At 42.3% G+C, this 60,948-nt stretch overlaps 1 long non-coding RNA gene across 1 annotated transcript; it reads right to left on the bottom strand.

The window, feature by feature from the left end:
- Nucleotides 1–4,935: 4,935 nt before the first annotated feature.
- LOC128572863 (uncharacterized) lies at nt 4,936–60,709 on the bottom strand. Its single transcript, XR_008376264.1, has 3 exons — nt 60,447–60,709; nt 34,733–34,832; nt 4,936–5,429 (listed from the first exon to the last, which is right to left on the bottom strand). It is a non-coding gene; the product is annotated as an uncharacterized LOC128572863 (long non-coding RNA).
- Nucleotides 60,710–60,948: the final 239 nt, after the last annotated feature.

The following is a 60,948-nucleotide window of genomic DNA, read 5'->3' on the forward strand; positions in this document are numbered from 1 at the left end:
GGAGCCTTTGAAATCTTTTCTATTTCCTTAGTGCTAAGGTCTTCTGAACAGTTTAAATTTTATTGGCACACCCAGTTAAATTTCTGAGACAGTAAATTGTACTTGTGGGTAAGAATCAACCACTGTGTATGATTAGATCAGTAAATGTTATAAAGGGCTCTGCAAATTGACCTTCCTGTCAGTAGGTGGTATTTGCCACAGGGAGTGATCTTCAGTGTTGTTTTGGGGACTTGTGACTGGCTATGACCCCTCTAGAGAAGCACTGGAATGCCCCAGGTGGTGAGTTGTTTTTCACCACAGAAGAGGTGAGTGAGGGGGTGAGGTTGTGTCGGGATGTGATGGGTGAGCCTGCCTTCAGGCCCCACAAAAGCTGGCAAGGTATCTGTTTTTAGCAGGGGTCAAAGTCAGGCTTCTGGGGAAAGTTTCACAGAAGGGAAATTCTGCTTATAGGGGAGGGGTCGTCTGGGATTTACTGTCTGCCTTTCAGGCAGGGATTTCCCTCTCCCCACCCCCTGCTCCCCTGATCTGAAATCACTCTCTGGTACCTGCCAGCAGGCAGGTCAAAGTAACTGAGTTTCCTGATGATGGTGCTATGCGCTTGGAACTTCCTTGTCCCAGATCCCACCCTGACCTGTGAGCTGAGGGTTGCTCCACAAATGTGCCACAGCGTGGACCCCATGCTTCAGTCTCTTTTCAGTTCTGCTCATGTGAGCTTTCTTGTCTCCCAAGATAAGTTCACAAATCTCTCCTCCAGGTACCTAAATAAGACAGCTGAGTATTGGGGGTACAGGATTAGGCCTGGAAGTTTGCCCTTGTTCTCTGAGGATCAATCCCTGACTGTGTCAGGGAGAAGCGTGCTGGTCCTAAGTTGCCTACAGGGTGCTCAAGCAGCTTGAATGTCTCTATACTTTGCCCTGCTCTGCATGTTGTGCCCTGCTCAGGTGGAGTAAGCTGTACCCAAGAGAGACAGTGAGCCGAGGCTCACAGTCAGAGCACCCCTTAGTTCACTGAAGGTCTGGAAAGAAGAGGTTTGAGCCTCAGTCTCTGGAAGCCTCTGTGTGGGAGCTGCACCCACAGAGGGGAAGCACCTGTTCCTGGGAGCCTCCAGCTCATTCTTCTCTCTTGGCAGCTATGCGTGGAAGAGTGGAAGGGGAAGAAAAAAGTCTAGTATAAATGTATGTCTCTTTTACACCTAGTTTGATGAGAGTTTTTATTATAAAAAGATGTTAAATTTTATCATTTTTGGCACCCATTGAAGCAATATATATATGTTGGTTCTGTTAATGTGATGTAACATGCTTATTAAGTTGTGTATGCCAAACCATTTCAACCTTCCAGAGATGAACCCCACTTGATTATGGTGAATTATATTTTAAACGTGTTGTTAAATTTGGTCTGCTAACATTTTACTGAGGTTATTTACATTTACGTTCATTGTTGATGTTGACCTTTAGGGCTTTGCTGTTGCTATTGCTGTTGCTGTGGAGTTTTTGTCTTCCTTTACTGTTAGAGTAGTGCTGGCATCATAGAATGAGTTTGGAAGTATTTCATCCTCCTCAATTTTGTGACGAGTTTGAATACAATTAGTTTTACTTCTTTAAATATTTGGTAGTATTCATCAATGAAGCTAGCTGTGAAGTCTTGGACTTTTTTTATGAGAATTTTGTACTATAGAGTCTATCTTCTTCCCTGTTATTGGTTTATTGAGATATTTAAAAATTTCTACTTGGGGTGGCGCCCGTAGCTCAGTGGGTAGGGCACCACACACGTACATTGGGGCTGGCGGGTTCGAACCTGGCTCAGGCAAGCTAAAACAACAATGGGAACTGCAACAAAAAAAATAGCCAGGCATTGTGGCAGGCACATGTAGTCCCAGCTCCTTGGGAGGCTGAGGCAAGAGAATTGCTTAAGCTTAGGAGTTTGAGGTTGCTGTGAGCTGTGAAGACTCAGCACTCCACTGAAGGCAACATAATGAGACCCTGTCTCAAAAAAAAAAAAAAAAGAAATTTTTCTTTGTTCAATGTTGGTAGGATTTATGCATACAAGAATTATCTATTTCTTCTAGATTTTTTCAAATTTATTGGCTTTTATTACACATAATAGGTTGTAATTATTCTTTTATTTTTGTAGTTTCAGTTATGCCTTTTTTTCTCATTTCTGATTTCATTTATTTAGATTTCCTTGTTTCTGGTTCAGGTAAAGTTTGCTGATTTTGCTTATCTTTTTAAAAATAACTTCTCTTGGGAGGCTTAGATGGTTGGATTGCTTGAGTTCAGAAGTTTGAGACCAACCTGAACAAGAGTCAGATACTGTCTCTAAAAAAGATGGCAGAACTTTTTAGCTTCTGCTAATATCAGTTAGGCCTATTAGATCTAGTGTAAACTTTGATTTCAGGGTCTCAGTGTTAATTTTCTGTCTGAATGATTAGTCCATTTAAGAGTGGAGTGTTAAGTCCCCTACTATTCCTGTATTGCATCTTTTAGTGTTTACTTTTTGTTCTTAGGGCTTCTGTAAATCTATGGTGGGTGCATAGTTATTTATAACTGTCCTATCCTCTTGCTGCATTGACCATTTTAGCACTACTACTGACCTTATTTGTCTCTAACACATTATTTGATTTGTAGTTTATTTATCTGATATAAGTACAGCTTCTTCTGGTTGCCAGTTGCATGGGATATCTTATTCCACCCCCTTCATTTGGTATGTTTATCTTTCCACATGAAGTGGGATTCTTGTAAGCAGCTTATAGTTGGGTCTTGTTTCTTTATCCATTCAGCCACTTTGTGCTTTTTTTTTTTTTTTGAAAGATTCTCACTTTGTCACCCTTGGTAGAGTGCCATGACACCACGCTCACAGTAACCTCCTGAGCTGAAGTGATCCTCTTGCCTTAGCCTTCCAAGTAGCTGGGACAACAGCCACCTGCCACAATACCCACCTGTTTTTTTATTGTTGTTGCAGTTGTCATTGTTGTTTACCTGGCCTAGGCTGGGTTTGAACCCACCAGGTGTATGTGGGCAGTGCTATAATCACTGTGCCACAGGAGCCGAACCAGTAAGTACTTCCTATTGCCATTTTGTTGTTTATTTTCTGGTTGTTCTGTAACTATTTATTTCTTCGTTTTATGTAGTCTTCTTTTGTACTTAAGTAATTGTCTTTGGTGGTATGTTTTAATTTATTGATTTTTTTTTTATTTTTAGTGAATCTCTTAGAGATTTGTGTATTGTGGTGACCATGAGGCTTACAAAAAACATCTTGTAAATATCCCAAGTTATGCCAAAGAAACAGCAATTTATCTAAAATCACAAAGAAAGAAAAACCTAGAAATGTTGCATTTTAATTTCATCTCCCTTCCACATTTTAAATTTTACTTGTTTTAATTTATGTTTATATTTCTTACCTATTAACAAGCTTTTGTAAATATTGTTTTTAGATATTTTCTTTTTGAATTTATACTAGAGTTAGTGAGTAGATTGCATGCCACAATTATAGTATTAGAGTATCCTGGGCTTGTCAATGTACTTAATTTTACCTGTGGGTTTTATACATTTAAATTTTTGCACATTATAATTTTGTTTCTTTCAGATTGAAGAATTCTAGCATTTTTAGGAGGACATGTCCTGTGGTGATAAATTTTATCAGCATTTATTGTCTAGGACTCCCTTCTTGCCTCTATGGTTTCTGCTAAAAAGTTTGTTGCCAAATTGGAGCTGTCTCATGGGTTATTTACTTCTTTTATCTCGCTGTTTTTAAGATTCATTCTTTGTATTTCACCTTTGAAAGTTTGATTATTACATGCCTTGGGATAGTCTTATCTGAGTTCAAGCTCACATGATCTGAACTTCCTGTACCTGTATATTTATGTTGTACCTGTATATTTATGTCTTTCTCACATTTTGGAAAGTTTCATGTTATTACGGCTATGAATATGTGTTCTGATCCTTGCTCTTTCTCAGCTCTCTCTTGAACATAAATAATTTTTAGATTTATTCTTTTGAGGTCATTTTCTATTTCCTGTATGTGTTTTGTTTTGTTTTTTGAGACAGAGTCTCAAGCTGTCACCTTGGGTAGGGTGCTGGGCATCACAGCTCACAGCAACCTCCAACTCTTGGGCTTTAAGAGATTCTCTCGCCTCAAGTAGCTGGGACTACAGGCGCCTGCCATAACAGCCAGCTATTTTTGTTGTTGTTGTTGTTGTTACAGTTGTCACTGTTTTAGTTGGCCCCAGCTGGGATCAAACCTGCCACCCTATGTGGCCGGTGCCCTACCCACGAGCTACAGGCGCCACCCTGGTTTTCATTCCTTAAAATTGTTTTTGTTTTTCTCCTCTGACTGAATATTTTCAAATGGACTGTTTTTGAGCTTACTGATTCTTCTCTCTTCTTTGTCCAGTCTGCTGTTGATAGACACTAATGAATTCTTCAGTTTAGCAAATGTATAATTATGATGGCTGGTATTTTGACTACCCAAGAAAGAACATTGATAATGTGAAGTGTACTTTTTTCAGATAAACAAAATAGTGTTTCTTTATGTCATTAATGACATCATTTCTCACTGACCTTATTTTTAAAAATTCCTTTTTTTTTCAATTTGGCTTTGGAATCTCAGCCAATACCATTCTTCTTTACTTGCAAATCTCCAAACTCCTTCTGGATGTCACACCTAGGCCCATCAATGTGATAACCTGTCACTTGGCCTTTGTCCACATCATGATGCTACTTAATGTACTGTTTTTAACAATTCCAGACCTGTTTGAATTAATGGGTTTTCAGACTGACTTTAAATGTAAGGCATATTTCTACATGAACAGGGTGATGAGGGGACTCTCCATATTCACCACCTGTTTCCTGAGTGTGTTCCAGGCCATTACTATCAGCCCTACAACTTCCTGGTTGGCAAGATTTAAACATAAATCTAGGAATTATATTGCTTTGGTTTTCTTTTTCCTGTGGTCCCTCAGTTTGTCTTCCAGTAGTAATGTGATCTTCTACACTGTGGCTTACTCCAATATGACCCAAACCAATCTATTAAAATTAAGCAAATACTGCTCATTTTACCCCACGAAACCCATAATTAGGGCTCTTTTTTTCACTCTTACAACATCCAGGGATATTTCCTCCACAGGAATTATGTTGCTTTCAAGCACATACATGGCAATTCTCTTGTCCAGGCACCAGAGACAATATAAGCACCTTCACAGTACAAGCCTCTCCCAAAGAGTCACCCCAGAAAAAAGAGCCACTCAGACCATCCTGCTACTGGTGAGTTCCTTTGTGGTCATGTACTGGCTGGACTTCATCCTCTCACTCTCCTCAGTCCTATTACAGGCATATGACCCAGTGATCCTCAGTGTCCAGACACTTGTGGTCAATGTCTATGCCACTGTTAGTCCTTTGGTGCTAATCAGTTCTGATAAGAAGATGATCAACATCCTGCAAGATATGAAACAAAAGTGTCTTCAATTTTTAATACGTTAATGATGCAAAAAAATTCTGAATAAGATTTTTCTGCCTGTCAAATTATTCAAGAAGTAAAGAATTTATTTGATTTATGTAAAATATGTGGAATTACATTTTTAATATATTGCAAAAATGCTGGTAAACACTGTTAAATTTTGTTTAGTGTTGTGTCCACCATAATTATAATTTGATATACTCACATCAAGCCTGTCACTCTTGAATTTTGATATTCTGAAATTCACACAAGAAAAATTTCTTAGATGGTGCCTGTGGCTCAGTGAGTGGGGCACCAGCCCCATATACCAAAGGTGGTAGGTTCAAACCTGGCCCCGGCCAAACTGCAACAAAAAAATAGCTGAGCATTGTAACGGGTGCCCATAGTCCCAGGTACTTGGGAGGCTGAGGCCAGAGAATCACCTAAGCCCAGGAGCTGGAGGTTGCTGTGAGCTGTGACAGCACAGCACTCTACCAAGGGTGACAAAATGAAACTCTGTCTCTAAAAAAAAAAAAGAAAGAAAAATTTCTTTTTATCTAATGCACTCAGCCCTACTATGAAACTAATTTATGTCTTTCTTTTTTTTTTTTTTTGTAGAGACAGAGTCTCACTTTATGGCCCTTGGTAGAGTGCTGTGGCCTCACACAGCTCACAGCAACCTCCAACTCCTGGGCTTAAGCGATTCTCTTGCCTCAGCCTCCCGAGTAGCTGGGACTACGGGCGCCCGCCACAACGCCCGGCTATTTTTTGGTTGCAGTTTGGCCGGGGCTGGGTTTGAACCCACCACCCTTGGTATATGGGGCCGGCGCCTTACCGACTGAGCCACAGGCGCCGCCCTAATTTATGTCTTTCACATGAAAGCTATAACCCAGTTATAACCTAAGGGGGAAGGGGGAAAGGGAGAGGAAGGGGGGAGGGGGGCAGAGGGAGGGTGATTGGTGGGATTACACCTGCGGTGCATCTTACAAGAGTATATGTGAAACTTAGTAAATGTAGAATATAAATGTCTTAACACAATAACTAAGAAAATGCCAGGAGGGCTATGTTAACCAGCGTGATGAAAATGTGTCAAACAGTCTATGAAACCCAGTGTATGGTGCCCCATGATCACATTAATGTACACAGCTATGATTTAATAATAAAAAAAAAGGAATTTCTTTTTTCTAAAACTGTACTCTTAAGAGGCTCTTACTCAAAAATAAGTCTATTGGGTCAGGCATAATGGCTCACACCTATAATCCTAGTACTCATAGAAGCCAAGGTGGGTGGTTGCATTGAGCCCAGAAGTTCAAGACTTGCCAGAGCAAGAGCAAGACCATCTCTACTAAAAATAGAAAAAAATTAGCTGAGCATTGTGGTGGGTGCCTGTGTCCCAGCTACTTGGGAGCTGGGGCACGAAAAGTGCATGAGCTCGGGAGTTTGAGGTTGCTGTGAACTATGATGCCATAGCACTCTACCCAGGCCAACAGAGACTGTGTCTCCCCAAAAAATTAAAAAATAAAAAATAACTAGCTAAATAAATTTATCACTATTTTAACTTTTAAAAATATTTCAAGTTGGGCAGCACCTGTGGCTCAAGGAGTAGGGCACCGGGCCCATATACCAGAGGTGGCAGGTTTAAACTCAGCCTCAGCCAAAAACTGCAAAAAAAGGAAAAAAAAAAAAACTAGTACCATACAAAAAATAAAAGATTAAAAATGAAAAAAATATATATTTCAAGTTACACTTATTTATTAAAGATACTTTACCTGAGCATTATTATAGCTTAAATATATGTTCATTTAACATTCAATATCTGGCTGGGCCCAGTGGCTCATAACTGTAATCCTAGCACTCTGCAAGGACAAGGCCAGTGGATTGCTTAAACTCGGGAGCTTGAGACCAGCCTGAACAAGAGTGAGACCCCGTCTCTAAAAATAGCCAGGCATTGTGGCTAGTTTCTGTAGTCTCAGCTATTGGGGAGGCTGAGACAAGACGATTGCTCAAGCCCAAAAGTTTGAGGTTGCTGTGAGCTATGATGACACCACATTCTACCTAGTGTGATAGATTGAGACCCTGGCTCAAAAACAAACAACAGCAACAACAAAAACTCAGTATTTGTTTTTCCTGTTGTATACAGTTTGTGCAGATTTTGCTCTCGCTTTATAGATTATTTCACTTTATCTCCCAATGATTTTAAGCTTTTATTCTGTCTCTGGTGTTATATGGCTATTATTGTTTTGTTTTGTTATTTTTATTTATTGGTCTTTTATTGACATACCACACTAATAAATTCAAGAATTCAGGCTTAATTTTTTATTATTAACATTATTTTCTTTAATTATGTTTATATATTTAGGGAAACTATTACAGATGTTTCATTTCTTCTCATCCTAGTTTTCAAATATACATATTTATATTTACATTTTCCATCATTTTTTTCTCTTTACTATATTTGGATATATTCATTCTGCTCACCATTTCAGCTCATTTGTCCTTTCATTCATGTCAGTATAATTTAAAGTTTAACCTGTATACTGTTGACATTTATGTGATATTGAGAAGTAATTAGTCTAGGTATAAAATGTTCCCTTTAGGTACTGGCTAATAGTAAAGAGGCCATATATCTGTGAGTTGTCCAACTCTCTCCCAGAGGAAGTGTAATAAATAAACTGACAGGGTGTGGTGGCTTATATCTGTAATCCTAGCACTCCGAAAAGCCAAGACAGTTGGATTGCCTGAGCCCAGGAGTTTCAGACCAGCCTGAGCTACAGCAAGACCCGGTCTCTAACAAAAGCTTGGCATTGTGGTGGGGACCTGTAGTCCCAGCAGCAAGAGGGGCGCAGCAAGAGAATCACTTGAGCCCAAGAGTTTGAGGTTGCTGTGAGACTCTACCAAAGGTGCAAAGTGAGACTCTATCTCAAAAAAAGAGGAAAAATTAAGAAATAAAAATAAAGGCCGGGTGCTATGGCTCACGCCTGAAATCCTAGCACTCTGGAAGGCCAAGGTGGATGGATAGTCTGAGCTTACGAGTTCAAGACCAGCCTTAGCAAGAGCTAGACCTCATCTCTAAAACTAGCCAGGTGCTGTGGCAGGCGCCTATAGTTCTAGCTACTTGGGAGGCTAAGGCAAGTGAATCATTTAAGCCCAAGAGTTTGAGGTTGCTGTGAGCTGTGACACCGTGGCACTCTACAAGGGTGACAAAATGAGACTCTGTCTTAAAAAAAAAAAAAAGAAAGAAAGAAAGAAAGAAACTGACCGAATATGTCACACAAATGTGAGAATCGAACTATCAATCATGTAGGACATGAGAAAAAAACTTCCAAGATAAATTATCAGAAAAAATTAGATATCACATAAACTTCAAATATTGGAATTATGTTTAAAATGTTTAGGTAAATGTGATGGGAAAAATAAGTAATCCAATTATTATGGAAAGCAGAAGAAACAATAAGTTTGAAAAGACATATCTAGAAAATAGTCAAATCTAAAGTGAGCAATTGAAAGTATAAAATATTAACTTAATACACATCATACAGGTTAAACTTTAATTATACTGACATGAATGAAAGGACAAATGAGCTGAAATGGTGAGCAGAATGAATATAGCCAAATATAGGAAAGAGAAAAAAGTGATGGAAAATGTAAATATAAATATGCATATTCGAAAACTAGGATGAGAAGAAATGAAACATCTATAATAGTTTCCCTAAATATATATAAACATAATTAAAGAAAATAATGTTAATAATAAAATCAATATCATTCTTTGATTTACATCTGCACCTGAGAAGTCATCATATTTTCTTACCAACTCTATTCATCACTTTAAGGAATGTTATAACTTGAAGATCATAGCTATCTGCATTAAAAGAATGTACAGAATTTCTGCTGAAATCAGAAATATACGGTGTATACATAAAAAAATATTTCACAGATATTTTGGTGGTAGACAACAGTATCTAATGAGAAACCTAAAATTTCTAAGATGACCCCCAATATTCTATGTGGTAATCGCAATTTGTGAAGGGTGATTTTCGAGTATTTTATGATTTAAACAAAATTTTAATATAATACTCACTACTCTGAATAGTAGCTGTCTATGGCAATAATCACTGTTTTTCTATAAAATAAAGTCAGATCGGGCAGCGCCTATGGCTCAGTGAGTAGGGCGCTGGCCCCATATACTGAGGGTGGTGGGTTCAAACCCAGCCCCGGCCAAGTTACAACAAAAAAATATAGCTGGGCGTTGTGGCAGGCACCTGTAATCCCAGCTACTCGGGAGGCTGAGGCGAGAGAATCACCTAAGCCCAAGGATTTGGAGGTTGCTGTGACCTGTGACAGCACAGCACTCTACCAAGGGTTAGTAAGTGAAACTCTGTCTCAAAAAAATAAATAAAGTCAGATCTTTCATCTGCAATGACCTCTCTTTTCTCCTTAATATATCTCCTATTTTATAAAAATAATCTCAAGGTAAATTCTCCATTTAATCCAGAGGTTAACTAAAGAGTTTTGTTTTTTTTTTATTTTTGAGACAGAGTCTCAAGCTGTTGCCGTAGGTAGAATGTCATGGTGTCATAGCTCACAGCAACCTCCAACTCGGGCTCAAGCAATCCTCTTACCTCAGTTTTTTATATATTTTTTTTTAGTAGAGACAGGGTCTCGCCTTCGCTCAGGCTGGTCTTGAACTTGTGAACTCAAGCAATCCACCCACTTCAGCCTCCCAGAGTGCTAGGATTACAGGTGTGAGCTGCCACACTCTGCCTAACTAAAAAGTCTTATATTTAATTTGCGTGAGGCCAGAAATTACTTGTTGGTTACATTGTGATAATTTTGTTATTTCAGAGTGCCTAAAAAAGATGGCCTGTTGGAATTCTGCTTTCATGGACTTAATAACATTTTTAAAGCCTAAGACATTACAATTTGAACTTTTTATGTTTAAAAAAATAGATATTATGTCTGTATTGGTCAACATTGCCATTTGTTTTTATGCTTAATTAGCCAATGTTTCTATTAAAGTTAATTAACATACTTTATATTATTTGTTGTATACCAAGACAATTTTTACAATGGTTTAATGGAAACTAATATTGATGTCTTATTTCAGATTAATATAAGAATATATATTATTAGGTTACATTGCTTGTATTTGTTAAGTAAAGTCCAAGTTGTAGGTGGGCCCTTCATGTGGGACGTGTGCCACACACCTCTACGTTATACCCATTAGCTGAGAGCTTACCAAACCTCTTCCCCCCTTCATCCTTCTAGAATTTAATTGTTTTTCTCCTGTGTGGGTATGTAGTTTTTTGTCTACTAGTTTTATGTTAGTATTGAGTATATTGGATGCTTACAGTTCCATGCTTTTTTTTTTTTTGCAGTTTATGGCCAGGGCTGGGTTTGAACCCACCACCTCCAGCATATGGGCCCAGCGCCCTACTCCTTTGAGCCACAGGCGCCACCCTAGGTTTTCTCTTTTTAGTAGAGATGGGGTCTCTCTTTTGTTCAGGCTGGTCTCCAAGAAATCCATCCATTTTGGCCTCCCAGGGTGCTAGGTACAAGCATAAGCCACCTCACCTGGCCTCCATACTTTACTTAAGAGGATGTTTTCCTAATCCTTCCAGGCCAATACAAACTATATAGTCTCCATCTTTGTTTCTAGCTGAATAGTATTTCATGGTACGTATATAACACAGCTTATTTCTCTATTATGGGTTGATGGCCACTTGGGTTTTTTCCACATCTCAGCAATTATGAATTGAGTTCCTTTGAACATTTGAGTGGAAACGGCCTTATGGTAGAGTGATTTTTTTTTTCTTCTGTGTAGATACCTAGTAATGGGATTGTGGGATAAAGTCTACCATTAGCTCTTTGAGGATTCTCCATATTTTTTTCCAAAAAGACTGTACTGCTTTTTGGCTTTCAGCTTGGAGGAGGCCAAAGTGCAAATTTCTTTGATTGTCCCGAATCTGGGTTCCTCCCACACCAGCACCTCCAGCAAGCCACCTGTTTGACTCCAATGAGATCAAACTCATATACCTGAGGTGCACTGGTGATGAAGTCGGTGCCACGTCTGCTCTGGCCCCCAAGATCAGCCTTCTGGGTTTGTCTCTAAAAAAGATTGGTGATGACACTGCCATGGCAAGTGGTTACTGGAAAGGGTCTGAGGATTACAGCGAAACTGATTATCCAGAACACACAGGCCCAGATTGAAGTGGTACCTTCAATCTGCCCTCATCATCAGAGCCCTCAAGGGACCACCAAGAGAAAGAAAGAAACAGAAAAACATTAAACACAACAGAAATATCACTTTTGATGAGCCTGTCAACATTGTCAGACAGATGCAGCACCAATCATTAGCCAGGAACCATTCAAGGGATCCTGGGGATGACCAGGTCAGTGGAGTGCAATATTGGTGGCTGCCACTTTCATGGCATCATAGATGACATCAACAGTCTTGTTGTAGAATGCCCAGCTAGCTAAAAACTACAAGGGAAAATGTTTCAACAACATTTTGAAATGCCCCCTAAAAAACAAACAAACAAAAAAAACCACTATACTAATTTGCAGTCACACCAACACTGTGTAAGTGATCTCTTCTCTCCACACCCACAGTAGGATGTGGGCTATTCTCACTGGGGTTGGAAAATATCTCAAGGTGGTTTTTATTTGCATTTCCCTGATGATTAGGAACAATGAGCATTTTTTTTATGTGTTAGCTGTCTTCTTGGGAGAAGGTTCTATTCATATCTCTTGTCTAATAGTAAATGGGTTTGGCCAGGTGCAGTGGCTCACACCTGTAATCCCAGCACTTGGGAAGCCGAGGCGGGTGGATTGCCTGAGCTCATAAGTACAAAACCAGCCTGAGCAAGAGCGAGATCTCATCTCTAAAATATAGCCAGGCGTTGTGGTGGGTGCCTATAGTTCCAGTTACTTGAGAGGCTGAGCCAAGAGGATCACTTCAATCCAAGAGTTTGAGGTTCCTGTGAGCTAAGGCACCATAGCACACTATTGAGGGTGACCAAGTAAGACTCTGTCTCAAAAAAAGTAAATGAGATTGTTTGCCATTTTCTTGCTCATTAGTTCAAGTTCACAAAAGAGAAAAGCAAAATTGCAAAAAAATGCAAAAAGTTGCTCAATTTCATTGATATTCAGAAGAAAACACATTCAAACCACAGGATTTCACACCACAAATACATCAGAATGGCTACAATTAAAAAGACTGTAGTGAGCAAGCGCGGGGGCTCACGCCTGTAATCCTAGCACTCTGGCTGCCACTCTCATGGCATCATAGATGACATCAACAGTCTTGCTGTAGAATGCCCAGCTAGTTAAAAACTACAAGGGAAAATGTTTCATCAAGGCCAAGGCAGGTGGATTGACCTGAGCTCACAGGTTTGAGACTAGCCTGAGCAAAAGTGAGACCCTCATCTCTAAAAAAGTAGCCAGGGGTTGTGGCGGGCACCTGTAGTCCCAGCTACTGGGGAGGCTGAGGCAAGAGACTTGCTTGAGCCCAAGTGTTTGAGGTTGCTGTGAGCTATGATGCCACAGCACTCTACTGAGGTGATAAATTGAGATTCAGTCTCAAAAAAAAAGTAAAGACTGTAAATACCAAATTCTGGAGATGTTGTAGTGCTCTACAACACTTGAACTTTTGTACATGATGCTGGGTAGGTAAACTGGTAAACTACTGTGGAAAATTTTGGATATTACTAAAGTTAAATATGCACATATTATGTATGATCTAGCAATTAATTTCACACCTACCTATATTAACATGTTACATGTGTATAACAAAAATCTTATGGAAAAGGTTCAATAACAGCATTATTATAATAAACACAGACTGAAAATGACCAAGTATCTAGTAATAGTGCTGTTGATAAATGACAGGATATCAATACACTGAAATACTACACAACAGTAAAAATGTATGAATAATTTGATTATGTACAACAACGTGAATAAATATAGCATACATTTTGTTGAATAAATGAAGACAGACACAAGAGTACACACTGTGTGATTTTATTTTTTAAAAAGGTCAGAAGTATCTGTGGCATTTTAAGTGAAAATAAGTTTTTTCTTTGAAAAAAATGAAGGTTGTATTGGATTGGAAGGAGATATTGGGCAGGAGCTAGTAATGTTTAAAATGCCCAGATGATTTTCTAGCCAGTTAATCTTTCCTGATTAAACACCTTAGTAAGAATATAAGAATATAATTTTATGGCTCAAGCAGCTAAGGCGCCAGCCACATACACCTGAGCTGGTGGGTTTGAACCCACCAAACAACAATGATGGCTGCAACCAAAAATAGCCAGGTGTTGTGGCAGGCGCCTGTAGTCCCAGCTACTTGGGAGGCTGAGGCAGGAGAATCACTTGATCCCAGGAGTTGGAGGTTGCTATGAGCTGTGATGCCACAGCACTCTACCCAGGGAGACAGCTTGAGGCTCTGTCTCAAAAACAAACAAACAAACAAACAAAAAAGACAGGCTAACAAATGACCCCCAAATATCAGTGACCTAACACAACAAAGCTGTTTCTTGCTTATTTCAGGCTCAGAAGAGTCATAGAGCTTTTCTTTGGCACCTCTCCTATAGTGACAACTTGAGATTTTGGCTAGTCCCTCTTGACATTCTTTTTTTTTTTTTTCTTTTTTAAATTTCAAATTAATTTGAAATTTAACCTACAATTAGGTTATAATGTTTGTATTTGTTAGGAAGAATCCATTTTTTATATATATATATTTTTTTTTGTTTGTTTGTTTGTTTTTCTTTTTTGAGGCAGAGTCTCAGTTTGTTGCCATCAGCTGAGTGCCCTGGCGTCAGCTCACAGCAAACTCAAACTCTTGGGCACCAGCAATTCTCTTGCCTCAGCATCCCGAGTTAGCTGAGAATACAGGCACCCTCCACTAGGCGGGGCTATTTTAGAGATGAAGTCTTGCTCTCGCTCAGGCTGGTCTCGAACTCTGAGATCAGGCAATCCACCCTCCTCAGCTTCCCCCAGTGCTAGGATTACAAGCTTGAGCCACTCGCCCAGCCAAGAAGACTCCATATTGTACTTTTGTCCCATCCACAAGAGGTGTGCCATATACCCTTACATCATGTCCATTAAGTGGGACCACACAACCCTTCTCTACTTCCTTTTCCTCTCTCTTTTTCCCCCTCCCCTCAACTTGAATTGAATTGAGTTTTTCTCTTATGTGGACATATATTAATTAGTTCGTCTACTGGCTTCATATTAGAATTGTGTACTTTGGATATTTGCCTTTCCTCTCTTTTTATTGTATTTTGTTTATATATTTTTAATTTAATTTTTTTTTTTTTGAGCCACAGTCTGATTTTGTCACCCTGGTTATAGTGCCATTGCATCATAGCTGACAGCAACTTCCAACTCTTGGGCTCAAGCCATCCTCCTGCCTCAGACTCCTGAGTAGCTGGGATTATAGATGCCCACCACAATGGCTAGTTTTAGAGACAGGGTCTCACTCTCGTTCAGACTGGTCTCAAACACCTGAGCTCAAACATTCCACTCGTCTCGGCTTCCCAGAGTGCTAGGATTACTGGCCTGAGCCACCACACCTGGCCTACTTTACCATTTTTGTGATACTTTAAGAGGAGTTCCATCTTAAAAACTATAAGAAAACCTCACTAATTTGGTATCTAGAAGAAATTTGGCAGTCACCATTTCCAGAGCCACCTGCCCCCACACCCCACCTGCCCTGGGACAAACACATCTCTCTTCCTGTTGGTACCAACTAGACACAACTGGTGACTGGGAGTGCTGGAGCCAGGACCCCAGGCTGCAGGCCCCAACCCATCAAACTGCCAGGACGCAGACTGCAGACTGCAGACTGCTATACATTTTCGCTCTGGGTATGTCTCGTTCAGGTCTGAGGTGCTGAAGCACCTTAGAAGTCACAGTCAGTATTTGTAGGAGCAAGCATCTCAGCAGCAATGTCTCAGCAGCAGTCTTAGGGGAGCACTGGTCAGGCATCCTCCAAGCAACAAAGCAGAGTCAAAGGACGAGCCCCAGCAAACTTCTCCGGAAGCTTTTTACAGAAGTAATACACCACAGGGCGGCGCCTGTGACTCCGTAGGTAGGGCGCCGGCCCTATATACCGAGGGTGGCAGGTTCAAACCCAGCCCAGGCCAAATTGCAACAAAAAAATAGCCAGGCGTTGTGCCAGGCGCCTGTAGTCCCAGCTACTTGGGAGGCTGAGGCAAGATAATCGCCTACGCCAAGAAGTTGTAGGCTGCTGTGAGCTGTGACACCACAGCACTCTACTGAGGGTGATAAAGTGAGACTCTGTCTCTACAAAAAAGAAAAAAAGAAGTAATACACCACAGGTGCGAAGACTGCTACGCAATAATGTGGGTGTTCACTGCTCTTTAACCAGAGACCAATGATGTTAAATCCCTTTCTCATTCCCGTATTACCAAAGTGTTTCTTTTCCAGTGTCTCCTACATGGGAGTTTTAAGTAAATTTTTGGCAAGAAAGTAAAACAAATACATAATGCTCCAATACCATTTCCAACTTCATCCCTTTCTCTCCTCCTCAAACACTTGACTCCATCTCCCAGCTTCCACTTTACTTTGATGAACAGATTTCTGCTTAGTATTTTTCAGAGGTTTTAAATTTTTTTCTGGAGCTTTTTCTGTGTAAAAGAAAAAGAAGGAAGGATACCTTTGGAAATAATCATGAGATATGTAAGGTCAAATTTATTTCAGAGCCCTCAAAATACCAAATTGCCTGGGTGAAAGTTTCCCCTGGGTTCTTCTGAATCCCAAGGGCTCGATGGACTGGAAAGGTTGGCCTCATGCTGGTCACCTGGACCCAGCCCAACTTTCGCTGAGCACCTCTGTTTTTACAGCTCAGGTGTCAGCTGGGCAGAGTTCCATTGCTGTATAGTAGATCCTTGAATGTCTCCGGTTGGCAACAACTCATGCCTGGTGGTTAAGAAAACTTAGTGCTGAGTTGGAAATCCTGGCTTTAGGTCCTAAGGAGTTTAGAGACCTCACCCACCAGCTCGTCCCTGCTTATAGTGTCCCTATCCTCTCAGTGTCATTGAGGGGGCATGGACAGACCTGCAGAGGGCCCCTGATCCACCCTGGCTCCTCTGAAGAGAGGTCTACCTGCCTGGAAACATCTCCTATGTCTCCTTGTGGCAATGGATTGGATGCTCTCCAGAGCTGAGAGGATGGCATAGACCAAGGAGAGGCTCCTGAGGAGAAGCACTTCTGGGCAGGGAAGAGAATGGACATGAGATGGGGAGTTGGAGACCCACTTACTTCAGCTTCAGGCCCCTTTGCTGACACCCCCCCTCCAGGGTGAGACAGAGGTACAAGGAGCCTAGAGGGGCACACCTTGGACCAGTGAGCAACACTCATAGGAAGGAGGGTTTTAGTTCCACCCAAGGGAAGAGTTCAGGTAGGAAGTAAATATCTACCACTGGACCATGGGCATCAAGGTCACTGTGCCCTTAACAGGAAGGGCCGAGGGGCTGTGCTGGGCCTCAGACTCCAATCCTGAAGCTGATAAAAAAGAAGGGGCAGTTACCACATCTCCAAGAGGGAAAATCCCTGAGTCCTCACATGACACAGGTCACCTAGACCCAGTGCTCCTTCACCCTAGCCCTGTCCTGGGCCTGTGATCCCTGAGATAAGTAGTAATGTTGTAATTATTTGTCACCTGTAAGAAAGACTCAACCCCCACTTCAGGTATAAATCAGATGGTGATTTATTACACCTGCACAGGGGACCACGGTGATTTATTACATCTGTGCAGGTGGTCTGCCATCCAAAGGGCCAATGGCCCTGAAGAGAAAAGTAGGTTGCCTTTTATACCTTTTTGTTGCCATGCAAGCAAGTAGAAACAAAGGCAAAAATGTGGCAGTTAGCTGGGGCGGGGTTACAGTGTTGGCTGAGGGGGGCTACAGCATGGCGGTTACAGCGGCACGAGGGCGGGGTTACAGCGAGTCAGGGGGTTTGCCACCGGTTACAGTGAGTCAGGGGTTCAGCTGGCATGGGGACAAACTTGGCCTGGGAAACTAAGTTTGAATAAGCTTTTCACCATTGTTTTACCTATGGCTAGGGAGTTGGGGTAACTGGGAGAACTTTCCTGTTCTATGGGGGTAAGCTTTCCCATTGTTTTACCTGTTGCTAGGAGTTCTTGGGAACTCAGGGAACTTCCTTGTTCTATTCTGAAACCTGTTTGAGGAATTAACCCAAGGGGGTCAGGGGGTTGAGAGGTGCAGGGACTAGGGCTGAGACAGTTGGGGGCCTTTAGGGGTCCTTGCCAGGTCGGTTACCACAGTAATGACACAGTTGGTCACACTGTAGAAGTCAGTGAGGGTAGGAAAGATGAAGGGTGCCATGTTCTCCTGGTAATTCTTGTCCCACTGGCTCCATATGAAGCCCAGGCATTCATAGAGCATCACCTTAATGAGCAAGCTGCTTGGGGAGACCTGGGCATAGCACACCCTAGCTCAGAGTCCACAGTCACCCACCAACCTAGGCAATTTTATCCTTCTTCCTTTCACTTGTTTACAAAAAAAAGCTTTTTCAACTTTCTGAAAAAAAACTCCAGAAAATATTAAAAATCTCAGAAAAGACAACACACTGGGCAAAGATCTGCTTATCAAAGTTAAGTGGAGGCCAGGAGGTAGGAGGAAAGGGTTGGGGGCAGAGAAGGAGTGAGATTAGAAGAGGTACTGGACAAGGTGTGCCATTTAAGGTGTTTTGTCACTGAAAGTTTACTGGGAAAATTCCAGTCATGTCTAGTCTGGAAGTAACAGAAGACAGATGTGTCCAGGTCTGTAGCCAGATGGAGGTGGAAGCAGGCCTGGTCATGGGGTGTTGGTGATAGTGGTTGGGCTGTTCAACAGGGGGTGAGCTGTGGCATTAGCAGGGCTCTGGCTCCCATGTTGGTCCATCATGGTGATGGAGGTTACTCCATGCCATTGGGTGGACGTAGCAGGTGGAGCTTCCTTCCTTCCCTAAATTAGCCCAGCCATTCCTCAGGAAGCCAGAAACCCTCCAGCTCCTGTCTGAACTGCACCTCCACAGGGAGGGGCTCCCTGCCTGCACCAGAGATGGGGAGGGTAGAGAAGTCCCACAGGCCAGGGAGCAGCTGGGCTGCAAAGCTTTGGGTCCCAATGAGCATACTTGGGACAGACCTGTTTTCTGTGTTCCCCTAATCTGCCCTTTGCAGACACTGCTAACAATAATAGCGTAGTATTCTTGGCCCAGCATCCTGTCAGCAGTGACATTGCTCCAGATAGTTTATGAGAAGGACTGTGGGAAGCCAGGCTGCTTGGGATCAAATTATAGTCTCACCCTGAGAGTCATGTGACCTTGGAGAAAGTACTAACCTCTGTGCCTAAACTTCTGTAAGATCTGTAAAGTATAAAATGGGATTGTTTCATAGGGAAATGAGTATGCCACTGTTGGCAGTTATCAGGCTCATGGTGTCAATGAACCCACGAAAGATGTTCATGTTGCTTGTCACACAGAAATCCAATGACTGTATAAGAGGCACCTGTGAGAAATACTTTGGCAATAAGGGATTGGGGAAGGGCTTTAACATCATTGGCTCTCGTTAGTGAGATGAAGGAGAGCAGGAAAGTATGTATATCATTGGTTAGCAGTCTCCACACCTGTGGCAGAGGTGGCCACGGGATTACTTCCATAAATAGCTTCGGGAGAAGTTAGCCTGGGCTCGTCCCTTGGGTCCGCTTCTTGCTCGGAGAACACCTGATCGGTGCTTCCCTACTAAGACTGCTGCTGAGATGCTCGCTCCTACTAATATTGACTATGACTTCTAAGGGACTTCGGCACCTGCGACCTAAATGAGACCTACCCGGAATAACCTGGCGCAGCAGCCCACCTCTAGACAGTTGCGTGGGCCTGGGCCGGAGTCCTAGCATACTGGCTCAGATGAGGCCCTGGGTTGGGGCCGGAGACACAGAGTCGCCGGCTCCGACAGACTGAGACAATGAGGATCATCAAGGAGGAAATGACTTACTGCAGGAGATGCATCTGTTGGAGGGAGAGGCATGGACTCCCTAAAATCCACCTCCCTGATCAACAGGAGTTTTTTAGGAGGTGAAAATGAATAATGTATGAGGGGAGTGAACATGATTACATGTTTAGGGTGGAGTGCAGGGCACACAAGTGCAGTGAGAAATCATGCTAATACGCACAACCCATGAACAAAAAAATGGGGCTAAGTCTCTTCCAGGGTGGGGATTTTAGTACTATAATGAGCTAGTATTGTGCCCAGGAGTTCCACAAAGACCATACTGCCAAACAAGTGGAATCCTTTTATTGAAGAGTGGGTTGGCGACTGCCTCAGTGTCCCAACATGGGGTTTCTGAGAGCAGCCCCAAGTGCTTAAGTGGTTCAGGTTTTTAAGGCCTGGTCTGCATCCTGGTTGGCACACAGGCTGTTCAGGTGCATCCAATCCAGGTAGGGTAGCATGCAAGCATTGTACAGAAGCAGAATTTTGCAGTTAGCTAGTCATATGTTATACATCTTTGTTTTAATATTTCTCCCTTATACATTTAAGTTTCAGTACTTTTCCCCCACACGTCTTAGCTTCAGGACTTTCCCCACCTGTTATTGTTTAAAGGTCAGTCCAGGGACAGTTGGTGCCTCCTGGTTTGTTTCCCAGGAAGTTAGCCAAGCAAGAAACTAGGAGTGAACTAGAAGCAAGAAATCAATTAGTACTTTCTCAATTGGGGGAGAGGCGGAGCAAGATGGCAGCCGAGTAACAGCTTCCTTGCATCTGGGCACCGTGAGTCTGGGGAGATAGGACTCCAGGCGTCTCTGGCTGGTGGGAACTGCCTATCATCACTCCTATGAGGATACAGGGAGTCAGCGAGAGACTTCTGGACCCCAAGAGGAGGACTAAATCCGTGGAAAACCGGCAAGTGGTCGCGTGTGTTCAATCCGTCTAAACCCGCCCACAACTGTAAGTTCAGTAGCAGCGAGACTGCAAACCAGAAAGGCCTTATCTGTGAACTGTTTTGATGTCCTTGGACTTGGCACTGAGTTGAACTGCCTTGGGGAAGGCCTGAGCGGGAGTGCGAGAACTTTGGCCGTTGTCTAGGGCCCCAGTCTGAGCCGCTGAGCCAGACGGAGCTAATAGTGTTTGGCGGTGGGTCACACGGATCCATTGTCAGCGATCTGCCCCGGCAAGCTCCGCCCTCAGGGTCGCAGAGCTAGAAACGGGTGGGAGCTGGTAACCCAGCAACCAAGTAGCCTAAGGGTGGGGTCTGAGCCGCCTTGCAGCCCTAACCCTCAGGGGCAGAGTGAGACCGGTTTTGGCACACTGAGTAAGTGGATAGCCACTTCAGCAGCGATTCCAGCAAGAAAGCTGGGAAAGCTTCTGCTCAACAAGTTTACAAGTTCGAAGTGCCTTTTAAGTAGGCTGAAGAGAGATTCAGGGTGTCCACCTGCTGGGGTTTGAGTAATCAGCAGCCTCCAGTCGTATCTGAACTGTGACTAACATCTCATACCCCAGAAGACCACGTGTTGCCCAGACAATATTCAATAACATATACAAACTGCTTTGTTTTTGGTTGTGTATTTTTTCTTTCTTTTTTTGCTTGGTTGTTTTTTTTTGTTTGTTTATTTTGACGTTGCTGATAATTCTTTTGTTTTTTTAATTTCAATCTTTTCCACACAGATCCCTTTTTCTTTCTCAATTTTCCTAGTTTAATTATAATTTCCCATTGCTGCTTTTTTTAATAACTTCAACTTCATTTTTGCTAGTGTTTCTACCGATATAATTTGGTTTTTCACCCAATTTTATCCCTGTAAAGTTTTCTGTTTGCTTCTTTTGGTTTGATTTATAGCATTTTTGTCTTTCCTCTCTACTTGGTGGAGGTGGGGTACTGTGTCTGATCAGGTTAGCAAAGAGCTGCTGACCTCAAGGGAACTACGCAACTGGGCACCCCCAGAAGGTGGGCTTTTTTAAGGTTGTGTCAAAGTACCCTACTGTACACCTATATTGCCCTGTCTCCCTCTTTCTGTGCCTCTCTTCTTTTTGTCAATATTCCTTATACCCACCCCCTCTCCTTTCTCTATCTTTCTTTTTTTCTTATCACTCGGTCCTCCTTTCTTTCATCCCCTTTTTTTTTGCTCTTCAACCTTCTCACCCTTCTGGTCCTGTAACCTTTAGTCCACAGGCACAAGAACTTAAAGAGCAAGAGGAAGTGAAAGGAAAATTAGGGCAAGCAAACAGATAAAAGAAATCACTCATGAGGAAGAATCAGCAGAAAACTCCAGGCAACATGAAGAACCAGTCTAGAACAACCCCACCAAGGGACCATGAGGTAGCTACTGCAGATGATTCCACCAGTATAGAAATGTTAGGAATGACAGAAAGGGAATTTAGAATACACATGTTGAAAACAATGAAAGAAATGATGGAAACAATGAAGGAAATTGCTAATAAAGTGGAAAATAACCAAAAGGAAATCCAAAAACAGAATCAAATAAGAGATGAACGATATGAAGAATATAAAAAGGATATAGCAGACCTGAAGGAACTGAAACAGTCAATTAGGGAACTTAAAGATGCAATGGAAAGTATCAGCAACAGGTTAGACCATGCAGAAGAAAGAATTTCAGAGGTAGAAGACAAAGTTCTTGAGATAACTCAGACAGTAAAAGAGGCAGAAAAGAAGAGAGAGAAAGCAGAACGTTCACTGTCAGAATTATGGGACTTTATGAAGCGTTCCAACATACGAGTTATAGGAATTCCAGAAGGGGAAGAAGAATGCCCCAGAGGAATGGAAGCCATACTAGAGAATATTATAAAAGAAAATTTCCCAAACATCACCAAAGATTCTGACACACTGCTTTCAGAGGGATATCGGACCCCGGGTCGCCTCAACTCTAACCGAGCTTCTCCAAGACACATTGTGATGAACCTGTCCAAAGTCAAGACAAAAGAAAAGATTCTGCAAGCTGCCAGGAGTAAGCGCCAGTTGACCTACAGGGGCAAATCCATCAGAGTTACCACAGACTTCTCTAATGAAACTTTCCAAGCAAGAAGACAATGGTCATCTACCTTTAATCTACTTAAACAGAACAATTTTCAGCCCAGAATTCTGTACCCTGCTAAGCTAAGCTTCAAAATTGACGGAGAAATCAAATCATTTACGGATATACAAACATTGAGGAAATTCGCCACAACAAGACCAGCTCTACAGGAAATACTTCAACCTGTTCTGCACACTGACCACCACAATGGATCAGCAGCAAAGTAAGAACTCAGAAATCAAAGGACAGAACCTAACCTCCACACTGATGCAAAAGATAAAACTAAGCAATGGACTCTCACCAAATAAGACGAATAGAATACTACCACACTTATCCATTATCTCAATAAATGTTAATGGCTTGAATTCCCCACTGAAGAGACATAGATTGGTTGACTGGATTAAAAAACACAAGCCATCCATTTGCTGTCTGCAAGAAACACATCTGGCTTCAAAAGACAAATTAAAGCTCCGAGTCAAGGGTTGGAAGACAATTTTTCAGGCAAATGGAATTCAAAAGAAAAGAGGAGTTGCAATCTTATTTTCAGATACATGTGGATTTAAAGCAACTAAAGTCAAAAAAGACAAAGATGGTCACTTTATATTGGTCAAGGGAAAAATACAACAAGAAGACATTTCAATTCTAAATATTTATGCACCCAATTTAAATGCTCCCAGATTCTTGAAGCAGACCTTACTCAGTCTGAGCAATATGATATCTGATAATACCATCATAACAGGGGACTTTAACACACCTCTTACAGAGCTGGACAGATCCTCTAAACAGAAATTAAACAAAGATGTAAGAGATTTAAATGAGACCCTAGACCAACTATGCTTGATAGACGTATATAGAACACTCCACCCCAAAGATAAAGAATATACATTCTTCTCATCACCCCATGGAACATTCTCCAAAATTGATCATATCCTGGGACACAAAACAAATATCAACAGAATCAAAAGAATTGAAATTTTACCTTGTATCTTTTCAGACCATAAGGCACTAAAGATGGAACTCAACTCTAACAAAAATGCTCAACCCCACCCAAAGGCATGGAAATTAAACAATCTTCTGTTGAATAACAGATGGGTGAAGGAAGAAATAAAACAGGAAATCATTAACTTCCTTGAGCATAACAACAATGAAGACACAAGCTACCAAAACCTGTGGGATACTGCAAAAGCAGTTTTGAGAGGAAAATTCATCGCTTTAGATGCCTACATTCGAAAAACAGAAAGAGAGCACATCAACAATCTCACAAGAGATCTTATGGAATTGGAAAAAGAAGAACAATCTAAGCCTAAACCCAGTAGAAGAAAAGAAATATCCAAAATCAAATCAGAGATCAATGAAATTGAAAACAAAAGAATCATTCAGAAAATTAATGAAACAAGGAGTTGGTTTTTTGAAAAAATAAATAAAATAGATAAACCATTGGCCAGACTAACTAGAAATAGAAAAGTAAAATCTCTAATAACCTCAATCAGAAACGATAAAGGGGAAATAACAACTGATCCCACAGAGATACAAGAGATCATCTCTGAATACTACCAGAAACTCTATGCCCAGAAATTTGACAATGTGAAGGAAATGGATCAATATTTGGAATCACACCCTCTCCCTAGACTTAGCCAGGAAGAAATAGACCTCCTGAACAGACCAATTTCAAGTACTTTCTCAATTATCTTGGGAGTCAACTAGACTTATTTCCTTTCTTTTTTTGAAAGCTTGCAGTCTGGAAATTTGCCAGGAGTTAACGGGTATCTTTCCGTTATAGCCTAGGCCTACTAGGTCTAACACTAGGGGTTAATATTGGTTAGTCTTTTAGCCTGTGCATAGGCTTAGTGTATCCTTGAGCACAATCTGCGGTGCCATATCGCTTGTCTTTTCTGGACAAACAAGTAGTATAAATCTCTGTAGTTATCTCAGAGCTGTCATTCCTAGGAAAGAGACTCAAAAGGGAATGCATCAGTGCAACAGAAAGTTACAAAGTTCTACTTAGCAAATGCTACTGGCCTAGGAACTTGAAATACAAAAAAATTATTTAAAATGTTTTCTTACTTATGGTGTAGGTTACAGTAGTGCTTGTCAAATGATAACTATTGATCTTCATGGAATTGGGACTGTGGTACCCCACTACGTGATTCTCAATTTTGTGTAAGAAAATCATGCCATGGCTCAGCGCCTGTAGCTCAGCAGCTAGGGCACCAGCCACAGACACCAGGGCTGGCAGGTTCAAACCGGACCTGGCCTGCCAAACAACGACAACTACAAAAAAAAAAAGAAGAAGAAGAAGAAGAAGCAGCCAGGCAGCGCCTGTGGCTCAGTGAGTAGGGCGCTGGCCCCATTTGCCGAGGGTGGCAGGTTCAAACCCAGTCCCGGCCAAACTGCAACAAAAAAGTAGCTGGGCGTTGTGGTGGGCGCCTGTAGTCCCAGCTGCTCGGGAGGCTGAGGCAAGAGAATCGCGTAAGCCCAAGAGTTAGAGGTTGCTGTGAGCCGTGTGACGCCACGGCACTCTACCTGAGGGTGGTACAGTGAGACTCTGTCTCTACAAAAAAAAAAAAGCCAAACTTTGGGGCGGCGCCTGTGGCTCAGTCGGTAGGGCGCTGGCCCCATATACCGAGGGTGACGGGTTCAAACCCAGCCCCAGCCAAACTGCAACCAAAAAATAGCCAGGCGTTGTGGCGGGCACCTGTAGTCCCAGCTACTTGGGAGGCTGAGCCAAGAGAATCGCTTAAGCCCAGGAGTTGGAGGTTGCTGTGAGCTGTGTGAGGCCACGGCACTCTATGGAGGGCCATAAAGTGAGACTCTGTCTCTACAAAAAAAAAAAAAAAAAAAAAAAAAAAGGCCAGGCATTATGGCGGCCACCTGTAGTCCCAGCTATTTGGGAGGCTGAGGCAAGAGAATGGCTCAGCCTCCCCAGGAGCTGGGACCACAGGAGCCCACCAGAACACTCGCCTAGTTCTTTTTACTTTTAGTTTTTAGTACACATGGGGTCTCATTCTTGCTCAGGCTCGTCTCCTGAGCTCAGGCAATTCACCCATCTCAGCCTCCCACAGTGGTAGGATTACAGGTGATTAATTATAGGAGTGAGCCACCATGACAGGCTCCCTCCTTTGCCTTTTAGAATTTGTTCCCATGGCCTCAAGTGATTCCTGAGTGTCCCAAGGAACAATGAAATATGAATATCAGGCCTTAAGATTAGGAAAACTGGGGAAAATGTCTGTACTTTGCGGGAGGAAAAAAGGGCACAGCGTTCATATTCACAGTACCATGTGAATTTGACTACAATTGCTCGTTGTCCCCCTTAAATTCAGTTAGCCCCAGCACAGGCATCTTCCTTTTCTTCTTTGGGATACCAGGCCCTTCTCTTGCTTTTTTCTCTGTCTTCACTCATCTTCGCCTCTCTTACTTCCTGTTCTCTTTTCTTTTTCCCATCTATCTGCTACTAGCCACTGTTAACCTAAGTAGCCATTTCATGCAAGGCGCTACTGTAGTGTTCTCCTTCCCTCACCATCACCTCACACTGATAAAGATCCTTTTCACTTTTATCCAGGTGCGCACAAAGGTTAAAGCTTAACTGAGACTTTGTATACAACCTTCTTTTAACATTTTCTAAGTTTAAAGTTACAGTAAAAAGAACCAGGAAAATAAAACAAAAAAGTATAAAAGGCATAGATATGAAAATGTATTTTGAGTACAAAATAATAACAATAATAATTTTATTAACAAGAAATTTTGTATAAAAACTTTTTGTCCTGGGCGGCACCTGTGGCTCAGTCGGTAAGGCGCCAGCCCCATATACCGAGGGTGGCGGGTTCAAACCCGGCCTTGGCTGAACTGCAACCAAAAAGATAGCTGGGCATTGTAGTAGGCGCCTGTAGTCCTAGCTACTTGGGAGGCTGAGGCAAGAGAATCGCTTAAGCCCACGAGTTGGAGGTTGCTGTAAGCTGTGACACCACAGAACTCTTCCAAAGGTGATAAGGTGAGACTCTGTCTCTACAAAAAAACAAAAACAAAAAAAACTTTTTGTCCTAAAGTAACTGGTACATTAAGAAAGAAAATTTAGGGCAGCACCTATGGCTCAGTGGGTAGGGCACCGGCCCCACATACTGAGGGTAGCGGGTTCAAACCCGGCCTTGGCTGAACTGCAACAAAAAACAGCCGGGCATTCTGGAGGATGCCTGTGGTCCCACCTACTTGGGAGGCTGAAGCAGGAGAATTGCTTAAGTCCAGGAGTTGGAGGTTGCTGTAAGCTGTGACACCACAGAACTCTGCCAAAGGCGAGAAGGTGAGACTCTGTCTCTAAAAAAAAAACGAAAACAGAAAGCGGGCACCTGTAGTCCCAGCTACTCAGGACACTGAGGCAAGAGAATCACCTAAACCCAAGAGCTGGAGGTTGCTGTGAGCTGTGACGCATGGCACTCTACCAAGGGTGACAAAGTGAGACGCTGTCTCTAAAAAAAAAAAAGAAAGAAAATTTAAGGGCCAGGCAAGGTGGCTAATGCTGGTAATACTAGCACTCTGGGAGGCCACAGCAGGTGGATTGCCTGAATTTGATACCAGCCTGAGCCAGATCGATACCTCATCTCTAAAAACAGCCAGGTGTTGTAGCAGGCACCTATAGTCTCAGCTACTTGGGAGGCTGAGGCAAGAGAATCACTTAAGCCCAAGAGTTTGAGGTTGCTGTGACCTAGAGGGTGACAAAGTGAAACCCCGTCTCCAAAAAAAGAAAGAAAGAGAAAGAAAAAATTTAAGACAAAAATGAAGAACTTTAAAAGGTCAAAGTTATTCATGCAAGTCATAAAAGTTGATTAAAAAAACTAAAAAACAGGAGGAGAGCAAGATGGTGGCCGAATAACAGCTTCCTTGCATCTGGGCACTGTGAGTCCAGGGAGACAGGACTCCAGGCATCTCTGGCTGGTGGGATCTGCCTATCATCACCCCTGCGACGATACAGAGAGTCAGCGAGAGACTTCTGGACCCCAAGAGGACTATAACAGTGGAAAACCGGCAAGTGGTCAGGTGTGTTCAATCGGTCTAAACCTGCCCGCAACTGTAAGTTCAGTAGCAGTGAGACTGCAAACCAGAAAGGCCTTACCTGAGAACTGTTTTGGTGTCTTTGGACTTGGCACTCAGTTGAGCTGCCTTGGGGAGAGCCTGAGCGGGAATGCGGAGAACTTTCGCCATTGTCTAAGGCCCCAGTCTGAGCCGCTGAGCCAGACGGAGCTAATAGTGTTTGGCTGTGGGCCACAGGGAGCCATTGTGAGCCATCTGCCCCGGCAAGCTCCGCCCTCAGGGTCGCAGAGGTAGAATCGGGTGGGAGCTGGTAACCCAGCACCGAGTAGCCTAAGGGTGGGGTCTGAGCCGCCTTGCAGCCCTAACCCTCAGGGGCAGAGTGAGACCAGTTTTGGCACACTGGGTAAGTGGATAGCCACTTCAGCAGTGATTCCAGCAACAAGCACTTTCCTGGGAAGGCTTCTGCTCAGCAAGTTTACAAGTTCAAAGTGCCTTTTAAGTGGGCTAAAGAGAGATTTAGGGTGTCTACCTGCTGGAGTTTGAGAAATGAGCAGCCTCCAGTCATATCAGAACTTGATTAACATTTCATACCCCAGAAGACAAAGTGTTGCCCAGACAATATTCAACAACATATACATACTGCTTTGTTTCTGGTTGTGTTTTGTTTTTTTTTTGGTTTTTGGTTTTTTTTTGTTTTTTTTGGTTTGGTTGTTTTTTTCATTATTTTGATGTTGTTGATGTTGTTTTGTTTTTTAATTTCAACCTTTTCCATACAGATCTTTTTTCTTTCTCAATTTTTCTAGTTTAATTATAATTTCCCATTGCTGCCTTTTTTAATAACTAGAACTTCATTTTTGCTACTGTTTCTACCGCTATTGTTTGGTTTTTCACCCAATGTTATCCCGTAAACTTTTCATTTTGCTTGTTTTGGTTTGATTTATAGCATTTTTGTCTTTCCTCTCTACTTGGTGGAGATGGGGTACTGTGTCTGATCAGGTTAGCAAAAAGCTGCTGACTTCAAGGGAACCACCCAACTGGGCACCCCCAGAAGGTGGTTTTTTTTTTTTTTTACGGTTGTGTCAAAGTACCCTACTGTACACCTATATTGCTCGGTCTCCCTATTTCTGTGCCTCTCTCCTTTTTGTCAATATTCCTTTTACAAATCCCCTCTACTTTCTCTATTTTTTTTTCTTTTCACTCGGTCCTCCTTTCTTTCATACCTTTCTTGCTCTTCAACCTTCTCACCCTTCTGGTCCTATACCAAAAGGACTCATCCAACCCTTAGTCCACAAGGATGAGAACTTAAAGAGCAAGAGGAAGTGAAAGGAAAATTAGGGCAAGGAAACAGATAAAAGAAATCACTCATGAGGAAGAATCAGCAGAAAACTCCAGGCAACATGAAGAACCAGTCCAGAACAACCCCGCAAAGGTACCATGAGGTAGCTACTGCAGAGGATTCCACCTGTAAAGAAATGTTAGAAACGACAGAAAGGGAATTTAGAATGCACATGATGAAAACAATGAAAGAAATGATGGAAATAATGAAGGAAACTGCTAATAAAGTGGAAAATAACCAAAAGGAAATCCAAAAACAGAATCAAATAAGAGATGAACGATGTGAAGAATATAAAAAGGATATAGTACAGCTGAAGGAACTGAAAAAGTCAATCAGGGAACTTAAAGATGCAATGGAAAGTATCAGCAACAGGTTAGACAGAAGAAAGAATTTCAGAGGTAGAAGACAAAGTTCTTGAGATAACTCAGATAGTAAAAGAGGCAGAAAAGAAGAGAGAGAAAGCAGAACGGTCACTGTCAGAATTATGGGACTTTATGAAGCGTTCCAACATACGAGTTATAGGAATCCCAGAAGGGGAAGAAGAATGCCCCAGAGGAATGGAAGCCATACTAGAGAATATTATAAAAGAAAATTTCCCGAATATCACCAAAGATTCTGACACACTGCTTTCAGAGGGATATCGGACCCCAGGTTGCCTCAACTCTAACCGAGCTTCTCCAAGACACATTGTGACGAACCTGTCCAAAGTCAAGACAAAAGAAAAGATTCTGCAAGCTGCCAGGAGTAAGCGCCAGTTGAACTACAGGGGCAAATCCATCAGAGTGACCGCAGACTTCTCTAATGAAACTTTCCAAGCAAGAAGACAAAGGTCATCTACCTTTAATCTACGTAAACAGAACAATCTCCAGCCCAGAATTCTGTACCCTGCTAAGCTGAGCTTAAAAATTGACGGAGAAATCAAATCATTTACGCATACAAACATTGAGGAAATTCGCCACAACAAGACCAGCTCTACGGGAAATACTTCAACCTGTTCTGCACACTGACCACCATAATGGATCAGCAGCAAAGTAAGAACTCAGAAATTAAAGGACAGAACCTAACCTCCACACTGATGCAAAAGATAAAACTAAGCAATGGACTCTCACCAAATAAGATGAACAGAATACTACCACGCTTATCAATTATCTCAATAAATGTTAATGGCTTGAATTCCCCACTGAAGAGACATAGATTGGCTGACTGGATTAAAAAACACTAGCCATCCATTTGCTGTCTGCAAGAAACACACCTGCCTTCAAAAGACAAATTAAAGCTCTGAGTCAAGGGTTGGAAGACAATTTTTCAGGCAAATGGCATTCAGAAGAAAAGAGAAGTTGCAATCTTATTTTCAGATTCATGTGGATTTAAAGCAACTAAAGTCAAAAAAGACAAAGATGGTCACTTTATATTGGTCAAGGGAAAAATACAACAAGATGATGTTTCAATTCTAAATATTTATGCACCCAGTTTAAATGCTCCCAGATTCTTGAAACAGACCTTACTCAGTCTGAGCAATATGATATCCGATAATACCATAATAACAGGAGACTTTAACACTCCTCTTACAGAGCTGGACAGATCCTCTAAACAGAAATTAAACAAAGATATAAGAGATTTAAATGAGACCCTACAACAACTATGCTTGATAGACGCATATAGAACACTCCATCTCAAAGATAAAGAATATACATTCTTCTCATCATCCCATGGAACATTCTCCAAAATTGATCATATCCTGGGACACAAAACAAATATCAACAGAATCAAAAGAATTGAAATTTTACCTTGTATCTTCTCAGACCATAAGGCACTAAAGGTGGAACTCAACTCTAACAAAAACGCTCGACCCCACACAAAGGCATGGAAATTAAACAATCTTCTGTTGAATAACAGATGGCTGCTCGAAGAAATAAAACAGGAAATCATTAACTTCCTTGAGCATAACAACAATGAAGACACAAGCTACCAAAACCTGTGGGATACTGCAAAAGCAGTTTTGAGAGGAAAATTCATTGCTTTAGAGGCCTACATTCGAAAAACAGAAAGAGAACGTATCAACATTCTCACAAGCCATCTTATGGAATTGGAAAAAGAAGAACAATCTAAGCCTAAACTCAGTAGAAGAAAAGAAATATCCAAAATCAAATCAGAGATCAACGAAATTGAAAACAAAAGAACCATTCAGAAAATTGATGAAACAAGGAGTTGGTTTTTTGAAAAAATAAATAAAATAGATAAACTATTGGCCAGACTACTGAGAAATAGAAAAGTAAAATCTCTAGTAACCTCAATCAAAAATGATAAAGGGGAAATAACAACTGATCCCACAGAGATATAAGAGATCATCTCTGAATACTACCAGAAACTCTATGGCCAGAAATTTGACAATGTGAAGGAAATGGATCAATATTTGGAATCACACCCTCTCCCTAGACTTAGCCAGGAAGAAATAGAGCTCCGGAACAGACCAATTTCAAGCACTGAGATCAAAGAAACAATAAAAAAATCTTCCAACCAAAAAATGCCCTGGTCCAGATGGCTTCACACCAGAATTCTATCAAACCTTCAAGGAAGAGCTTATTCCTGTACTGCAGAAATTATTCCAAAAAATTGAGGAAGAAGGAATCTTCCCCAACACATTCTATGAAGCAAACATCACCCCGATACCAAAACCAGGAAAAGACCCAAACAAAAAGGAGAATTTCAGACCAATCTCACTCATGAATATAGATGCAAAAATTCTCAACAAAATCCTAGCCAATAGATTACAGCTTATCATCAAAAAAGTCATTCATCATGATCAAGTAGGCTTCATCCCAGGGATGCAAGGCTGGTTTAACATACGCAAGTCCATAAATGTTATCCACCATATTAACAGAGGCAAAAATAAAGATCACATGATCCTCTCAATAGATGCAGAAAAAGCATTTGATAAAATCCAGCATCCTTTCCTAATTACAACACTGAAGAGTATAGGCATAGGTGGCACATTTCTAAAACTGATTGAAGCTATCTATGACAAACCCACAGCTAGTATTTTACTGAATGGAGTAAAACTCAAAGCTTTTCCTCTTAGAACTAGAACCAGACAAGGTTGTCCTCTGTCACCTTTACTATTCAACATGGTGCTGGAAGTTCTAGCCAATACAATTAGGCAAGACAAGGAAATAAAGGGAATCCAAATGGGAGCAGAGGAGGTCAAACTCTCCCTCTTTGCTGATGACATGATCTTATACTTAGAGAACCCCAAAGACTCAACCACAAGACTCCTAGAAGTCATCAAAAAATACAGTAATGTTCCAGGATATAAAATCAATGTCCACAAGTCAGTAGCCTTTGTGTACACCAATAACAGTCAAGATGAGAAGCTAATTAAGGACACAACTCCCTTCACCATAGTCTCAAAGAAAATGAAATACCTAGGAATATACCTAACGAAGGAGGTGAAGGACCTCTATAAAGAAAACTATGAAATCCTCAGAAAGGAAATAGCAGAGGATATTAACAAATGGAAGAAGATACCATGCTCATGGACGGGAAGAATCAACATTGTGAAAATGTCTATACTTCCCAAAGCAATCTACCTATTCAATGCCATTCCTATCAAAATACCAACCTCGTACTTTCAAGATTTGGAGAAAATGATTCTGCGTTTTGTATGGAACCCAAAAAAACCCCGTATAGCTAAGGCAGTTCTTAGTAATAAAAATAAAGCTGGGGGCATCAGCATACCAGAGTTTAGTCTGTACTACAAAGCCATAGTGGTCAAGACAGCATGGTACTGGCATAAAAACAGAGACATAGACACTTGGAATAGAATTGAAAACCAAGAAATGAAACTAACATCTTACAACCACCTAATCTTCGATAAAGCAAACAAGAACATACCTTGGGGGAAAGACTCCCTATTCAATAAATGGTGTTGGGAGAACTGGATGTCTACATGTAAAAGACTGAAACTGGACCCACACCTTTCCCCACTCACAAAAATTGATTCAAGATGGATAAAGGACTTAAATTTAAGGCATGTAACAACAAAAATCCTCAAAGAAAGCATAGGAAAAACACTGGAAGATATTGGCCTGGGGAAAGACTTCATGAAGAAGACTGCCATGGCAATTGCAACAAACAACAAAAATAAACAAATGGGACTTCATTAAACTGAAAAGTTTCTGTACAGCTAAGGAGACAATAACCAAAGCAAAGAGACAACCTACACAATGGGAAAGGATATTTGCATATTTTCAATCAGACAAAAGCTTGATAACTAGGATCTATAGAGAACTCAAATTAATCCACATGAAAATAGCCAACAATCCCATATATCAATGGGCAAGAGACATGAATAGAACCTTCTCTAAAGATGACAGACGAACGGCTAACAAACACATGAACAAATGTTCATCATCTCTATATATTAGAGAAATGCAAATCAAAACAACCCTGAGATATCATCTAACCCCAGTGAGAATGGCTCACATCACAAAATCTCAAAACTGCAGATGCTGGCATGGATGTGGAGAGAAGGGAACACTTTTACACTGCTGGTGGGACTCCAAACTAGTACAACCTTTCTGGAAGGAAGTCTGGAGAAACCTCAAAGCACTCAAGCTAGACCTCCTATTTGATCCTGCAATCCCATTACTGGGCATCTCCCCAGAAGGAAAAAAATCCTTTTATCATAAGGACACTTGTACTAGACTGTTTATTGCAGCTCAATTTACGATCGCCAAAATGTAGAAACAGCCTAAATGCCCACCAACCCAGGAATGGATTAACAAACTGTGGTATATGTATGCCATGGAATACTACTCAGCTATTAAGAAAAATGGAGACTTTACATCCTTCGTATTAACCTGGATGGAAGTGGAAGACATTATTCTTAGTAAAGCATCACAAGAATGGAGAAGCATGAATCCTATGTGCTCAATTTTGATATGAGGACAATTAATGACAATTAAGGTTATGGGGGGGAGGAAAAGCAGAAAGAGGGATGGAGGGAGGGGGGTGGGGCCTTGGTGTGTGTCACACTTTATGGGGGCAAGACATGATTGCAAGAGGAACTTTGCCTAACAATTGCAATCAATGTAACCTGGCTTATTGTACCCTCAATGAATCCCCAACAAAAAAAAAAAGAGAGAAAAAAACAAACAAACAAACAAAAAGAACTAAAAAACAATTGTATATGATTTAGTTATAATGAAAAGAAAATCTCTAGTTAAACAACAAAGTTTTCTCTTCCCAGTTTGTAAAACTTATGTTTGAAGCCTCTTCGATTGCTTTTCTTGTACATGTTTAAACTAACAAGTAAATGTTTCAAAAGTTCAGAACTCAAAAGGTCAATCTATTACTATAAAAATAAAATGCAAAGTTTATTAAACGGTTTTTCTATATTTTGGCTGCTAAAAACTGTAGTTGCTGTGTCACAGATGTCCTCGAGATAAGGCACGAATACTCAGTAGAAAACCCAAGTTTGGTTATTCATTTGAAACTATAAACAAAAAAGTTCTCTTTACTTTTTGAAACAGCAGCTGATTTTCTTTCTTAAATTGACACTGGTGTGTGATTCTTAACAATAACTGGGCATATTCTTACCCAATGGCTTCTTTCAATTTATATTGTATTCCAGAACTTAATTTTTTCCCTCCCATTTGTACTAGAAAAGTGGTCAAGGAAAGAGTGTCAGACATTGACCAGTTCTAATTTTTAGAACCTGTATTTTTAACTACATAACAAGATTTATTTCTTCTCAGAAACTATCTGCTTACAGATGCTGGTTACTACCAGGTATCAACATTTATTACAACCAGGCATATGCACTGACCAACCAGATCACTGACCAACAAATGCACCCCATTTACTGAGGTCTTCTTGATAGACACCCACTCTCACCTTGATGGAAATCTGATTGCAGAGCTCACTACTCACATAACCCTTCTCCGTGAAGAAGCAGTCAGAGCAGGTAATGGCCTTTTACCCAAAGAATTGAGCTCTACAAATTAAAAGGGAAATGTTAAATTAGACAGTTAGTTGGACATGAGCAAGACAGATGATGAATAAACCTAAATTATTTTGGCAATTTTTTTTTTTTTTTAGGGACAGAGTCTCACTTTGTCACCCTCGGTAGAGTGCTATGGTATCACAGCTCACAGCAACCTCCAACTCTTGGGCTTAAGTGATTCTCTTGCCTCAGCCTCCCAAGTAGCTGGGACTACAGGCACCTGCCACAACGCCTGGTTAATTTTTTTTTTTTTTTTTTTTTTGGTTGCAGTTGTCACTGCTATTTTAGCTGCCCGGGGCTGGGTTTGAACCTCACCACCCTTGGTATAGGGGCCAGCACCCTACCTGCTGAGCCACAGACGCTGCCCCTATTTTGGCAATTTTAAACTAGCCTAAGTCAGAAGGGTCTAAGGTGGCCTGGTACAGTAGTTCACACCTATAATCCCAGCACTTGGGAGGCCGAGGTGGGTGGATTGATTGAGCTCAAGAGTTCAAGACCAGCCTGAGAAAGAGCGAGACCCCCATCTCTAAAAAAAGCTGGGCATTGTGGTGGGCACCTATAGTCCTAGCTACTTGGGAGGCTGAGGCAAGGGAATTGCTTAAGCCCAAGAGTTTGAGGTTGCTGTGAGCTGTGACGCCACAGAACTCTATTAAGGGTGACATATTAAGGCTCTGTCTCAAAAAAAAAAAAAAAAAAAAATGGCAGCATCTGTGGCTCAAAGGAGTAGGGTGCTGACCCCATATGCCGGAGGTGGTGGGTTCAAACCCAGCCCTGGCCAAAAAAAAAAGAAGGGCCTAAGTTGTCATGCTAAGTTAACATGAAAATAGGACTGATCATCAAGACCTTACAAATGAATTCCCTTTAGATAGAAATTAATCAATGTCCCAGGGACTTTCTGACATGAACAGACAGATATGATCAGATGTCATACTAACTTAGATTATTTTGGGAACAGCCTAATTAAAACCCTAGGAAGGAGGCTCCCAAAGAAGAACAAAACCATGACAAAAAAGGAGTCCCCAAAACTGACCAGATATTTAGGCTACAATAGAAAGTCTTTAGAACACACACACAGCTAAAGTAACAATGTCCCTAAATAAACTACCCCACAACACCTGACCAGAACTTGTCGGTCATAACAGAAAGAACGAACACCAAGCTCTGGTTAAAGTGATTCATCCCCCATTGCAGTTTAACTTAAACTGTAATAATTTTTCAAAATATAAATGTTCTGCCTTTCCATCAGGATGAACATATATGAACTTATTTAATTCACACTATAAACGTTATCTATCAAAGCTTTGTTTAGCAAAAGAAACCTGTGTAGAACATCTTATTGAATAGGGTGAGTACTCTTCTAAAACTCTATAAAAAAAACCCAACCTGTCTTATGCTATCATACACTGAAAGCTGCCTAAGGGTGTTTTCTCCTTTATGAGTCTCAGGCACACTGTTATGTCCCAGCTAATAGCACTGGTGGGCCCCACACTATTAGGCATCTTACACCCTTCTCCCCCATATACAGGACATGCAGCACTCACCAAACACCCAGTAGGCATACTTGGGAACTACATCTCCCCAGCAGCTGCTGTAGTGATGTGCACCTATTCTGTCCCACCAAGTATAACTCCTTCTCTATTTTTATGGTGCCTACTATGACTATCAGCCTTAATATTCAAATTGGCTGCCTGGACTATGCTAGGGTAAAAGCCTTAAAAGCTAAGCAAAAGCCTTAAATGCTACTTCTCAAACTACAAACACTATTAAACTAAAACTTATTTCAAAAAGTATTAAAAATCAGGCTACAGTAAACTACTTATTACTGAAACATAACCATAAGTGCCAAGATTTCAGAAGTATGTATTATTTTAAATTTGTCAGATAATATTTAATTAAAAAGAAAATACAAACTGTTAATACAATCCATGACACAACTCAGAGAGAAGGATTCTTTTACACTGAAGTACAAACACTATATAGGGTCCTGGTTACCTGACATTGGCTGGCCATGCACAACAGCTGTGTCTGGGGGGCCTCTGTTAGAACTCCTAGTGAGATACTGTACATGTTGCTCTGTACAAAGCATGTCTGCTTTCATGTCTCGGTCACTGTGTAAGTTTTCAACTAAAGTGCCTATGACCTCAAAGTTAATGTCTTAAATCAGAACTATTATTTCTATACTAAAACAAAACAAGGGTCTTTTTTAGTAAAAAAGAGAAAGTGTTACCAGCCACTGTTAACCTGAGTAACCATTTCATACAAGACCTGCTAGCAGGTCAAGCCCTAACGAGGCCAGATAAGCCTGTGCGCTGACATCTGGAAACTGTTTATTCACTCCCAAGGCCTACTGCCACAGGTTAAGTTGAGAAACTGAACTCCATGGCACCTGCCAAAGACCCAGAGCCCTCTGTGTACCCACTAAAATGTTAACTAACTATAAATTTAATCTAAAATAAAAAGAATTTAAAAGTAAAACCACTTCAAAATAAAAAAGTATAACTTTGTAACCTACAAAAAATCTGTTTAACATATAATAAGTAATAACATTACTAATGTTTACTTTGACTATAAAAAGTAAAGAGAGGGCAGAACAGTTCTTTGAAAAGATACCCTTGCTGTTCTCCAGAATCACTGACATAACTGTAAATAAAAATGAAACTGTTAATCTCTCATCTGATTCTTCATTGATTATCTTAAGTGACAGATGGACAGACTCCCAGAATGCTAGGGTAACAGACATGAACTAAGGCATGAGCTATCTGTGCCCTGTATCCTATACAGTTTTGTTTTGTTTTGTTTTGTTTTTGAGATGTAGTCTCACTATATCACCCTTGGTAGAGTGCTGTGGCATCAACCTCAAACTCTTGGGCTTAAGTGATTCTCTTGCCTCAGCCTCCCAAGTAGCTAGGACTACAGGTGCCTGCCACAATGCCCGGCTATATTTATTTATTATTTATTTATTTATTTATTGTTGTTGCAGTTGTCATTGCTGTTTAGCTGGCCTGGGCTGGGTTTGAACCCACCAGCTTGGGTGTATGCAGCCGACACCCTGCCCACTGAGCAATGGGCTCTGCCTCCTATACAGTTTTAAAACAAAAAATAAGCCTAAAGTGTCTCTCTTAAACTTTCAGTGGTCCTAAATTTAAATAGCTAACTTGAAGTCAAAAAGACCAAATTTAAAATTTTAATTTTAGAAAGTTTGTCAAATACCAAAGGCTTAAACATGTGCTCAAACAGAATCACAAGTCAAAAGATTATGAAAGCAATACCGGAAGTTACGTGGGTGGCTTAACTTTTATGGTTTAGTTTTCCAGTTACCAAAAAGGTAAAAAAATAAAAATCAGCTCAAGCAATTTCACCGAGAGTAAATTAATATTTCAGGAAACTTTTTGTTTTAACCAAACTTCATAAATTGTAGCCAAGTAGATCAGATGCAAATTCCATCTTAGGAGTTCTATCCCACGTGTACAGAATCTATAAACCTGCTAAAAAATTTTTGTTTTGTCCACATTCTCCATTTTCTTAACCAGTTGTTCTATTCAGGACAAAAGTTTACTACACACGATCCTTCTTTATACAATACTTTTTTTTACTCTGTTAAACCTTTCTTACTAAGAACACTTTTTATAAAACAAGATCACAGTTTACTACCAAGTTAGTCATTCACTCAGCCAAACTGATAGAAAATTTTAAGAGTCAAAAATCCTATTTTTTGGTAGAGAAAACACTTAAGTTTCCAAAAAAGAAATCATAGACAGCTGAAGTATCACAACTTACCAATCACTCACTTAACATGAGTTTAAGGTGTTTTTTATTTATTTTTTTTTTATTAAATCATAGCTGTGTACATTAATGCAATCATGGGGCACCATACACTGGTTTTACATACCATTTGACATATTTTCATCACACTGGTTAACATAGCCTTCCTGGCATTTTCTTAGTTATTGTGTTAAGACATTTATGAGTTTAAGGTTTTTAAGTTATTGAAGAGTGTTTTGAAACCACAAAATAGGCTCCCTCCCAGATGTCTTTTCTGGTCTTCCTAAGTGGTGACCTGGTATCAGAAACATTAACTAAGCCAGGCACAGTGGCTCACGCCTATAATCTTAGCACTCTGTGGCTGAGGCAAGAGGATCCCTTGAGCTCAGGAGTTAGAGACCAGCCTGAGCAAGAGCGAGACCCCATGTCTACTAAAAATAGAAAAACTAGCCAGGCTTTGTGGTGGGCACCTGTAGTCCCAGCTACTGGGGAGGCTGAGGCAAGAGGATTACTCAAGCCCAGGAGTTTGAGGTTGTGAGCTATGATGGATGCCATAGCCCTCTGTCCAGGGTGACAGAGTAAGATTGTCTTAAAAACAAACAATGAAAAACCTTAATTAACTTACCCCGTGCAAAAACAAAACACAGGATGACTGGAAGGGCTTTTTTTTTTTTTTTTTTTTAATTTTTTCCTGAACAGTACAGGCAGCCAAGCTGGAACATGGAAGTGGGACCCATGTGGGCTAGATTGTGCCTTGTAGCTGCTGGCACAGGCACTGAGAATGTGTCCTTACATTTATTACAGTTATTCATTAAAATTAAGACTGTAAGTCTACAGTTAAATTTAGCAAAATTTAGACATATCATAGAAGTGGCACTTTTATGATCTTAAAGTATCTAAATTTATGTAATTCTTTAAAACTACTAGCTGTAGAGTTGTAATTATAGACAAGTAAATAAGGGACAGTGACTAACCTTTACTAAGCAAGGGAGGAACAGGAGACAGGAACAGCAATTTCCAGAGTGAAGAAGACTTGAAAGTAGGGAGCCTTGGGGTGGCGCCTGTGGCTCAAGGAGTAGGGCGCCGGTCCCATATGCTGGAGGTGGCGGGTTCAAACCCAGCCCCGGCCAAAAAAAAAAAAAAGAAAGTAGGGAGCCTCTGACCATTTCTCCTTATGGTGGCAAAAGTTGTTACGGTCATGAAGGATGCTTAAGTAAAGGTGCTTTTAGGCTATTGAGAGTGATTATTAAGTCCGCATTGAGGCCTGGCTGTGTTACGAGATGCTTAGGCAGGATACTGGGTGTGAGGTGAGAGTGTTTAAAGTTGTAGAGAAAGTAGGGTGAGGAAAAGGACTTTCAGGGCAGGCCAGAGGAAAGAGAGTGTCCTCAATTTTAGTGTGACTGCCCTGAGAGTCTTTAATCTAGACATGCTTAGTTGAAGAAAGTCAGAGAGTGGGGCCCAGGGCCCAGTCGAGAGGGATTTCTGGCTTAGAAATGGGAGTGAGTGTAGAGAGAAATAGAGAAAAGCGTGTCCCAAAGTCTAAAACCATAAACTGTGTGGTGTAAGGAGGAATAGTGGAGATGAAGAGAGTTAGAGGGACAACAGCTTCGTTGACTGCCCACAGATGGAGGACTAGTCAAGTTTGGGGACTGCTAGGATAGGAGTGTTGGATGGGGAGGAAGTGGGTCAGACCATGGGTTTATTAGTAAACAATGATTGGCTGAAGGTCCTTTATAGTGTGGGGACATTGAGGTAGGTTGGGGAGACATGAAGGATAACTGTACTGGGCTGATGGTGTAGAGCATGATTGAGGATGTAGAGATGTCCCAAGCTTTAGAACCGACTTGACATAAAGCCTCTGGGAGGGTCATCTGCGTAGACAGGGGAGGGGCCTTAGAGGACAGTAACCGAAGTGTAGAAAGCTGTGAGGCTTCACCAGTTTGGTGTGATGCCTAAAAAGTGAAAGTAGCTCTGGGTCTAGATAGCAGGTCTCAGTCACACACGCAAGTGAGGTATCTAGGAATTATTAGGAAAGAATGGAGAATGTCAGGTTTTAACTGCCAGGTTAGAGGTGGAGTTTTTTTAAAGTGGGATATAGGGTATTCTATTGACCCCAACCACAGAAGTGGAAAAGGAGAGCAGTGGCCCTGAAAATCAGGTAATACCGAGAATGTCATGTCCAAGTCCAGGTGGAAGGACATTCCCTTACCACCAACCTGGGACTCTGTTAATAAGATGATAACAGTGGGGGCTTGAGAGGCTGAGAACTAGTCTTCAGTAGCTCATCTCAGAAGTTCAGGCAGCTTGAATCCCAGCTCAGTCACTGTCTCAGAAGGGGGTGGCTCGAGGCCCAGCAGCCCAGAGATACTCACCCTTCCAGTGAACTTGGATACCATACACCGGGCAGAGTCTCAGCAAAGTTCAAGGATTAGGGGCAGTAGCGAGCCCAGTGGTCCCCTTTGCCACACTTGTAGCAAAGACCCAGAGGCTATGATGAATAAGGCAGGTGTTTAGGTTGCCTGGTAGAGCCCTTCCTCTGTCCCAGAAGGGCAAAGGCCAACTTCTGGTATCTAGCCTGCTTAGTCTCAGCCACTTCCTCCTCTCTGTTGTTACAGACCTTGAAGGACAGTTTAACTGATTCCTTCTGGGGAGTCTAGGGCCTGTCCCTGAATTTCTGAAGCCTTTTTTAATATCTGAGGCTGAGTGAGAGATAAAGTTGGTGTTTAAAACTTGTCTCTTCCACTCTTTTTTGTTTGTTTGGAGACAGAGTCTCACTCTATCACTCTGGGTGCAGTGCTGTGACATCATAGCTCACAGCAACCTCAAACTCTTGGGCTCAAGAGATCCTCTTCTGGGCAGTGCCTGTGGCTCAGTGGGTAGGACACCGGTCCCATATACCAAGGGTGGTGGGTTCAAACCTAGCCCTATACAAATTGGAACAAAAAATAGCCGGGCTGTGGTGGGCACCTATAGTCCCAGCTACTCGGGAGGCTGAGGCAAGAGAATCGCCTAAGCCCAAGAGCTGGAGGTTGCTGTGAGGTATGAGATGCCATGGCACTCTACCGAGGGCAATAAAGTGAGACACTGCCTCTACAAAAAAAAAAAAGGAAAGATCCTCTTCTCTCAGCCTCCCAAGTAGCTGGGACTACAGGTGCCCAACTAATTTTTCTATTTTTAGTGAAGATGGAGTTTTGCTGATGCTCCAGCTGGTCTGTCCACCCACCCGAGCCTCCCAGAGTGATAGGACTACATGCATGAGCCACCAGGCCCAGCCTAAACAGCTTAATCTTGATCCTCATGTAAGAACAATGTGTTACAACTTTGTCATTGTTTGAGGCACAAAGGATTGGAGAGGTTTTTTTTTTCCAACCTAAGGTCAAATGATATCACGCTGACGGGGCTCAGTGAACTACCTTAAAAGGAAGGCATCAGTAGCAAATGTTCTCTGACCTACTGTATCTTGCTCCAGTTCTTCCCTGAAGCTACCGTAGAGGTCAGAATCCCTCTTCCCCAAGGAAAGGCATCAAAGCCCTTTCCTGAAAACTAGCCATAAAAACCTAAAATTGTTCTATGTAATAACTGGTCATAAAGTAATAATCTGCCTACTTTGTTTTACTGTAAAACCCCCATTCCTAAGAGGGCCCTAGAAGGAGGGAATGCAAACTCGGAGACCAAAATAGAATCTAGATAGAAAGGCCTTGCTGGGTTCCCCCACTCAGCCTGTTACCATTAGATCAATCATATTTCTACACAGTTTCCCATACTTTGTTGGTCCTGAGGATAAAAATGGACAATTTCCACTGTACCTTTCAGTGTTCATTCTGGAGGCATCCATATATGAGTTTATAATATTTTCTCCTCATGTTAGTGAATTTTCAGAAAACCTTTATGGGAACAGTGGGCTTTTCTCTACATAGTTTGGCTAAACTTTGGGGAATCAGAGACAGGGCAACTGTGATTAAAAGTCCAAAACTAAAATATTTATAAAAATGTTTATAAACCTTGAACCTTAAGTTTCTGTTTTTGTGCTCTATTTATTGATGTTCCATTTATTCTAATTTGCTTGCACGTTTTTGTTTAGGCATGTATACAACATTTTTAGCTAATTAAGAACCTTAAAGTTGGGCGGTACCTGTGGATCAGTGAGTAGGGCGCCGACCCCATATACCAAGGGTGGTGGGGTCAAACCTGGCCTGGCCAAACTGCAACAAAAAATAGCCAGGCATTGTAGTAGTCCCAGCTACTTGGGAGGCTGGGGCAAGAGAATCACCTAAGCCCAGAAGTTGGAGGTTGCTGTGAGCAGTGATGCCGGGACACTCTACCAAGTGTAATGAAGTTAGACTCCATCTCTTTAAAAAAACAAAAAGTAATAAAGTTATTACCAAGGGTAATAAAGTTAGATTCCATCTCTTTAAAAAAAAAAAAAAAAGTAGATGTTGATGGAAAAGAAAACAAAAATAACAGAAAATTAATGATACCAAAAGCTGGTTCTTTGAAAATATCAATAAAACTGATGGGACAAGATGGCGGACTGAAGCCAGCTTTCAACAAAGGCTCCCGTCCAGAAGGAGAGTTAAGGGACAGGAATTTAGTAAGTATCCTGGTGGACTTGAGCCTCACCAAGAGAGAAGGCTGAAGAACGCACATCAACACCGCTGAGGCAAGTTGTGATCACAAGGACGCAAACAAAAGGTACAAAATCCACCACCAAGCGGACGGGAGTCCCCCTCCCCCATGAGACCGGCTCTGGAGCCCCACAATTTAACAAGCGGGCATAAATTAAAGGCCCTCCCACTACACTCCACGGGAGAGACCTTCTAAAAACTGGACCTACCTCCCATACTGGGGTGCCGTGGCGTTCTCCTGCCGGACATAGGGCTGAATAAAACTTTGGGAATCCTTTGCCGGCAACCCTGAATCCCCGGCGCTCCCCTCCCGCCCACTGAGGTCTGGAGAGCTGTCCCCCAGGACTTCGGATCCTTGGGTGATTTCTCAAGGGGAGTGGACAGTCCCCGAGTTGCGACTGGTCAGCATTGACTCTGAGGCGTGCCAAGTGAGGAGAGGGCACCGGGCTGAGGGGGAGTCACGCCTCGCGGCACTTCCCTGCGGTGCAGTGCACCAACCCTCCCCGGGCACAAGACTGAATAAGACTCTGGCCTCCCCGCTGAGAGCTGAGAGCCCCTACTCTCACTCGGGGTCTGAGGGCCTATCCCCCAGGAGTTCGAATCCTTGGGTGATTTCTCAAGGGGAGTGGACAGTCCCCGAGTTGCGACTGGTCAGCATTGACTCTGAGGCGCGCGAGTGAGGAGAGGGCACCGGGCTGAGGGGGAGTCACGCCTCGCGCACTTCCCTGCGGTGCAGTGCACCAACCCTCCCCAGGCATACGGGGCCCAAGACTGAATCAGACTCTGGCCTCCCCGCTGAGAGCTGAGAACCCCTACTCTCACTCGGGGTCTGAGGGCCTATCCCCCAGGAGTTCGGCTCCTTGGGTGATTTCTCGAGGGGAGTGCACAGTGCCTGAGCTGCGTCAGGTCAGCGCTGACTCTGGGACACGTGAGCGAGGAGAGGGCACTCCGCTGAGGGGAAATCAAGCCTTGGCGGCACTTCCCTGCGGTGCAGTGCAGGAGCCCTCCCCGGACCGTAGTGTTGCGTAAAACTGAATGAAACTCTAGCTTCCCCCCGCCCCACTCCCAATCCGGGTCTGGGGGCCCATCCCCCAAGAGTTCTGATTCTTGGGGGATCTCTTAAGGGGTGTGGACCCAGCACAAACTGCGGCCGCTCAGTGCTGACTCTGGGGCGCGGGACAGAGGAGAAAAGGGTCGCCTGAGTGCCCACACCAGAGCAGCAGTTCCCTGGAGGTAGATCAACAGCCGTTTTTTCTTTAACGGCAGAACGCTCACTTCTGGATATTCTGAGGCCACACCCCCTGTCTCCCTGGGCAACCAGAGGAGGCCACCGGTGACACGGCTCACAAACCCAGAAGCCTCCAGGGCGGGGCCGACCCAGAGAGGTGTTCAGACGCAATTCTCCAGCAGCAAAGACGTTTGAACTCAAAACAGCCCGTCTCCTGTAGGCGACGACAGGAACAGAGACAGAACCTCACAAAGTTGTCTGTTCTGTTCTGTTCTGTTAGCAGCATCCATCAGGGACGGGGCTAAGCCTGAGTGAACACCTCCTTCCCATCACCTGCATCAAACACTCAAAGATGTCAGGCCCCATCTCCTCCTGCTAGATAGCGGCAGTCTGCGGGGGCCTGGCAGACTTCCTCGCGATTCAGGCAGGTGCAAACCCCTGGAGTGTCTGTTCACTGCAGGCAACTGGGTTAGCCATCTGCAGAGATACCAGTGACTGGGTCCGACGGAGGGGCAAAGTGGGGAAGGAGACGTCAACCTTCCCAGACTGCTCTGTTTCCGGGGTGGCTCCTCCTGACTCCACGCTGCACTGGGGTGAGCTGTCTCAGAGGAGTCACCAGGCCCCTGTGATCCAGTTCCCAGAGACCTCTTGAACCCTTCCACCTGAGACAAGTGCCGATTGAGACAGTTGATTCGGACCTTTTGAACTGGGCTAATAGACTGAAGACTTTTCAGGTGGTGCCCTGGGTGTGCGATTGTAGGAAGGTTTGATTCTCCTTTTCCAACTGGGGCCAGAGGTGGGCAGGCGGGGTGACTTAATTGCTGATTTTTCCACACAGCTGAGACTTCAAGCCAGAGTAGAAGTTGCAATAGGATCAAACAGAAACCAGCTGAAAACAAGACAGAACCACTTTGCTCCACCACACCAGAGAGGGCCCCAGTTTCTCAGGCCACAACACTGTACGGGCCCTCGATAAAACCCCAGGGGAAAAACCAAAGGGAGTAAACCATGGGGCGGAATCAGCGGAAAAACTCTGGTAACATGAATAACCAGAATAGATCAACCCCCCCAAGAAAAGATACGGCAGATGTGATTGAAGATCCCATTCATAAACAACTGGCTGAGATGTCAGAAGTCGAATTCAGAATTTGGTTTGCAGACAAGATTAATAAAATGGAATTAGGAATTCGAGGAGAAATTCAAAAACTGTCTCAAGAATTTAACGAATTTAAAGACAAAACCACCAAAGACTTAGACACACTGAAACAAGAACTTACAGCCCTCAAAGATATGAAAAATACAGTAGAATCCCTCAGTAACAGAATGGAGCAAGCAGAAGAAAGGATTTCTGACATTGAAGATAAAGTCTTCGAACGCTCCCAATCTCTCAAAGAGGAAGAGAAATGGAGAGCTAAAACGGATCACTCACTCAGAGAGCTCTCAGATAATTCGAAAAAAAATAACATAAGGGTTATAGGAATTTCGGAGACTGATGAAGTGGCAGCCAAGGGCACAGAGGCCCTTCTACATGAAATTATGAAAGAAAATTTTCCAGACATGCCTAGAGAATCTGAAATTCAGATAGCAGACAGCTTCAGAACCCCAGCACGATTCAACCCCAATAAGCCATCTCCCAGACATATCATAATTAGCTTCACTAAAGTTAACATGAAAGAGAAGATTCTCAAAGCAGCCCGGCGAAAGAAAACTATAACGTACAAAGGTAAGAATATTAGAATAACTGCAGATCTCTCTGCTGAAACTTTTCAAGCAAGAAGAGGCTGGTCATCAACTTTTAATCTCCTAAAGCAAAAAAACTTTCAACCCAGGATCTTGTATCCAGCTAAACTGAGTTTCATCTATGATGGAGAAATTAAATACTTCAATGACTTTCATATGTTGAAAAAATTTGCCATAAGTAAACCAGCTCTTCAGGATGTTCTCAGACCTATCCTCCACAATGACCAACCCAATCCTATACCACAAAAGTAAACTCACTCAGAAACTTCGGATCAAACTCCAACTTCCACACTGGTGAAAGGATTAAAAATGTCCACTGGACCTTTGAAAAACTCGATACCCAAAATTCCACCAGACTTATCCTTACTCTCCATCAATGTGAATGGCTTAAACTGTCCTCTAAAGAGGCATAGGTTAGCTGACTGGATACAAAAACTTAAGCCAGATATTTCTTGCATACAAGAGTCACATCTCAACTTAAAAGACAAATACAGACTCAGGGTGAAAGGATGGTCATCCATATTTCAGGCAAATGGTAATCAGAAAAAAGCAGGTGTTGCAATTTTATTTGCAGATACAGTAGGCTTTAAACCATCAAAAGTAAGGAAGGACAAGAATGGTCACTTCATATTTGTTAAGGGTAATACTCAATATGACGAGATCTCAATTATTAATATCTATGCACCCAACCAGAATGCACCTCAATTTATAAGAGAAACTCTAACAGACATGAGTAACTTGATTTCCTCCAGCTCCATAATCGTTGGAGATTTCAACACTCCCTTGGCAGTGTTGGATCGATCCTCCAGAAAGAAGCTGAGCAAAGAAATCTTAGATTTAAACCTAACCATCCAGTATTTAGATTTAGCAGACATCTACAGAACATTTCATCCCAACAAAACTGAATACACATACTTCTCATCAGCCCACGGAACTTACTCCAAAATTGATCACATTTTAGGTCACAAGTCTAACCTCAGTCAATTTAAAGGAATAGAAATTATTCCATGCATCTTCTCGGACCATCATGGAATAAAACTTGAATTGAGTAACGACAGGAATCTGCATACCCATACAAAAACATGGAAGTTAAATAACCTTATGCTGAATGATAGCTGGGTCAGAGATGAGATTAAGAAAGAAATCACCAATTTTTTGGAACAAAATGACAATGAAGACACAAGCTATCAGAACCTCTGGGACACTGCAAAGGCAGTTCTAAGAGGGAAATTTATAGCACTGCAAGCCTTCCTCAAGAGAACGGAAAGAGAGGAAGTTAACAACTTAATGGGACATCTCACGCAACTGGAAAAGGAAGAACATTCCAACCCCAAACCCAGTAGAAGAAAAGAAATAACCAAAATTAGAGCAGAATTAAATGAAATTGAAAACAAAAGAATAATACAACAGATCAATAAATCAAAAAGCTGGTTTTTTGAAAAGGTCAATAAAATAGATAAACCTCTGGCCAACCTAATCAGGAAAAAAAGAGTAAAATCTCTAATATCATCAATCAGAAACAACAAAGACAAAATAACCACAGACTCATCAGAAATCCAAAAAATCCTTAATGAATATTACAAGAAACTTTATTCTCAGAAATATGAAAATCTGAAGGAAATAGACCGATACTTGGAAGCACGCCACCTTCCAAGACTTAACCAGAATCAAGTGGAAATGTTGAACAGACCCATATCAAGTTCAGAAATAGCATCAACTATACAAAACCTCCCTAAAAAGAAAAGCCCGGGACCAGATGGTTTCACGTCAGAATTCTACCAAACCTTTAAAGAGGAATTAGTACCTATATTACTCAACCTGTTCCAAAATGTAGAAAAAGAAGGAAGACTACCCAACACGTTCTATGAAGCAAATATCACCCTGATCCCCAAACCAGGAAAAGACCCAACAAGAAAAGAAAATTATAGACCAATATCACTAATGAATATAGATGCAAAAATATTCAACAAGATCCTAACAAACAGAATCCAGCAACACATCAAACAAATTATACATCATGACCAAGTTGGTTTTATCCCAGGGTCTCAAGGCTGGTTCAATATACGTAAATCTATAAATGTAATTCAGCACATAAACAAATTAAAAAACAAAGACCATATGATTCTCTCAATTGATGCAGAAAAAGCTTTTGATAATATCCAGCATCCCTTCATGATCAGAACACTCAAGAAAATTGGTCTAGAAGGGACTTTTCTTAAACTGATAGAGGCTATCTACAGCAAACCCACAGCCAATATCATATTGAATGGAGTTAAATTGGAATCATTTCCACTCAGATCAGGAACCAGACAAGGCTGCCTATTGTCTCCATTGCTTTTCAACATTGTAATGGAAGTTTTAGCCACTGCAATTAGGGAAGAAAAGGCGATCAAGGGTATCCATATAGGGTCAGAAGAGATCAAACTCTCGCTCTTCGCAGATGATATGATTGTGTATCTGGAAAACACTAGGGACTCTACTACAAAACTCCTAGAAGTGATCAAGGAATACAGCAGCGTCTCAGGTTACAAAATCAACATTCATAAATCGGTAGCCTTTATATACACCAACAACAGTCAAATTGAAAAAGCAGTTAAGGACTCTATCCCATTCACAGTAGTGCCAAAGAAGATGAAATATTTGGGAATTTACCTAACAAAAGACGTGAAAGATCTCTATAAAGAGAACTATGAAACTCTAAGAAAAGAAATAGCTGAAAATGTTAACAAATGGAAAAACATACCATGCTCATGGCTAGGAAGAATCAACATTATCAAAATGTCCATACTACCCAAAGCAATATATAATTTCAACGCACTCCCTATTAAAGCTCCACTGTCATATTTTCAAGATCTTGAAAAAACATTACTTCGTTTTATATGGAATCAGAAAAAACCTCGAATAGCCAAGACATTACTCAGAAATAAAAACAAAACAGGAGGAATCACACTACCAGACCTCAGACTTTACTACAAATCGATAGTGATCAAAACAGCATGGTATTGGCACAAAAACAGAGAAGTAGATATCTGGAATAGAATAGAGAACCAAGAGATGAATCCAGCTACTTACCGCTATTTGATTTTTGACAAGCCAATTAAAAACATTCAGTGGGGAAAAGATTCCCTATTTAACAAATGGTGCTGGGTGAACTGGCTGGCAACCTGCAGAAGACTGAAATTGGACCCACACCTTTCACCATTAACTAAGATAGACTCTCATTGGATTAAAGATTTAAACTTAAGACATGAAACTATAAAAATACTAGAGGTGAATGCAGGGAAAACCCTTGAAGAAATTGGTCTGGGTGAGTATTTCATGAGGAGAACCCCCCGGGCAATTGAAGCAGCTTCAAAAATACACTACTGGGACTTGATCAAACTAAAAAGCTTCTGCACAGCTAAGAACACAGTAAGCAGAGCAAGCAGACAGCCCTCAGAATGGGAGAAGATATTTGCAGGGTATAACTCTGACAAAGGTTTAATAACCAGAATCCACAGAGAACTCAAACGCATCAGCAAGAAAAAAACAAGGGATCCCATCGCAGGCTGGGCAAGGGATTTGAAGAGAAACTTCTCTGAAGAAGACAGGCGCACGGCCTTCAGACATATGAAAAAATGCTCATCATCTTTAATCATCAGAGAAATGCAAATCAAAACTACTTTGAGATATCATCTAACTCCAATGAGACTAGCCTATATCACAAAATCTCAAGACCAGAGATGTTGGCGTGGATGTGGAGAAAAGGGAACACTTCTGCACTGCTGGTGGGAATGCAAATTAATACATTCCTTTTGGAAAGATATATGGAGAACACTCAGAGATCTAAAAATAGATCTGCCATTCAATCCTGTAATTCCTCTGCTGGGCATATACCCAGAAGACCAAAAATCACAACATAACAAAGATATTTGTACCAGAATGTTTATTGCAGCCCAATTCATAATTGCTAAGTCATGGAAAAAGCCCAAGTGCCCATCGATCCACGAATGGATTAATAAATTGTGGTATATGTATACCATGGAATACTATGCAGCCTTAAAGAAAGATGGAGACTTTACCTCTTTCATGTTTACATGGATGGAGCTGGAACATATTCTTCTTAGTAAAGTATCCCAAGAATGGAAGAAAAAATACCCAATGTACACAGCCCTACTATGAAACTAATTTGGGACTCTCACATGAAAGCTATAACCCAGCTACAACTTAACAATAGGGGGAAGTGGGAAAGGGGGGGGTGGGTAGAGGGAGGGGAATCGGTGGGATCACACCTGTGGTGCATATTACAGGGGTATTTGCGAAACTTGGTAAATGTAGAATATAAATGTTTTGGCACAGTAACTGAGATAACGCCGGAAAGGCTATGTTAACCACTGTGATAAAAATGTGTCAAATGGTTTATGAAGTGAGTGTATGATGCCCCATAATCATATCATTGTATACAGTTATGATTTAATAAAAAAATTAAAAAAAAAATAAAAAATAAAACTGATGAACTGCTAAGAAAAAAAAAAGAAGAAGAAGAATCTTAAAGTTAAATACATAGGTATTTTTGTTGATAACTCAGAAAGTTCAGCTATTATCATTTGACCAACAATATTTAATTTGCCTTACTTATCAAAAATCACGCAAACAGGGCGGCGCCTCTAGCTCAAGGAGTAGGGCACCGGCCCCATATACTGGAGGCGGTGGGTTCAAACCCAGCCCTGGCCAAAAACTGCAACAACAACAAAAAGAAATCACGCAAACACAGACCATTTTGTTTTCAGCTAGGTTTATAGTCTCATAACCTTTGTGTCAAACCCTATCACCTTAAGAATATAAAAAATGTCCAGAGAGAGAAAGGAGGGAGGGGTGGAGAAAGGAAGAGCAGAGAGAGGGAAGGAGGGAGGGGGTGGGGCCTTGGTGTGTGCCACACATTTTGGGGGCAAGACACGATTGGGAGAGGGACTTTGCCTAACAAATGCAATCAGTGCAATCTGGTTTATTGTACCCTCAATGAATCCCCAACAATTAAAAAAAAATGTCCAGCAAAACTCAGGCAAAAATATATGCTAAAAACTTGGAAACATTTTTACTCTTACTGTACTCATAATATCCTTTTTGCAATAACCCAATTTAACAAAGATCACTAAATTTATATGAACTAGAATAGCACTGAGTTTGTTTAATTAACTTGTGAGTGCTTTCTTATTTATAAGCCAATCCAGAACTAGTTAGGCACAAACATGTAATACATGGAAAATTATTTTTTCTTTGTTTATATGCTCCACGCAAAGAAGCTGGTTCAGTAATAAATATGTGAGACCTTAAAAAAAATTAGGATCCCAAAGAACAAATTCCTAGATTTCAATATTCCTAGAATCCAACAGATTTTACCTTAGAACTCTAGTCATGAGATAGTAACATAACTCACAGTTTGTAAAGAATCACTCCTTTCAAATTTCTCCTGACAAAACTGGAACTTACTCACATGGCTAACATGATAGGTAACCTAATTATGCCTGTGGATTGAAGTTGTGGTTAAAGCAGTTCCCATAGCAGTTTGATTGTTAAAAATGTCTTTTACCCTTTGTTCTCCACTTTAGAATGAGTTTTGTTTTTCCAGTGTTTACATTTTAGCTATAACTGGCTGCAAGATCTGGTAGGCTTTCAAGTGGAGAGACCACAAGCAAAGAGTTTATCTCACACATGAGTAGAGAGAGATCAAGAGACACTGTAATTCTACAGTGGCATTTGAGCTATGACTTTTTCTTGATGTAATTTGCCCTTCAGTAAAAACATATGCACAAGAATTACCCATAACCAGCTCGGCTCTAGAGAGCCTGGCATGCCTTTGTGCCTTTCCATTCAACACAAGTTAAACAGAAGTAAATGAAAGCTCCATAAACAACCAGGGTGCCAGGAGGAGGTCATTTTCCTTGTCTTTCCTCATTTTAAAAGAATTCTAGGCAGCGCCTGTGGCTCAGTGGGTAGGGCGCTGGCCCCATATACTGAGGGTGGCGGGTTCGAACCTGGCCCTGGCCAAACTGCAACAAAAAATACCCAAGCATTGTGGTGGGCACCTGTAGTCCCACCTGCTTGGGAGGCTGAGGCAAGAGAATTGCCTAAGCCCAGGAGTTGGAGGTTGCTGTGAGCTGTGACGCCATGGCACTCTACCCAGGGTGATACATTAAGAAACTCTTTCTCTAAAAAAAAAAAAAAAAATTCTTTCCAATGCTGAGCACAGTGGCTCATGCCTGTAATCCTAGCACTCTGGGAGGCCAAGGCGGGTAAATTGCCTGAGCTTATGGGTTCGAGACCAGCCTGAGCCAGAGCAAGACCTCATCTCTAAAACTAGCCAAGTATTGTGGTGGGCTCCTGCAGTCCCAGCTACTTGGGAGGCTGATGCAAGAGAATAGCTTAAATCCAAGAGTTTCAGGTTGCTGTAAGCTGTGATGTCATAGCACTCTACGGGGGGGGGGGGGGACAAAGTAAGACTCTGTCTCAAAAAATAAAAAAATAAAAATAAAAAATAATTCTTTCCATTTTTAACCAATTAAGATTAATTTGGAGAGGAGGCAATGGAGAAGACCGTGTAGAATGTACCAACAAATCCAAATTAGGATCCCACCCCTTCTCTCCCTTTCTCCACTATTGTGGTGTGTGTGATTAACCCTGTTTCTCACCATGTCCTCTCACAAGATTTTCAGAATCAAGCAGTTTCTGGCCAAAAACAAAAATGAAATTGTCCCATTCCCCAGTGGATTTGAATGAAAACTGGTAATAAAATCAGATGCAACTCAAAGAGGAGACATTGGAGAAGAACAAAGCTGGGTCTCTAAGGAATTGCACATGAGCTGGCACACATATTTATGCTATATCAAGGTCACTATCATCTTACCATATCTAGCTGAAACGTCATCAGTTGAATAGTCAGCCACACTTCATTGGGAAAATGATTTTTTTCTTTGTTTACATGCTCTATGCTAAGAAGCTGGTTCAGTAATAAATATGTGAGAACTTTAAAAAAAAAATAGGATCCCAAAGAACAAATTTCTAGGAAAAAAAACAGCTCAGAATAAAACAAGGACTCTCAACTAAGAGCAAGTGGTCTGGAGCTCAGGAGGACTTAAGCAGTTGATAGGGCTAAGGGCAAAGGCCTGTCAAATAGGGCCAAGCTTTTGGGCCCACAAAATAGAGCAGAGTGCAAAAGACCACCAAACAAGGCCAAGCACACAAGTCCCGCCCAGAAAGGAATGAGGACTCAGAAACCCTGGACCCTGGTATTCCCATCCCCCCTTACCCCTCACGATGACTTCCTTTTCAGCCCACTTGTACCCCAGTAAAATAAAGGGCTTAGCTGCCCACACTGTACCTGGACTCCATTTCCTTTTCTTCACGTCTCAGAAGAACCTCTTACCAGTTCCACTCAAGGAGAAGCTTGAAGACAGGGTCCCAAAAGGGGGCCATGCTGGGACCTGATGCCAGAGTTCACACTGCTCTTCCAGGGTCCTGAGTCTTCTCTGATCCCTGTGTTTGGTCCCAAACTAGTCAACAGAAAAGAAGCTATACCCTGTATAATAGTTTGAAGAGGTTTATTCTCAGCCAAATTTGAGGACCTTGATTAAAGCCACACCCAAGAAGCCTTGACTTGAGTAAGTGGACTTGCTGTGGTGGGGTTACAGTTTGGTTTTACACATTTCGGGGAGATAAGAATTACAGGTAAAGTCATAAGTAAACTCATGGAAGCCATACATTGGGTATGTGGAACATCCCATGAGGGGGAGTGGAGCTTACAGTTTATAGGTGGGTTTAAGGATTCTTTTTTTGTGGAGACAGAGTCTCACTTTATCACCCTTGGTAGAGTGCCGTGGCATCACACAGCTCACAGCAACCTCCAACTCCCAGCTTAGGCGATTCTCTTGCCTCAGCCTCCCAAGGAGCTGGCACTAAAGGCACCCACCACAATACCCGGTTTGTTGCAGTTTGGCCTGGGCTGGGTTTGAACCCTCCACCCTCGGTATATGGGGCCGGCATCCTACCCACTGAGCCACAGGCACAGCTGGGTTTAAGGATTCTTTATTTGACTATTGGCTGAAAGTTAGGCTTGTATAATAGACCAAGAGTCTGCAAAAAGAAATGCTAAAGTTAGAATAAGGGTATTTTAATCAGAGACAGACTACTTTGTTCTGTATATTGAGGACCTGTAGGTTTTTCCTGCATAGCCTTAGGCCTATTAATGAGTCAAAAGGGACATTTCTCAGAAAAGAGGGGGACATAATGAGGCACGTCTGATCTCCTTTCTCAAGGGAAGTAACTCAGTTTCAGGGTTTCCCCTTGGCCAATAGTGTGCGAACAAAATTGTCATAATCCTGACAAGAGTGCAGTCATTTAGAAAACCTGCAGTCCTCTCCCATTTTCTGGAATGCTTCAAGGCCAGAGATATTGGAAACACCCTATGCATATCCTGGCTGATACCAGGGACACATCCTTAATCCTGACCTCACTAGAGATGAGCCCTGAGCTGTACTCCACTGCAGTCACTTCCCCATCCCAGAGTCTTCCTGCCCCCTATACTGATAAGGTTAATAAAAGCCTTCTGGATCCTAGCACTCTGGGAGGCTGAGGCAGGTGGACTGCCTGAGCTCACAGGTTCAAGACCAGCCTGAGCCAGAGCAAGACTTCATCTGGAAAAATAGCCGGGCATGCGGGCCCCTGTAGTCGGCTGAGGCAAAAGAATCACTTGAGCCCAAGAGTTTGAGGTTTTTGTGAGGTAGGACGCTACAGCACTCTACCAAGGGTGACAAAATGAGACTATATCCAAAAAATAAAATAAAATAATAAAAATAAAAGCCTTCTGGGGCCGGGTGTGGCACGCCTGTAATCCTAGCACTCTGGGAGACTGAGGCAGGTGGATTGCCTGAGCTCACAGACAAGCCTGAGCAAGAGGCTCTAAAAAATAGCCGATGTTGTGGCGGGCGCCTATAGTATTGGCTACTCCGGAGGCTGAGACAAAAGAATTGCTTGAGCCCAAGAGTTGGAGGTTGCTGAGAGCTATGAGTGCCATGGCACTCTGTCTCAAAAAACAGCCTTCTGCTACTGAGTGGGAACTGAGCTGACACCTGGTCAGTCTCCAGTCTGTTTCCCCCCTCTATTAAAGTTTTTCCTTGTTGCGGCGGCGCCTGTGGCTCAGTGAGCAGGGCGCCGGCCCCATATACCGAGGGTGGCGGGTTCAAACCCGGCCCCGGCCAAACTGCAACAAAAAACTAGCCAGGCTTTGTGGTGGGCACCTGTAGTCCCAGCTACAGGAAAGCTGAGGCAGGAGGATCGCCTAAGCCCAGGAGTTGGAGGCTGCTGTGAGTTGTGTGACGCCAAGGCACTCTACCGAGGGCAATAAAGTGAAACTCTGTCTCTACAAAAAAAAAAAAAAAAAGTTTTTCCTCGTTGCTGGACTGGCCGCCTCTGCTTTCTTGTGGACCTCATTCACCCAAGTTCTAAGCCAGAACTTCTCAAAGAGGGAGTTCAGCCAGTCAGCCACTAGGGGGAGTTTTAAGGTTTGATTTTCACACCATTATGACTTGGATGATGCTCTTTTTCACCTATCCCAAAGCCAGACACAGACTCTGCTGATTCACATTTTTGCTTCAAAAACAATTAGCTGAACACTTTAATCTTAAGTGGTCAGAAAAAAGAAATACTTGTTAAACTTTTCATCCCTTTCTTTCCTTCTCCCATGCTGCTGAACTTTGACCCACCCTCAGCCGAAACCAAAACACCCATCTAAGGAAAGGCTGAAGTCAGTGTGAAACATTGTCTGGTCTAGGACACTCTCAAGTCTGCCCTCCCTGTCCTCCATTCTTTCTAATCTTGTTTGTTCTGCCCCATAGAATAAAGCCCTCGTCTGCCTAACCTTTGAGATGTCTGCAGATCTTATACTTGTTACCCTCTTGCAATGCTCTTTCAGAATGAAATTACTTTTTTTTTTTTTTTTTTGGAGACAGAGCCTCACTTTGTCACCCTTAGTAGGGTGCTGTGGTGTCATAGCTCCAAGCAACCTCAAACTCTTGGGCTCAAGCAATTCTCTTGCCTCAGCCTCCCAAGTAGCTGGGACTACAGGTGCCCACTACAACACCTGGCTATTTTTAGAAATGGGGTCTCGATCTTGCTCAGGCTGGTCTTGAACGCATGAGCTCAGGCAATCCACCCACCTTGGCCTCCCAGAATGCTAGGATTACATGTTTGAGCCACCGCGATGGGCCAGAATGAAGTTACTTTTAACCTAACTTTGAATTTATTGTATTTGGAAGTGTCTATAACCATCCCCAAGACAATAATAACTATCCCTCAGAAATGGCATCACACATCCACTTGTATTCAAATCCCAACCACAGCTGCCTGTGGATCCACAGCTTTCCAGCCTCTATAAATCCTCTAGGGCTCCTTCCAAGCTTAGTGTAAACAGACTGAGACAGCTGCAGGGGAGGTTTCCCAAGAATAAACTGGGTCTTGAATGACTTCCTTTTGCTAGATCAGGATTGACATTTCTCTTGGAGTCTCTGAGCCCAGGTATATGCTTCCCAATCAAAGTTATTCACTTAGTTTTAAATGAGAAATCAGGTGACATTGGAGGAATCCAGCAAAAGCACTCAAAATCAGTGTTTACATTTATAGGAGCTAAGAAAATGGTAAAGCACTTACATTTTACACCTCAACAAAAAGTATTTATCCCTTTCAGACAATAAACACGTCATTCAATTATTATTTGTATAACAAATCATTTAGAAAACAATCATATGTGAACACTTATAGTAACTACCAAGTCCTGTCTCATAAAATTTAACTATAAACTCTGCTATCCAGATAACAGAATACAGATCAGAGTCATCCACTGTCAAACATTCTCCACCCTGTACAAGATTTTGCCACCCGCTGATGTCAAACTTTTTTGGCAAATATTTGTAATACAGCAATTAACTACCACTCTTTCTTGTGGAAAATGTAGTCATTTTTCTGTAGACATAATGGTACAGACATTTTCCCTATTTCTTCTCCTCAGTAGCATTCCCAAAGGTAAGCCCTGAGATTCTGCTTTGAAACCACTCCAAAATAAAATAGACTTCAGAAGCATACAACATCCACTTTGGGGAAGAAAAATATGTAAATAAGAGTTTTTAATAAATGGAATAGAAGACTAGTTTTTTTCTTATCCATGAAAGCCACATTTCTTGCCTCATTGGAAATATATATTTTATTAACTTTCAAGCTCTACTGATAAAATACATTTTACAGATAATGAATAAATCTTTTCAAGGGAGGGGTAGTGCTGACAGCATCACAGACACGTGTGACTCAAGTGCCACATCAGGTCACCCTATTACTTGGAACATCCTCTGACCCCACATCCTGTTCATTGAAGGATTCAGTGACCACCATCCCAGGAGACACTGTACTGTGTTGCCCTGTGTGGCCAAAGTGCGAATTATTTGCAGGTTCTTTCACTGCCTCACTGGCCTGGGTTTTCCTTGTCCTTTGCGGTACTTTTTCCTCCCTACACAGTGTGAAATAATCTAGAGGACAAGAGTCACTTGTGCCTTTTCCCCTAATACCAGCATCCTACTGGCTGAGAACCAATGTGTCTCCAAAGAACAGAAGTTCAGGTTGGAGAGAGAAAACCTTTAATCTCCCAAGGAGTTAGCTTTTTTTTTTTTGAGACAGAGTCTCACTTTGTCACCCTCAGTAAAGTACCATATCATCACAGCTCACAGCAACCTCAAACTCGGACTTAAGCAATTCTCTTGCCTCTGCCTCCCAAGTAGCTGGGACTATAGGCACCCATCAAAATGCCCAGCTATTTTTAGAAACAAGGTCTCTCTCTGGCTCAGGCTGGTCTCCAACCTTCGAGCTCAGGCAATCCACCCACTTTAGCCTCCCAGAGAGCTAGGATTCCAGACATGAGCCTAAGGAGTTAGCTTTTGAAATGAAGGGTGTAACCACAGGGGCATCCAGCTGCTCCCCCAGTGGCTCTACCCCCACACCTCAGGCTCCCCTCAGAGAAATGGCCCAAGGCTAATAGTATTCAGGATAGCTTCCAAAAGATACAGCTGTTGTGGGAATCTTGGGTCACCCCTCACCATGGTTGAGAAAGGAGGACCAAGAAAGGGCAGGAGGATGCCCAAGGACTCATACCTAAAGATACTCTGGTAAGATGTGTGTGCTTAGGGAAGATAAAAGGTGGAGAAGCCCAGAGATATTTTTTTGTTTTTTTTTTTTTTGTAGAGACAGAGTTTCACTTTATCACCCTTGGTAGAGTGCCGTGGCGTCACACAGCTCACAGCAACCTCCAACTCCTGGGCCTAGGCGATTCTCCTGCCTCAGCCTCCCAAGTAGCTGGGACTACAGGCGCCTGCCACAACGCCCAGCTATTTTTTTGTTGCAGTTTGGCCAGGGCTGGGTTTGAACGCTCCACCCTCGGTATATGGGGCCGGCGCCCTGTCCACTGAGCCACAGGTGCCGCCCCCCCAGAGATATTTTTTACAGGCAAATAGCAGGTGATTGATTATTCTCTGCTTTCCTGTCATGTAAAATGTTCAGAAATAAAAAGAAAAAAACAAACATATTAAAGAAGAGCCACTCCCAGCCATGTGAAAAAACCATCAAAAGTATAAGTATTGTGTCTGCTTGAAAGATAAGTAAAGGACAAACAGTTGGTAAAGCTGTGAGTTGGAAAGCAGTTGTAAGCATTTGGAGATGTGAGGAGGGAACTGGAAATTTAGAATTTTCTTTTTTTTTTTTTTTTTGGTTTTTGGTCAGGGCTAGGTTTGAACCTGCCACCTCTGGCGTATGGGACCGGCTCCCTACTCCTTGAGCCACAGGCACCGCCCAAGAAATTTAGAATTTTCAACAGTCCCTATTGATTAGAACAGTTAGCCTGGGCAAACTGGATTTGAGTCTTGGATTTGAGACGCTTCTGGTCATACCCTTGAAAATGCAAGGAGAATCAATCCCCCTAGGGCAGCGGTTCTCAACCTGTGGGTCGAGACCCCTTTTTAACAATGACAATACTTTGCAGTATTAGGAAGGTTGAGAACCACTACTCTAGGGAGTGATAAAATAATTAAATAGGAGATAACTAGGCAGAAGTGGCTCTAGTGCCTCTGTTGCTACCTAAGGAAATCTAATCCTAACCCAAATGCATTTCCTGTATTTTACGACTTAGAGGAAAAGAAAATTTATACAACTACAAACTGCCAATAAAGCTCTGATTACACAACAAGAAAAGTCACCAGGATAGTCCTAATAAGGTGACTAAGTAACTGTACCCAATCAATTAGCAGAAGATACATCCACTTCCCCAGGCACTTTACAAATTCCTTCTTTTCCAAATTCCTCCACTGGCCTCAAGACCAAAAAGCATGGTTGGGGACTTCTAGATTCACAAAATACTATTTTGTCTTAAATTTTCAAGTTTTCTCTAATTTCTTTTTTTTTTTTTTTTGTAGAGACAGAGTCTCACTTTACTGCCTTCAGTAGAGTGCCATGATGTCACAGGACTCACAGCAACCTCTAGCTCTTGGGCTTCAGCGATTCTCCTGCCTCAGCCTCACGAGCAGCGGGATTACAAGCGCCCACCACAACGCCTGGCTATTTTTTGGTTGCAGTTCAGCCGGGGCTGGGTTTAAACCCACCACCCTCGGTATATGGGGCCGGCGCCCTACTCACTGAGCCACAGGCTAATTTTTAATAAAAGAAAAGAGGGACTGGAGAGCTTACGAACCCCCAGCTCCTCCCATTGATGAACCGCACAGGAGGATTTAAGATTCACCCCCTGATAACCCTCCCATTGCTCCCCTAAGATCTGTGGTCCAAGAGATCTAGAGCTGTGGTGCAGAGCTACTCAAAGAAGATCCGGGTGCTCGGGGCCTGTAGCTCAGCATCTAGGGCACCAGCCACATACACCAGAGCTGGTAGGTTCGAATCCATCCCGGGCCTGCCAAACAACAATGACAACTACATCCAAAAAATAGCCGGGGGTTGTGGCGGGCACCTGTAGTCCCAGCTACTTGGGAGGCTGAGGCAGGAGAATCGCTTAAGCCCAAAGTTGGAGGTTACTGTGAACTGTGACCCGACAGGTCTCTACCGAGGGTGACACAGTGAGACTCTGTCTCAAGAAAAAAACAACAACAAAAGAGGATCTGGGGCGGAGGCCTGAGTAAACGCCCAGGGACAGGACAGAATGCTCAGAGTCCCACCTATCCACCCAGTACCAACCTGTGGCCTGTGCCGGAAGAGGACTGAAGGCCACTGTATTGCACTGGCAATTTTTGGTCTCAAGACTCCGAAGTTGAGGCAAGGAGGCCTGGGTCCCGCCAAAGCCGCTGCCAGGCAGCTCCAACAAGCTGCCTCCCCCGTCCCAGGACACCCGGCCCTACATAATCATTTCCAGGCTTCCAGGGTGTCCAGTGTCTTCTCTGTAGACCTCCCAGTACCTGCAGGTCACCTGGGATTTCCTGGCGACTGAGAAGCTGAACGGGTGCCCCATCTAGTTGCTGCGACTAGAGACAAAGAGCGTGCCAGATTCCGGAATCCGCCTTCTTCTTTCCGTCTGTACACTTGATTGGTCCGGGGCCTCACCTCGGTGCTCCTGATTGGATAAGGCTCCAGGCCCCACCTCTCTGGTTATGAGTGACAGAAGGCGGGCTTAGACACGTGGGACGGAGTCCAGCAGGCTGCAGCTGCGGCTGTTTCTGAGAACTGGAAGACCACAGGACTC

Source organism: Nycticebus coucang, chromosome 20 (assembly GCF_027406575.1).
Source record: "Nycticebus coucang isolate mNycCou1 chromosome 20, mNycCou1.pri, whole genome shotgun sequence".
In the NCBI taxonomy this organism is placed as follows: Eukaryota; Metazoa; Chordata; class Mammalia; order Primates; family Lorisidae; genus Nycticebus; species Nycticebus coucang.